The following is a 72,089-nucleotide window of genomic DNA, read 5'->3' on the forward strand; positions in this document are numbered from 1 at the left end:
TTAAGGCCCTATTTTCTATCAGTTGCTTTAGGATAAATATCTGTTCTATACAACCTCTTCCCTCCCTGAATCCCGCTTGGTCGTCGCCAACTGTACTTTCTAACTGTTCTTCTACTATCTTGAGCAATAGTTTTGACAGCACCTTGTATCCGACCTCTAGTAGCGACATTCTTCTGTAGTTGTCTGCATCTCTCTTGTCCCCCTTCTTATGTATTGCATGTATTGTATTGCATTCTTCCATCCTTCTGGCAACTTCTTTGTTCTCCAGATCTGGTGAATTATGTTGGTCATATTGTCTATTGCTTTATTTCCTCCCCAATTTATCATCTCGGCTGCTATACCATCTTCTCCAGTTGCCTTATTATTCTTTAGATCGCTTATGGCACGTGCGACTTCCTCCCTGGTTGGAGGGCGTGGCTCTCTCTCTTCTGTGTCAGTCCCCAGTTCGAGCTCTTCTTCAGGTGGTTCACAGTTCAGCAGGTCGTGAAAGTGCTGTGCTAAAATCCGAGAGTTCTCCTTCGCACTAACAGCCAGCTCCCCTGAAATTATCTCTTATAAACAGTTCTCTACCCTTGTATCCAATCAGACTTTTTTTGAATTTCCCGAAAAAATGTCTTCTGTTGTTTCTCCTGAAGTTGGTATCAATCTCTTCCAGTTCCTGCTTCATCTCCTGTCTTCTTGTCCATCTTATTGTTCGGGCCGCTTCCTTTCTTGCTCCTAAGAAAACTTCCCATTTTTCCGGGTCCTTCTTGCTGCTCCAGTCTCTCCAGGCTTTCCTCGCAGTCCTTGTTCCAACACCAGTGCTTCCGTTTCTTTTCTTCCTTTCCCCATAGCTCCTTATGTACATTGTCTGAACACTCGAGCTTATTCGACACCACACATTCCACTGACTCGTCATGCAGAAACGCTAATATTTCATCTGTCACGTATTTCCCACTCCTCGAAATTTCTTGTGTTCCCTTCTGACGAAAAGTGAACTTCGCCAACTGTTGTCGTAGATACAATGCAATGTTTGCTTTGCGTATTGCTGTCATTGCTCTGCTTTGTCTCAACATCACTGTAACTGCAGAGCTGTTGTGAGTGACTCGTCGATTAACCCCGCAACCTTTTGCCATTAGCAGCCAATATTGTGGTTGCATAGTAGACAATATGTGGGGCGTCGAATGCCGAAAACATCATTAGCCTTTTGCGATCTCGCACTCAAGCGGTTCTTTATAAGCGCTTTATGAATTAGAGGCAGAAAATACGGATAATTTTTGCACCAGTGTCACAAATGGAATTTACCAGTGTCCCTACTATTTAAGTATTTGTTGGTAGACTGTGGTATTGCGGCGGAACGAATTTTGCGTATCTGGTAGCGCTGAATACGTAGTGGGCTGCACAGAGGCGCAGTCCGTGCGTCTTTCGATGGTAGGCGCGTGTAACGCTACGTGTTCGGAGTGACGTGTGAGGGGGCGGGCCAGCGCCAAAGCGGACTGGTTGAATTTTGCAGTTCGCTTCTTCGAAATCCCGCTGTTGCGTCCCTTACTGTGCCAGCGGAATTATGGCAGGTCGGAGAAGGAAGAGAAAAGCTGTCTAGCAGACGCGATGCTTGTCACAGGAAACGACGATGGCGGCGGAAAATTTATGACGACCCTCTGCTGTGCTTGTTACACCGTGATGGCAATTTTCTGTTACGGGTAAAGGTCGATTCACAGTGGATGTCAGCGGAACGCCACGAAGCGGAAGAGAACGTCATCGTCAAATGGCAGTGGCCTTGCACATACGACGCCAGCACAGCGTCGCGTCGCTTAGCCTACTAACGACCGGCGACGCGTTTATAGACGCCTTCAGTATTACAAAAAGTCTGATTCTTTGTAACTAGAGAGACGATTTGGGTGATGTATCAATAGGAAGATTACTGATGCGACTAGCATGATGGTGGAGTGTATTAGTGACTAAAGCAAACTTCATAACCAATTTATCAAAAGACTTCATTTTCGGAACTGACTGTAAAAAGTATTTATTTTGAAAACTGCCGTTTCGGCCTTAGCGCCATTATCAAGTGGAGTGGTGCAGCGCATGTCACACTCTAAAAATCATGCGACATGTGCACATGTCATCATCGTATGTAAACAGTGTACAAGAGCAGTGATTTATTGGGGTTTACGTTAGGGATGTTAACATTGTTATAGGGCTCAGATACGACGATGACATGTGTATAAGTCGGAAGATTTTTAAAGTTTGAGATGTGATGAAGTACAGTCGTTTGCAGGGAGCCACTTGATAAAGACACTAAGGCCGAAATTGAAATTATGAAAAAAAAAACTTTCTCCAGTCAATGGCGAAAATGATATCGTAGAGAATTATACAGAGGCAAATGTCTCTACTAGCTACGAGTTGAACGATTAGCAACGCCTCCTGCGGATTCCTAATTGAATGACTGATGAATGCATCTGAGTCACGCACTTTTCGTGGCTTTCTTATGAGTGATTATCGGTCGTATGACAGAGGTATAAATTAGCATAACCATAATAGACGTAATCAGGCCGAATAACCGCTGAGAAATTAGCATTTTTCCGGTGGTAAATAATGAACATCAGGTGAACTTAGAGAATAAATACTGGGGAAGATAGTTGACAGCATGTTGTACGTAACTCCCCCAAAATATACAGGGTGTTACAAAAAGGTATCGCGAAACTTTCAGGAAACATTCCTCACACACAAAGAAAGGACATGTGTCCGGAAACGATTACTTTCCATGTTAGAGCTCATTTTATTACTTCTCTTCAAATCACATTAATTATGGAATGGAAACACACAGCAACAGAACGTACCAGCGTGACTTCAAACACTTTGTTACAGGAAATGTTCAAAACGTCCTCCGTTAGCGAGGATACATGCATCCACCCTCCCTCGCATGGAATCCCTGATGCGCTGATGCAGCCCTGGAGAATGGCGTATTGTATCACAGCCGTCCACAATACGAGCACGAAGAGTCTCTACATTTGGTACCGGGGTTGGGTAGACAAGAGCTTTCAAATGCCCCCATAAATGAAAGTCAAGAGGGTTGAGGTCAGGAGAGCGTGGAGGCCATGGAATTGGTCCGCCTCTACCAATCCATCGGTCAACGAATCTGCTGTTGAAAAGCGTGCGAACGCTTCAACTGAAATGTGCAGGAGCTCCATCGTGCATGAACCACATGTTGTGTCGTACTTGTAAAGGCACATGTTCTAGCAGCACAGGTAGAGTATCCCGTATGAAATCATGGCGGTGAATCGAGGAAGTACAGTACATACTGACGGAACTAAAATGAGCTCCAACATGGAAATTAAGCGTTTCTGGACACATGTCCACATAACATATTTTCTTTATTTGTGTGTGAGGAATGTTTCCTGAAAGTTTGGCAGTACCTTTTTGTAACACCCTGTATACACCCACAAAATACGTGTAACACGAAACACATAAACACAAGAATTACCACTCCCCAGTTGAGAAAGTTAGGATTATGTGTTGGTTTTCCGTTACGGATTATTGTGCGGTCTAACCCAAGAATCTATACCTAATAACTCGGCTCACTAGTGCCCATTCACCCATTACAAAAATACAAAACATTTGCTTCAGGGTATACAAGTGATTAAATAATAGCGTATTATTCTGCAAAATGAACTAGTTACCCGGCAGTAGTGGGAAAAAACTTCGTCACGTCCGCCTTGGTAGCTGCGTAGCTGCATTGTCAGCGTGGCGGATTGCTAATCAAATGGGCCGTGGTTCGATTCCTGTCCCAGTCGGGGATTTTCTCCGCTCGAGAGCTGGGTGTTGTGTTGGCTTCACGTTCGTAATGTCATAATTAACATTCCACTGTTTGGATGGTTGTACGGGCACGACACGAAAGTCAATAAATAAACGATAAACTTTGTCATATGACTATGTAAAGCTACGCATCATTTTAAGTTGCGGCACCTCCAATTGCTGTTAACAAAATTAAATTAATTGGCTATGAGATGGAGGAAGCATGACAGTGCAAACCGAAAAGATGATGCAGCGTGCAATCGAAATACTAAAGCCGTGCAGGTCGATGGTACATAAATTATGGCTAGAATCACACAATACTGAGATGAGCATAATTGATGTATGTATCACAAAGAAACTATAAGGCAGCCTCTGAAGAGATGGATAAATGGGTTATGGGGTAGACGTTTCTGCGATGTTATGAAGAACACAAGGAAGTGGAATCTTTGGCAGAGATTTGCTTATGTTGTACAGAACCTGACTTCAAAGCTAGTAAAGAAACTCTGTTAAGGAGAGGATGTGGGGTCGGGGGTAGGGATCAGAGAATATACAGAATGATAATATGGTTTCGCTACTAGTTATTCTAAAGCCGTTCATCCTTGTAGGTATTCTGCGATATGATGCGCGATGAGATGAATGTAGTTTCTATCCACTAAACTGATGGCAGTTGGTAAAACAGCTTAATAGTGTTGAGAGTAAAGTCGCAAGCAGCAAGGAGTCTTAAGAATGAGATGTTCACTCTGCAGCGGAGTGTGCGCTGATATGAAACTTCCTGGAAGATTAAAACTGTGTGCCGGACCGATACTCGAACTCGGGACCTTTGCCTTTCACAGGCAAGTGCTAGTTCTGCAAGGTTCGCAGGAGAGCTTCTGTAAAGTTTGGAAGGTAGGAGACGAGGTACTGGGAGAAGTAGAGCTGCGAGGACGGGGCGAGAGTCATGCTTGGGTAGCTCAGTTGGTAGAGCACTTGCCCATGAAAGGCAAAGGTTCCGATTTCGAGTCTCGTTCCGGCACTCAGTCTTAATCTTCCAGGAAGTTTCAAGGAGTCTTGAGTTCGATCCTGAGCCAACGAAAGTTGTTATGTCTTCTCTCTTTCATGCTCCAGTTTTTGATAACAGCTGATAACCGCCTTTATTAGTCGATTACAAATTACACGACTGGCCATTAAAGTTGCTACACCACGAAGATGACGTGCTACAGACGTGAAATTTAACCGACAGGAAAAAGATGCTGTGATATGCAAATGATTATCTTTTCAGGGCATCCACAAAAGGTTGGCGCCGGTGGCAACACCTACAATGTACTGACATGAGGAAAGTTTCCAACCGATTTCTCATACACAAATAGCAGTTGACCGGCGTTGCCTGGTGAAACGTTGTTGTGATGCCTCGTGTAAGTAGGAGAAATGCGCACCATCATGTTTCCGACTTTGATAAAGGTCGGATTGTAGTCTATCGCGCTTGCGGTTTATCGTATCGCCACATTTCTGCTCGCATTGGTCGAAATCTAATGACTGTTAGCAGAATATGGAATCGGTGGATTCAGGAGGGTAATACGGAACGCCGTGCTGGATCCCAACGGCCTCGTATCACTAGCAGTCGAGATGACAGGCATCTTATCCGCATGGCTGTAACTGATCGTGCAGCCACGTCTCGATCTGTGAGTAAACAGATGGGGACGTTTGCAAGACAAGAACCATCTGCACGAACAGTTGGAAGACGTTTGCAGCAGCATGGACTATCAGCTCGGAGACAATGGCTGCGGTTACCCTTGACGCTGCATCGCAGACAGGAGCGTGTACGAACCTGGCTGCACGAATGACAAAACGTCATTTTTTTCGGATGACTCCAGGTTCTGTTTACAGCATCATCATGGTCGCATCCGTGTTTGGCGACATCACAGTGAACGCACATTGGAAGCGTGTATTCGTCATTGCCATACTGGCGTATCACCCGGCTTGATGGTATGGGGTGCCTTTGGTTACACGTCTCGGTCACCTCTTGTTCGCATTGACGGCACTTTGAACAGTGAGCGTTACATTTCAGATGTGTTATGACCCGTGGCTCTACTCTTCATTCGTTCCCTGTGAAACCCTACATTTCAGCAGGATAATGCACGACCGCATGTTGCAGATCCTATACGGGACTTTCTGGATACAGAAAATGTTCGACTGCTGCTCTGGCCAGCATATTTTCTAGATATCTCACCAATTGGAAAGGTCTGGTCAATGGTGGCCGAGCAACTGGCTCGTCACAATACGCCAGTCACTACTCTTGATGAACTGTGGTATCGTGTTGAAGCTGCATGGGCAGCTGTACCTGTACACGCCATGCAAGCTCTGTTTGACTCAATGCCCAGGCGTATGAAGACCGTTATTGCGGCCAGAGATGGTTGTTCTGGGTACTGATTTCTCAGGATCTATGCACACAAATTGCGTGAAAATGTAATCACATGTCAGTTCTAGTGTAATGTACTTGTCCAATGAATACCTGTTTATTATCTGCATTTCTTCTTGGTGTAGCAATTTTAATGGCCAGTAGTGTATATGACAAATACAATTGATCTCATATGTAATACGCAGCAGGCGCTTACAGATGGATTCATTATATTATGATTAATAATTTTTAGAGTGTTAGTCGTCGGGGAAACACCGGGGACAAGTTCATCTCGCACCTAGAACATTATGTGGAGACATTCGTGCCACAGCGTAATTAAATTTACCGGAAAACCAACGCCAGTAACTCTTTGCCAGATGGCTTTTCATATATTAATTTTGCAACTATGAAACAGCTTCTAATTAAAATTTAGCGATCTTCTCCCTAATTTTATCATATATGAAGGGCTTGTTTCAATAGTGTTACAAGTCCATTTTTGTTCAAATTGAGATAGAGAGTCCTAAAGTTAAATGAGCGCTGAGAAATCTACAGTTGAGATACCAGAAATATTCAAGCATATGGCTTCTTGCTAGAGATGAATCTTTCTTTCTGTTTGTTTGGCTTATTAATTTCAGAAGCATTATAGGCGGAAAAGTTGAGGTAATGGACTTGTACCACTATTGAAATAAGCCCTTCATATGCAAAGAAATTTCTATGCCGGCAGAGATAAGAAGATAAAATTAGTGTACGACAGGCACCGGAACATCGTTCCAATTTGCTACTATCCATTCGACTCCGGTGCCGAATCAGTTTTAATACAGTCGCTGTTTTACTGAATATTAATTAAATTGATCACGTTCAGTTAGCGAGGGTGTCTTCTGTACGAATGCCCACCAGTTTTAACGGCTCTACTGTCAGATATCTGGCACCTTAAGCTACTTACAATACAATACAATATATTCAGTCCCTTTTCCGATCATCATCTCCCACCCGCATCCTCCTAGGGTGAGACAAATTTTTCGTTCTACGAAATTTGTTTTTACAATGTGCCATGATAAACGAGTTATCATTTACGAATAAGGAACATAATTTCCAAAAAAGGCGAACTAATTTGGATTTTTACGAAAATATGACGCTTAAGAAAGTGGCCTGTGGTTTATTTAGCTGAAACGTGGACTCATACATTCACTCCTGGAAATGGAAAAAAGAACACATTGACACCGGTGTGTCAGACCCACCATACTTGCTCCGGACACTGCGAGAGGGCTGAACAAGCAATGATCACACGCACGGCACAGCGGACACACCAGGAACCGCGGTGTTGGCCGTCGAATGGCGCTAGCTGCGCAGCATTTGTGCACCGCCGCCGTCCGTGTCAGCCAGTTTGCCGTGGCATACGGAGCTCCATCGCAGTCTTTAACACTGGTAGCATGCAGCGACAGCGTGGACGTGAACCGTATGTGCAGTTGACGGACTTTGAGCGAGGGCGTATAGTGGGCATGCGGGAGGCCGGGTGGACGTACCGCCGAATTGCTCAACACGTGGGGCGTGAGGTCTCCACAGTACATCGATGTTGTCGCCAGTGGTCGGCGGAAGGTGCACGTGCCCGTCGACCTGGGACCGGACCGCAGCGACGCACGGATGCACGCCAAGACCGTAGGATCCTACGCAGTGCCGTAGGGGACCGCACCGCCACTTCCCAGCAAATTAGGGACACTGTTGCTCCTGGGGTATCGGCGAGGACCATTCGCAACCGTCTCCATGAAGCTGGGCTACGGTCCCGCACACACTTAGGCCGTCTTCCGCTCACGCCCCAACGTCGTGCAGCCCACCTCCAGTGGTGTCGCGACAGGCGTGAATGGAGGGACGAATGGAGACGTGTCGTCTTCAGCGATGAGAGTCGCTTCTGCCTTGGTGCCAATGATGGTCGTATGCGTGTTTGGCGCCGTGCAGCTGAGCGCCACAATCAGGACTGCATACGACCGAGGCACACAAGGCCAACACCCGGCATCATGGTGTGGGAAGCGATCTCCTACACTGGCCGTACACCTCTGGTGATCGTCGAGGGGACACTGAATAGTGCACGGTACATCCAAACCGTCATCGAACCCATCGTTCTACCATTCCTAGACCGGCAAGGGAACTTGCTGTTCCAACAGGACAATGCACGTCCGCATGTATCCCGTGCCACCCAACGTGCTCTAGAAGGTGTAAGTAAACTACCCTGCCCAGCAAGATCTCCGAATCTGTCCCCCATTGAGCATGTTTGGGACTGGATGAAGCGTCGTCTCACGCGGTCTGCACGTCCAGCACGAACGCTGGTCCAACTGAGGCGCCAGGTGGAAATGGCATGGCAAGCCATTCCACAGGACTACATCCAGCATCGCTACGATCGTCTCCATGGGATTGCTGCGAAAGGTGGATATACACTGTACTAGTGGCGACATTGTGCATGCTCTGTTGCCTGTGTCTATGTGCCTGTGGTTCTGTCAGTGTGATCATGTGATGTATCTGACCCCAGGAATGTGTCAATAAAGTTTCCCCTTCCTGGGACAATGAATTCACGGTGTTCTTATTTCAATTTCCAGGAGTGTATTATTCCTAGAATAGATGTTGGCTAACTGGTTTTGTCCACGAAAAACTGTAAAAAGAGTCGGTCTACACTTAATTGTTGTCCAGCTGTTACTGATTTGTTTGACTGATGGGGCTGCTAAGTGCTATTACACCTACTGCACTTCCCTGAATTACGCCCTTTTGAGTTCAACTCGATTTCTAAACTGAAGGAAACACTTCACGGCATTCGCTTCAGAAGTGCTACAAATTCGTCGAGCAATAGACCGTGCCGCTGGAGCTGTCAACACAACTGGCACTGCTAAGAGCATCCTACGACTTCCACATCGCTGGTGGCTACTTTGAAGGCCAGTAAAAACTTTGAAACACCTATCTATTTTGTACGAGCTGTAAATTAATAGTTGCCACTACTAAAGGTCCAACCCTCATATACATTGTTAACGTTACTGAACACATTAATCTTTTAGTCCTAATCATGCAATTACACTTAAGACAAGTTCTTTTTTTTTTCTTTTTTTCTGGTTGCCCGTTTTATATAGAAATTCGTCAATGGAAAGAAAGGAGTTGTAGAGGAGAAACGATTTTAGTTACATTTAAAACTTGCTTCGCTAGGTCTCACAGATATTATGGTATTGAACGAATAATCAAAAATATTTGTTGCTACATACTGAACTCCTTTCTGAACCATTAACAGCTTCGATAATACACTCCTGGAAATGGAAAAAAGAACACATTGACACCGGTGTGTCAGACCCACCATACTTGCTCCGGACACTGCGAGAGGGCTGTACAAGCAATGATCACACGCACGGCACAGCGGACACACCAGGAACCGCGGTGTTGGCCGTCGAATGGCGCTAGCTGCGCAGCATTTGTGCACCGCCGCCGTCAGTGTCAGCCAGTTTGCCGTGGCATACGGAGCTCCATCGCAGTCTTTAACACTGGTAGCATGCCGCGACAGCGTGGACGTGAACCGTATGTGCAGTTGACGGACTTTGAGCGAGGGCGTATAGTGGGCATGCGGGAGGCCGGGTGGACGTACCGCCGAATTGCTCAACACGTGGGGCGTGAGGTCTCCACAGTACATCGATGTTGTCGCCAGTGGTCGGCGGAAGGTGCACGTGCCCGTCGACCTGGGACCGGACCGCAGCGACGCACGGATGCACGCCAAGACCGTAGGATCCTACGCAGTGCCGTAGTGGACCGCACCGCCACTTCCCAGCAAATTAGGGACACTGTTGCTCCTGGGGTATCGGCGAGGACCATTCGCAACCGTCTCCATGAAGCTGGGCTACGGTCCCGCACACCGTTAGGCCGTCTTCCGCTCACGCCCCAACATCGTGCAGCCCGCCTCCAGTGGTGTCGCGACAGGCGTGAATGGAGGGACGAACGGAGACGTGTCGTCTTCAGCAATGAGAGTCGCTTCTGCCTTGGTGCCAATGATGGTCGTATGCGTGTTTGGCGCCGTGCAGGTAAGCGCCTCAATCAGGACTGCATACGACCGAGGCACACAGGACCAACACCCGGCATCGTGGTGTGGGGAGCGATCTCCTACATTGTCCGTACACCTCTGGTGATCGTCGAGGGGGACACTGAATAGTGCACGGTACATCCAACCCAGCATCGAACCCATCGTTCTACCATTCCTAGACCGGCAAGGGAACTTGCTGTTCCAACAGGACAATGCACGTCCGCATGTATCCCGTGCCACCCAACGTGCTCTAGAAGGTGTAAGTCAACTACCCTGGCCAGCGAGATCTCTGGATCTGTCCCCTCTTGAGCATGTTTGGGACTGGATGAAGCGTCGTCTCACGCGGTCTGCACGTCCAGCACGAACGCTGGTCCAACTGAGGCGCCAGGTGGAAATGGCATGGCAAGCCGTTCCACAGGACTACATCCAGCATCTCTACGATCGTCTCCATGGGAGAATAGCAGCCTGCATTGCTGCGAAAGGTGGATATACACTGTACTAGTGGCGACATTGTACATGCTCTGTTGCCTGTGTCTATGTGATTGTGGTTCTGTCAGTGTGATCTTGTGATGTATCTGACCCCAGAAATGTGTCAATAAAGTTTCCCCTTCCTGGGACAATGAATTCACGGTGTTCTTATTTCAATTTCCAGGAGTGTAGTTAATAAAGATAATTTTTCCCTGTAGTGGTAGGTATGTACATTACTGCGCCTCTCAAACTGTGACGGATTATTTATGACTTTTTTTCTTCATTAGCAAATATACGTATTGTGACGGCACAGTTAAAATGCCTAGCTCCTTGAAGAGGACCTACATGACATCTGTGGTGGACATCGCATATTATTCTTACTGCTCGCTTTTGCGGATACAGTTCTTTCTTTCTAAGTAATGAGCTACCCCAGATAATGATTCCATCAGATATTATTGACTGGAAACATCCAAAATATGTTAGCAGGTTCATTCTTTTGTTTCCAAGATTAACAATTATGCGAAGAGCAAAAGTAGCTGAACTTAATTGTATGAGAAGCTCAGTAAGATGTTTCTTCCAGTTCAAGTTCTCATTAATATGTACAGCCAAAAATTTGAAACTTTCTGCGCTATTTACCGATTCCTGCTCAAGAGCTACATTAATTATTGGTGTGATCCTGTCTGTTGTATGGAACTGAATATAGTGTGTTGGTTCAAACTTTAGGGAGAGTCTGTTATAATTATTTGAAAATATCATTTATAATCTCTTCTGTTGCTTTCTCGTTGATGGGATTCATTACAACCGTTTTATCGTGCGCAGAGGTACCATTTGTGATTATTGAATATTAAGTGGTAGATCATCTGTACTGCTATATAATGATAGGTCGTAGTTTAACATTGATACCAAAAACCTCGAAAAGTTCTTGGATGATTTACTTAAGATAGTATTCTAATAAACTTTCAGATGGACATATATATATATATATATATATATATATATATATTGTAAAATACATTGTACAGGTTTTATATTAATACCGACTGCGAGAAAAAAACAGTACTGTGAAAGTGCGTCGCCTAGTTTCCTTTCCCGCAGTCAGTTTTGACTACGAAATCAGGGCTTTTAAACCGTTAGACGACTTGTTTTTTCGCAGTCAGTTTTGACTACGAAATCAGGGCTTTTAAACCGTTAGACGACTTGTTTTTTTTAATATTCTTTCTAAGAATAAATACATAATTTTAAATAAAATTTACAAACGCAACAGAGTGACATTTCGTTTTATTCCTTGCACTCAGTTATAGCAGAAAACCGAAAAAATTGTGTTTTTGGCTTATCGGCTTATAATTGGAACACTACAATGAAACCCGATTCGACCGAAACTTCGTAATTGTAGCTGCTCGCATACTAAATGCATGCAAACTACTGTCGTTGGAGCAACTATCCTCACAGATCCATCAGCTGGAGAGGTCTCCTTCATACCATGAAAACCAATGGCCCCGACCGATTTACCAATTCGTTTTAAGCTATTTCACTTTCCAATCAAGGATTCCCTTGCAACACCAATAAACAAGGCTCAAAATCAGAGAGGGAGAGAGAAGGGGGTGGAAGAAGAGGTGAACAGGAGGGGGTGGTAGTTAATGAACTTAGAAAGGGGGAAAGAATAGATGGACAAAGAGAGGGGGGTGGAGGAGAACGACAGTGGGAGCAGAAGGTGGTGGTCAGAGAAAAAGGGTTGGGAGGAGGAAGACATGGACAAAGAAAAGGGGAGGATATGGACAGAGAGGCGCGGAAAAACGGATTTTAGGACTTACATCCAATTCCCACACACGTTTAGCTATTGCAAAGCTTTTCTGGGTTCATCCTCTCCATTTACTTGTTAATTGTGGTGTCTCGCGTGTCAGTAAAGTTTCCTTTTCTTTAACTTATGAACTTTGGAGTCTTTGGTGTTGTAATGAAAGTCATTTCATTGTCATCATTACGAATATTTATTGAGAACTGACCTCAATACACAGCGAATTCAGAAACTTCATTAATTCTTACTTACCTCTACTGTATCATCGCATATACATATCTCTTGGTGAGTACAAGTATTCCATGGGGCTCAGCCAGCCGCTGTGACAGAGCGGTTCTAGGCGCTTCACTCCGGAACCGCGCTAGTGCTACGGTAGCAGGTTCGAATCCTGCCTCGGGCTTGGATGTGTGTGATGTCCTTAGGTTAGTTAGGTTTAAGTAATTCTAAGTCTAGAGGACTGATGACCTCAGATGTTAAGTCCCACAGTGCTTAGAGCCTTTTGAACCATGAGGCTCAAAGTACCGTTTCGTTCCTCCTTAAATGTTTCGTTGCTCGTATTTTTTCTTCCCCACACGCAGATCACGTCGGACTCCGCGTACCGAGTCGTCCGTTATCGTATTCCTTCAATCCCTTACCTCAGTGGACTCAAAGTGTCGGGTAAGTTTCATTACTAGTCTGTCTTCTTTCCTGCACGTTTTTGTCGATTCGGTAGTTTTCATATCTCTCCGGTTTCTTATTTTGAGCCGAGCAATTTATAAGGCGACGGAGTACCGAGTACATTTTATCACTCGCCGTCTTCTTTCTCGCGTGTAATTCGTGCCCATCTCGAGCGGGGTCGGAGGAATAGTTTTTACGCTACGGTTTCCGTCTTGCGGTAAATCTACAAGTTGTCGACAGACAACGGTGTTAAACAGTAGTTTTAACAGCTCTACGGAAAAAGGTCAGAACATAACTGCTGCCGTCTGGCGACAGTATGTCGCTGTGCAATCCATACCGGAGGCCGGCCACTGTACGGCGGAATTGCCATGACTGCTGTACCGCTGTGCTGTAAGGGTGCCGCGGATGACAATCCAAGGAGTCCTACTATGAGAAGAAATGATAACGCAGACCGTCATTCCTAGATGCCGGGCCGTAATGCAGGCGACAGCTGGGTGAGTACCCCACAACCATCCGGGGTGTCTCCAGACACGTCTTCGCTGGGATCGGAGCTCAGTTCAGAGTGGGACTTACGACATAGAGTAATTAGGTTCCATTTAGTGAGATCCCAGGCCGAAGACGTGTCTGGAGGCTATAACGGAACGTCCTTCTCTAGCATTACTTTCCTCAACAATAGTTGTCGATACCAGTGCTATTTTTCGAATTTAGGACAAGTCAATACTATCTCAGTCGCTTTTCTCAAGACTTTCATATAATTATATACACAGTATGTTATATTTCAAGCTAAAATTTATGAAAACGAATTACTTTATATAATAGTTTAGTTTCGATGTTATAATCGATGAGTACTAGTTCTGAATGTACAGTTAAAATTATTTTTTTAGAAACATTTGAAATTGCGAATTATTTGCACACATAAAATTTATATTATTAATTACGAGATCCTGTAATGTTTGCTATGTTTATTTCTGGATTTATGAAATAATAATCTATTTAATAACTTAACGGAAATTGGTAGAAATTAATTTGTTACGAAAAATAGTAAACCCCTTGGAATATGGTTATTGGCGCAGACTATGGGAGTCGTAAGCTTGACTCTGATGTGATTGGACTTATTTTTGTGCGAACAATGTAATTTCGGCTTCGTTAATGTGAAAAATCAAAATACTGTATGATATACTAAAATGTGAGAAAATCAGTGCAAAATATATTTATGTAAAAAATTCTGTAACAACAATCTTCAAATTTATTTAGTTCAAACTAACCATGAGGACCTAATATTAGATCTTCAGCTTCAAGAATCAGATCCGTAGACAAGAAGAACTGGAGCTATCTCAACATGCCAAGTTAATTAAACTTGAAAGAGTATAGTAGTCTTCGCTCCTCTCAAATTTTCATGAAAGACCTTTGCTTATTAATTACTTGGACTGGGCATTGTTTAATGTGTCCGGGTTGGAAGCCAGTTATTCAGAAGCTTCGTTGACAGGTTGAGATCTCTGGCGAGGTCATTTAGTTCATTCTGGATGGAATGTCAAGAAATTGTTGGAATAACCTCATAATCATTGTACCAAACGGACGACTTTCGTCCTCACAGATCTCCAGTAGACAGCGAAACGTTAAGATCGACACTTTCTCTTAGTGAGGGACGGGACGTCTTGCAGAGATTGGACAACCGGGTCTTGGGTACCGTTTCTTTTCCTAGCAGGACCCCTTTGGCTGTCATCTTCCTCACCCTTGCAGTTCGACGGTACATAGGCGATACTGCTCACCCTTTATTGTTGCCTTCATGGCAAGCCATTCTGAGCTTCCGTTCTGAGCTTATATTTCAACAAGATAATGTCCTGTCCACACAGGGCGAGAGTTTCTACTGCTTGTCTTCGTGCTTGCCAAACCACACCTTTGACAGCAAGGTCGCCGGGTCTCTCCCCAATTAAGAAAATTTGGAGCATTATGGGAAATGCCATCTAATCATATAATAATCAATTGTTTGTCTGTCTGTATATGTAAATCACATCTAAAGATTTCAGTCTTCTTTCGATAATTTCTTCGTGTTGCTTCGTTTTTTTTTCTTGTGTTGGAGTGTATTAAGGAAGAATCGAGTTTATGCCGTGGCATACGGAGCTCCATCACAGTCTTTAACACTGGTAGCATGCCGCGACAGCGTGGACGTGAACCGTATGTGCCGTTGACGGACTTTGAGCGAGGGCGTATAGTGGGCATGCGGGAGGCCGGGTGGACGTACCGCCGAATTGCTCAACACGTGGGGCGTGAGGTCTCCACAGTACATCGATGTTGTCGCCAGTGGTCGGCGGAAGGTGCACGTGCCCGTCGACCTGGGACCGGACCGGAGCGACGCACGGATGCATGCCACCGTAGGATCCTACGCAGTGCCGTAGGGGACCGCACCGCCACTTCCCAGCAAATTAGGGACACTGTTGCTCCTGGGGTATCGGCGAGGACCATTCGCAACCGTCTCCATGAAGCTGGGCTACGGTCCCGCACACACTTAGGCCGTCTTCCGCTCACGCCCCAACGTCGTGCAGCCCACCTCCAGTGGTGTCGCGACAGGCGTGAATGGAGGGACGAATGGAGACGTGTCGTCTTCAGCAATGAGAGTCGCTTCTGCCTTGGTGCCAATGATGGTCGTATGCGTGTTTGGCGCCGTGCAGGTGAGCGCCACAATCAGGACTGCATACGACCGAGGCACACAAGGCCAACACCCGGCATCATGGTGTGGGAAGCGATCTCCTACACTGGCCGTACACCTCTGGTGATCGTCGAGGGGACACTGAATAGTGCACGGTACATCCAAACCGTCATCGAACCCATCGTTCTACCATTCCTAGACCGGCAAGGGAACTTGCTGTTCCAACAGGACAATGCACGTCCGCATGTATCCCGTGCCACCCAACGTGCTCTAGAAAGTGTAAGTAAACTACCCTGCCCAGCAAGATCTCCGAATCTGTCCCCCATTGAGCATGTTTGGGACTGGATGAAGCGTCGTCTCACGCGGTCTGCACGTCCAGCACGAACGCTGGTCCAACTGAGGCGCCAGGTGGAAATGGCATGGCAAGCCATTCCACAGGACTACATCCAGCATCGCTACGATCGTCTCCATGGGATTGCTGCGAAAGGTGGATATACACTGTACTAGTGGCGACATTGTGCATGCTCTGTTGCCTGTGTCTATGTGCCTGTGGTTCTGTCAGTGTGATCATGTGATGTATCTGACCCCAGGAATGTGTCAATAAAGTTTCCCCTTCCTGGGACAATGAATTCACGGTGTTCTTATTTCAATTTCCAGGAGTGTATTATTCCTAGAATAGATGTTGGCTAACTGGTTTTGTCCACGAAATACTGTAAAAAAAGTCGGTCTACACTTAATTGTTGTCCAGCTGTTACTGATTTGTTTGACTGATGGGGCTGCTAAGTGCTATTACACCTACTGCACTTCCCTGAATTACGCCCTTTTGAGTTCAACTCGATTTCTAAACTGAAGGAAACACTTCACGGCATTCGCTTCAGAAGTGCTACAAATTCGTCGAGCAATAGTCCGTGCCGCTGGAGCTGTCAACACAACTGGCACTGCTAAGAGCATCCTACGACTTCCACATCGCTGGTGGCTACTTTGAAGGCCAGTAAAAACTTTGAAACACCTATCTATTTTGTACGAGCTGTAAATTAATAGTTGCCACTACTAAAGGTCCAACCCTCATATACATTGTTAACGTTACTGAACACATTAATCTTTTAGTCCTAATCATGCAATTACACTTAAGACAAGTTCTTTTTTTTTCTTTTTTTCTGGTTGCCCGTTTTATATAGAAATTCGTCAATGGAAAGAAAGGAGTTGTAGAGGAGAAACGATTTTAGTTACATTTAAAACTTGCTTCGCTAGGTCTCACAGATATTATGGTATTGAACGAATAATCAAAAATATTTGTTGCTACATACTGAACTCCTTTCTGAACCATTAACAGCTTCGATAATACACTCCTGGAAATGGAAAAAAGAACACATTGACACCGGTGTGTCAGACCCACCATACTTGCTCCGGACACTGCGAGAGGGCTGTACAAGCAATGATCACACGCACGGCACAGCGGACACACCAGGAACCGCGGTGTTGGCCGTCGAATGGCGCTAGCTGCGCAGCATTTGTGCACCGCCGCCGTCAGTGTCAGCCAGTTTGCCGTGGCATACGGAGCTCCATCGCAGTCTTTAACACTGGTAGCATGCCACGACAGCGTGGACGCGAACCGTATGTGCAGTTGACGGACTTTGAGCGAGGGCGTATAGTGGGCATGCGGGAGGCCGGGTGGACGTACCGCCGAATTGCTCAACACGTGGGGCGTGAGGTCTCCACAGTACATCGATGTTGTCGCCAGTGGTCGGCGGAAGGTGCACGTGCCCGTCGACCTGGGACCGGACCGCAGCGACGCACGGATGCACGCCAAGACCGTAGGATCCTACGCAGTGCCGTAGTGGACCGCACCGCCACTTCCCAGCAAATTAGGGACACTGTTGCTCCTGGGGTATCGGCGAGGACCATTCGCAACCGTCTCCATGAAGCTGGGCTACGGTCCCGCACACCGTTAGGCCGTCTTCCGCTCACGCCCCAACATCGTGCAGCCCGCCTCCAGTGGTGTCGCGACAGGCGTGAATGGAGGGACGAACGGAGACGTGTCGTCTTCAGCAATGAGAGTCGCTTCTGCCTTGGTGCCAATGATGGTCGTATGCGTGTTTGGCGCCGTGCAGGTGAGCGCCTCAATCAGAACTGCATACGACCGAGGCACACAGGGCCAACACCCGGCATCGTGGTGTGGGGAGCGATCTCCTACATTGTCCGTACACCTCTGGTGATCGTCGAGGGGACACTGAATAGTGCACGGTACATCCAAACCAGCATCGAACCCATCGTTCTACCATTCCTAGACCGGCAAGGGAACTTGCTGTTCCAACAGGACAATGCACGTCCGCATGTATCCCGTGCCACCCAACGTGCTCTAGAAGGTGTAAATCAACTACCCTGGCCAGCGAGATCTCTGGATCTGTCCACTCTTGAGCATGTTTGGGACTGGATGAAGCGTCGTTTCACGCGGTCTGCACGTCCAGCACGAACGCTGGTCCAACTGAGGCGCCAGGTGGAAATGGCATGGCAAGCCGTTCCACAGGACTACATCCAGCATCTCTACGATCGTCTCCATGGGAGAATAGCAGCCTGCATTGCTGCGAAAGGTGGATATACACTGTACTAGTGGCGACATTGTGCATGCTCTGTTGCCTGTGTCTATGTGATTGTGGTTCTGTCAGTGTGATCATGTGATGTATCTGACCCCAGAAATGTGTCAATAAAGTTTCCCCTTCCTGGGACAATGAATTCACGGTGTTCTTATTTCAATTTCCAGGAGTGTAGTTAATAAAGCTAATTTTTCCCTGTAGTGGTAGGTATGTACAGTACTGCGCCTCTCAAACTGTGACGGATTATTTATGACTTTTTTTCTTCATTAGCAAATATACGTATTGTGACGGCACAGTTAAAATGCCTAGCTCCTTGAAGAGGACCTACATGACATCTGTGGTGGACATCGCATATTATTCTTACTGCTCGCTTTTGCGGATACAGTTCTTTCTTTCTAAGTAATGAGCTACCCCAGATAATGATTCCATCAGATATTATTGACTGGAAACATCCAAAATATGTTAGCAGGTTCATTCTTTTGTTTCCAAGATTAACAATTATGCGAAGAGCAAAAGTAGCTGAACTTAATTGTATGAGAAGCTCAGTAAGATGTTTCTTCCAGTTCAAGTTCTCATTAATATGTACAGCCAAAAATTTGAAACTTTCTGCGCTATTTACCGATTCCTGCTCAAGAGCTACATTAATTATTGGTGTGATCCTGTCTGTTGTATGGAACTGAATATAGTGTGTTGGTTCAAACTTTAGGGAGAGTCTGTTATAATTATTTGAAAATATCATTTATAATCTCTTCTGTTGCTTTCTCGTTGATGGGATTCATTACAACCGTTTTATCGTGCGCAGAGGTACCATTTGTGATTATTGAATATTAAGTGGTAGATCATCTGTACTGCTATATAATGATAGGTCGTAGTTTAACATTGATACCAAAAACCTCGATAAGTTCTTGGATGATTTACTTAAGATAGTATTCTAATAAACTTTCAGATGGATATATATATATATATATATATATTGTAAACAACATTGTACAGGTTTTATATTAATACCGACTGCGAGAAAAAAACAGTACTGTGAAAATGCGTCGCCTAGTTTCCTTTCCCGCAGTCAGTTTTGACTACGAAATCAGGGCTTTTAAACCGTTAGACGACTTGTTTTTTCGCAGTCAGTTTTGACTACGAAATCAGGGCTTTTAAACCGTTAGACGACTTGTTTTTTTTAATATTCTTTCTAAGAATAAATACATAATTTTAAATAAAATTTACAAACGCAACAGAGTGACATTTCGTTTTATTCCTTGCACTCAGTTATAGCAGAAAACCGAAAAAATTGTGTTTTTGGCTTATCGGCTTATAATTGGAACACTACAATGAAACCCGATTCGACCGAAACTTCGTAATTGTAGCTGCTCGCATACTAAATGCATGCAAACTACTGTCGTTGGAGCAACTATCCTCACAGATCCATCAGCTGGAGAGGTCTCCTTCATACCATGAAAACCAATGGCCCCGACCGATTTACCAATTCGTTTTAAGCTATTTCACTTTCCAATCAAGGATTCCCTTGCAACACCAATAAACAAGGCTCAAAATCAGAGAGGGAGAGAGAAGGGGGTGGAAGAAGAGGTGAACAGGAGGGGGTGGTAGTTAATGAACTTAGAAAGGGGGAAAGAATAGATGGACAAAGAGAGGGGGGTGGAGGAGAACGACAGTGGGAGCAGAAGGTGGTGGTCAGAGAAAAAGGGTTGGGAGGAGGAAGACATGGACAAAGAAAAGGGGAGGATATGGACAGAGAGGCGCGGAAAAACGGATTTTAGGACTTACATCCAATTCCCACACACGTTTAGCTATTGCAAAGCTTTTCTGGGTTCATCCTCTCCATTTACTTGTTAATTGTGGTGTCTCGCGTGTCAGTAAAGTTTCCTTTTCTTTAACTTATGAACTTTGGAGTCTTTGGTGTTGTAATGAAAGTCATTTCATTGTCATCATTACGAATATTTATTGAGAACTGACCTCAATACACAGCGAATTCAGAAACTTCATTAATTCTTACTTACCTCTACTGTATCATCGCATATACATATCTCTTGGTGAGTACAAGTATTCCATGGGGCTCAGCCAGCCGCTGTGACAGAGCGGTTCTAGGCGCTTCACTCCGGAACCGCGCTAGTGCTACGGTAGCAGGTTCGAATCCTGCCTCGGGCTTGGATGTGTGTGATGTCCTTAGGTTAGTTAGGTTTAAGTAATTCTAAGTCTAGAGGACTGATGACCTCAGATGTTAAGTCCCACAGTGCTTAGAGCCTTTTGAACCATGAGGCTCAAAGTACCGTTTCGTTCCTCCTTAAATGTTTCGTTGCTCGTATTTTTTCTTCCCCACACGCAGATCACGTCGGACTCCGCGTACCGAGTCGTCCGTTATCGTATTCCTTCAATCCCTTACCTCAGTGGACTCAAAGTGTCGGGTAAGTTTCATTACTAGTCTGTCTTCTTTCCTGCACGTTTTTGTCGATTCGGTAGTTTTCATATCTCTCCGGTTTCTTATTTTGAGCCGAGCAATTTATAAGGCGACGGAGTACCGAGTACATTTTATCACTCGCCGTCTTCTTTCTCGCGTGTAATTCGTGCCCATCTCGAGCGGGGTCGGAGGAATAGTTTTTACGCTACGGTTTCCGTCTTGCGGTAAATCTACAAGTTGTCGACAGACAACGGTGTTAAACAGTAGTTTTAACAGCTCTACGGAAAAAGGTCAGAACATAACTGCTGCCGTCTGGCGACAGTATGTCGCTGTGCAATCCATACCGGAGGCCGGCCACTGTACGGCGGAATTGCCATGACTGCTGTACCGCTGTGCTGTAAGGGTGCCGCGGATGACAATCCAAGGAGTCCTACTATGAGAAGAAATGATAACGCAGACCGTCATTCCTAGATGCCGGGCCGTAATGCAGGCGACAGCTGGGTGAGTACCCCACAACCATCCGGGGTGTCTCCAGACACGTCTTCGCTGGGATCGGAGCTCAGTTCAGAGTGGGACTTACGACATAGAGTAATTAGGTTCCATTTAGTGAGATCCCAGGCCGAAGACGTGTCTGGAGGCTATAACGGAACGTCCTTCTCTAGCATTACTTTCCTCAACAATAGTTGTCGATACCAGTGCTATTTTTCGAATTTAGGACAAGTCAATACTATCTCAGTCGCTTTTCTCAAGACTTTCATATAATTATATACACAGTATGTTATATTTCAAGCTAAAATTTATGAAAACGAATTACTTTATATAATAGTTTAGTTTCGATGTTATAATCGATGAGTACTAGTTCTGAATGTACAGTTAAAATTATTTTTTTAGAAACATTTGAAATTGCGAATTATTTGCACACATAAAATTTATATTATTAATTACGAGATCCTGTAATGTTTGCTATGTTTATTTCTGGATTTATGAAATAATAATCTATTTAATAACTTAACGGAAATTGGTAGAAATTAATTTGTTACGAAAAATAGTAAACCCCTTGGAATATGGTTATTGGCGCAGACTATGGGAGTCGTAAGCTTGACTCTGATGTGATTGGACTTATTTTTGTGCGAACAATGTAATTTCGGCTTCGTTAATGTGAAAAATCAAAATACTGTATGATATACTAAAATGTGAGAAAATCAGTGCAAAATATATTTATGTAAAAAATTCTGTAACAACAATCTTCAAATTTATTTAGTTCAAACTAACCATGAGGACCTAATATTAGATCTTCAGCTTCAAGAATCAGATCCGTAGACAAGAAGAACTGGAGCTATCTCAACATGCCAAGTTAATTAAACTTGAAAGAGTATAGTAGTCTTCGCTCCTCTCAAATTTTCATGAAAGACCTTTGCTTATTAATTACTTGGACTGGGCATTGTTTAATGTGTCCGGGTTGGAAGCCAGTTATTCAGAAGCTTCGTTGACAGGTTGAGATCTCTGGCGAGGTCATTTAGTTCATTCTGGATGGAATGTCAAGAAATTGTTGGAATAACCTCATAATCATTGTACCAAACGGACGACTTTCGTCCTCACAGATCTCCAGTAGACAGCGAAACGTTAAGATCGACACTTTCTCTTAGTGAGGGACGGGACGTCTTGCAGAGATTGGACAACCGGGTCTTGGGTACCGTTTCTTTTCCTAGCAGGACCCCTTTGGCTGTCATCTTCCTCACCCTTGCAGTTCGACGGTACATAGGCGATACTGCTCACCCTTTATTGTTGCCTTCATGGCAAGCCATTCTGAGCTTCCGTTCTGAGCTTATATTTCAACAAGATAATGTCCTGTCCACACAGGGCGAGAGTTTCTACTGCTTGTCTTCGTGCTTGCCAAACCACACCTTTGACAGCAAGGTCGCCGGGTCTCTCCCCAATTAAGAAAATTTGGAGCATTATGGGAAATGCCATCTAATCATATAGTAATCAATTGTTTGTCTGTCTGTATATGTAAATCACATCTAAAGATTTCAGTCTTCTTTCGATAATTTCTTCGTGTTGCTTCGTTTTTTTTTCTTGTGTTGGAGTGTATTAAGGAAGAATCGAGTTTATGCCGTGGCATACGGAGCTCCATCACAGTCTTTAACACTGGTAGCATGCCGCGACAGCGTGGACGTGAACCGTATGTGCAGTTGACGGACTTTGAGCGAGGGCGTATAGTGGGCATGCGGGAGGCCGGGTGGACGTACCGCCGAATTGCTCAACACGTGGGGCGTGAGGTCTTCACAGTACATCGATGTTGTCGCCAGTGGTCGGCGGAAGGTGCACGTGCCCGTCGACCTGGGACCGGACCGGAGCGACGCACGGATGCACGCCAAGACCGTAGGATCCTACGCAGTGCCGTAAGGGACCGCACCGCCACTTCCCAGCAAATTAGGGACACTGTTGCTCCTGGGGTATCGGCGAGGACCATTCGCAACCGTCTCCATGAAGCTGGGCTACGGTCCCGCACACCGTTAGGCCGTCTTCCGCTCACGCCGCAACATCGTGCAGCCCGCCTCCAGTGGTGTCGCGACAGGCGTGAATGGAGGGACGAATGGAGACGTGTCGTCTTCAGCAATGAGAGTCGCTTCTGCCTTGGTGCCAATGATGGTCGTATGCGTGTTTGGCGCCGTGCAGCTGAGCGCCTCAATCAGGACTGCATACGACCGAGGCACACAGGGCCAACACCCGGCATCATGGTGTGGCGAGCGATCTCCTACACTGGCCGTACACCTCTTGTGATCGTCGAGGGGACACTGAATAGTGCACGGTACATCCAAACCGTCATCGAACCCATCGTTCTACCATTCCTAGACCGGCAAGGGAACTTGCTGTTCCAACAGGACAATGTACGTCCGCATCTATCCCGTGCCACCCAACGTGCTCTAGAAGGTGTAAGTCAACTACCCTGGCCAGCAAGATCTCCGGATCTGTCCCCCATTGAGCATGTTTGGGACTGGATGAAGCGTCGTCTCACGCGGTCTGCACGTCCAGCACGAACGCTGGTCCAACTGAGGCTCCAGGTGGAAATGGCATGGCAAGCCGTTCCACAGGACTACATCCAGCATCTCTACGATCGTCTCCATGGGAGAATAGCAGCCTTCATTGCTGCGAAATGTGGATATACACTGTACTAGTGGCGACATTGTGCATGCTCTGTTGCCTGTGTCTATGTGCCTGTGGTTCTGTCAGTGTGATCATGTGATGTATCTGACCCCAGGAATGTGTCAATAAAGTTTCCCCCTTCCTGGGACAATGAATTCACGGTGTTCTTATTTCAATTTCCAGGAGTGTATGTCCTAGTACATGGTAACTGATAGTGAACGTCAGGAACAGTGTTCTAAAGTTTGCCAGCTTCCTTCATCATATACACAACAAAGATACAAAAAACACGAAATATTTGTAGAGCACTAAATTTTCTATTTATGTTTGCAGCAACTAAATTAGAAAAGATAAAATACGTAGCTAATGTCGAGAAGACGTCTTCTAATAACGTGTTGCATTCTTGTGTTGGCCTGATAGTTTTCTACCCCAGGCAGTGCTACGGTCAATGACATAAGGTCTGTAACAAGGAATTAGTAAATAATCCGTAATCACGTAGACACCGACAGAAACGTTTTGTTTAACTACAATATAGCAGCAATACAGACATCAGGTACGCTACAGTTCTAAAGTCAGAGATAAGCATTCTAAATTCATTTAGTACGTGTATCAGTGTTTAAAGACAAAGACATACTGGTTGATTCCGTGATGAGGACACAAACTTTCGAGGTGTTGGAGAAGGGTAAATACAGGGTGTATATAAAGTCTAGGAACACTTTCAATTATTTATTGCACAATAACTAAACATTGTACAAATGACATACCTATTGCAATTTGAAGAGAAATTCTGAAAGTTTCTTTTTACAAACATTCGATATGCGAACCATGAGTGACCCAGCAGGCGTTAATACGGTAATCGAATTCTTGCCATACCCGTTCCAGCATGGCATCGTCGACTGTGGCGGTCACTTCCTGTATTCTCTCCCGGAGCTCTGCTTCATCACGTGGTAGAGGTGGTACATACATCAGATCTTTAATGTGTAACCACAGAAAAAAGTCACACGGAGTGATATCTGGTGATCGAGGAGGCCATTTCATTAAACAGCTGTCCCCTTCTGTAGTATGGCCCTACCATCGATGCGACAGCTCCGTGTTAAGGTACCCTGTAACTTCACGATAATCCGCCCGGCGGATTAGTGTCGAGGTCCGGTGAGCCGGCCAGTCTGTGGATGGTTTTTAGGCGGTTTTCCATCTGCCTCCGCAAATGCGGGCTAGTTCCCCTTATTCTGCCTCAGCTACACTATGTCGGCGATTGCTGCTCAAACACGTTCTCCACGTACGCGCACACCACCATTACTCTACCACGCAAACATAGGGGTTACACTCGTCTGGTGTGAGACGTTCCCTGGGGGATCCACCGGGGGCCGAACTGCACAGTAACTCTCGGTTCGGTGTGGAGCGGTGGAGGGGTTAAGTGGACTGCGGTAGTCGTCGTGGGGTTGTGGACCACTGCGGCTGCGGCGTGGACGGAGCCTCTCCGTCGCTTCAGGGTCACCGGTTACCTTAACGTAACATAACATAACTTCACTTTGAAAATGGGGTGGAACCCCATCCTTTGAAAGATGAACGAATAGTCCGATTGCAGTTGAGGCATCAGCCATTACCGCAACATGTCCAAGTAGGAATATCCAGTGACAGCCCTCTCAGCGAGGAAGAATGGCTCATACAGGTTTCGACGTGACAAGGCACAAAAAACATTTACCTTCGGGGAATCATGCTCAAATTCAATGCATTCGTGTGGAAACCTTGTACCCCACATTCGAGAAGTATGCCTGTTCACTTTCTCATTAGTGTGAAAAGTGGCTCTGTCGCTAAAAATTAAGCGATCAACAGTGCCATCCCCATCCTAATTCAGTTGTTACAACTGCGAACAAAGCTCAAATTACTTGTCTTTATCGTCATCATTGAGCTTCTGCACTAGCTGCAATCTGAATTTTTTAGTAGACAGCTTCTCTCGCAGAACTTTCCACACTGTCATTGGAGCCATTTAGAGTTCACGGGATGCACGACTCGCTGACTTCTTTGGACACCTTATGAATATGGCTCGTACGGGCTCCACATTCACGTCACACACACTGGGACGTCCGCTTTCTTTGACGGGCACAAGCAACCCATCGTAACGGATTTGTTGCGCCAGTGGTCAATGGCCTTCCTCGTTGGTGGCTTCTTGTCATACGTGGTTCTAAACATCCGTTGAACAGCTGTAGCACACTTGTTTTTGCCGAACTCCAACACACAGAAAGCTCGCTCTGCACCTGAACTCACCATGTTTGCGACTAGCGCTGACTATCGGCAAATTACCGAACTACGCTGTGGCGGTATACATGAAATAAAACTTTCAGGGTTTCTCTTCAAAATGACATATACATGATATGTGTACAATGTTTGGTTCTTGTGCAATAAATAATTGAAAGTGTTCTCGGACTTCATGGACACCCTGTGTATCAGTTTGAAGTAACGGACCCCAGTCGGGAAACGGTTGAGTCGAAAGCTATAAGCAGAAATACAGTCAAGTTCCACCTGACCCTTGCGCAGCGCTCAAACTAAGGGCCCTAACTTCCGAATCTTGATTGTGGGACACAGACTTCCCGATAAACACTCCCCAGTACATTCGATAATTTCGCCTGGTGATGGACTAGTAGCGGCGCACGTAACTTGACGTTAGACATACAGAACATTCTAAGTCTACGGTACAGTAATAATGAATCGATTCGTGCACTACGATGCTCGGCACCTTTGTATTCCAAGAAGCGATGTGCGAAAAATGATTTTTTCAGGCGGCCATAGTTCGGGTTCTATTGACCACGGGTCAGGCGTTTTGGATAGCCCTTGGTCTAGCGACCATTTGTGGAAGAACGGAAACACTGTAGCTGTCGTACAGTTTAGGGCTAATATTTAAACATTAAACACTTCCTCCAGCACAGGAAAATTGACCACATTGGTTGATTCTTTTGAATTTGGTGTGCTCCAGGACGCGCCTTAGGCAGCTCAGTTCGCAGGCGTTTCATGAGAAAACCCAAAAAAAAAAACATGATTTTTGCATACCAAAAGTACTAGTTCAGTGGATGGCCAATTCCATAATTTCTATTCATGGAATATCTTCGAAGTTTTTGCCATTTGTTACTAAACGATGTTCACTGTAAACTTTTTTCGATATCATTGTCCGTTACTGAGGCCCCGATGTTCAAAGTCACCGTACTTATATATGTAAAATATCCATATAACATCCGGTCTGGCGTAAATGTAGCTTTAACTGATGTAGTGAACGCATGGCAAGGTTTTCGGTGTCATCGTTAGGGTTCTGAAGTCACCAAACTATTTTTAGTCGCCATTTTTTCACAAAAAAATTTATGATGCAGGTCTGTGTATAACGGGAATTTCACTCCCACGCAGGCTGCCTTGACATGGTGCCACCTGGCGATGTAAGCATCCTTACAAAAATTTATTTTCTCATACGAAATTCTTTGTGTTTTGCAAATCAGACACTGCATTTTTTGGTATACTGTAGGTGTAGCCGAAAAATATTGCACATTTTTTTTATAAAGTAGTGGCAGGTGAACTTGCGTTGGATATGAGAGAATTTACTATGCATACTTATTTTTTCCCTTACATGTATCAAAGTATGGAAATGTGTCGAAGTACAATAATAAACTGCCATAGCTTTACTACAGAATTAGTTTTATATAAGCAGAATGGAAAAGAAGGGAAACAACTGAAAAATGCTCCTTTCAGAGGCTAAAAAAGCCGCATAAACGCAAAGGATAGAGATTCCTTCTATTTGGTAGCGTGGAGACGAGGATATAACACGGATCTGTGCTTCGTGACCACAGAAAAGGGAAACATACCATTGAGCATATTCACGCTTTTTGTAGTAAAAGAGAGTAAAATGCGGGTGGAAGGCAGAGGAGACAGTGCCAGTAGGAGAGTAAGAGAGGGGGGACACTGAAGAAATGGAGTGAGAAAGTGATAGTGAAAGAGAAAGAGAGATAGATGGAGACAGTAGCAGCGGGAGCCAAAAAGAGAGGAGAACTGATGGGCAGTGATGGTGGCACTAAAAGAGAAAGAGAGATTAATGGAGACAGTAACAGTGGGAGCAAAAGAGAAAGGAGACAGTAAACACGCAAAAGAGAGATGAGTGGAGATTATACATAGGTTGCTCCAGCCAATCCCTCCCCCCTGCCTTACTGGCGAAATTTAACATGGAAAAATTTTCTCTATTTCCCTCATCCCCTGAGCAAAGAATCCCAAAGAATATGTGTGGAGAGGAGACTATAGTCGTTGAAGAGAAAGGCAGCAGAGACAGTGGTAGTAGGAGAGGAAAACAACGGGATAAAGACAATGGCAGTGGATGAGAAGAAGACAGTGATACGGAAGATTGAGAGAAAGGGATGAAGACTGTGGCACTGGCAGAGACATAAGGGAGAAAGTGCCAGTGGGAAAAAATGGAGACAGTGAGAGGGACATATACAGGGTGGTTAAGTTGGCCGTACTGATGTCGTTTTATCCAACCCGCAACATTATATCTGACCTTCATAAACCACGAGTGAAATTTTCACTTTCCGTCACTTGCTCTGCGTAAAGTATGAGTCCTACAGAAAAAAAGAACAGGATCTTTCTGTAGGACATGTACTGTAGTTAAATTTTGTACTGGGATACGTTTTCGTTGGAGGCCACAGTTTTCGAGCTATTCGAGGAAAACTTACAAAAGTGACCTTGAGACGCACGTCAACAACCGCACTCATCCCTCACCAGTCATGATTTATAATAAGTTGTTCGTGGCACTCCATCCTACGAGTGTACAAAAAAATTCCGGCTGCAAGAACTATTCCTGATATTCGACCATTTTTGGTCTCTATTGATTGGGCTATTACACCGTTAGCATTGTCGAAATTAACGTTATTGCCCGAGTTGGTAATGAAAGAAAATCCACTTTTGTAAACGTTACGCTAAAACTAATTACGTTGACAATTTGATTCAGACTTAACCCTTACAAGTAGAGTAGTTTCGTAATCAGGACTTCTGACGAACAAAACGCAGTAACTGTTTACTTTACGCTGTTAAAATTCTCAAAATTATTGAATATAATTTAAACAAACATAAATTTACAATTTTTAAGTGCTAGTCTAAGCAGTTGGCGTTATGAGGCCTGTCACTGAAGACCAAGAAAGGTTGAATGTGGGAAATACTTGGTGCAGTCGGAAATTTTTGTACAGCAGTTGGAGGGAGTGCCATAACAACATACTACACATTCTGGGCGGTGGGAGCTGAGTGTGCATGCATTTGAAATTCAACTTTGCACGGCTTTTGGTAATCTGAAGACAACGACCTCTAACGAAACGTATTCCAGTACAAAGTTCATCTACATTAAATTTCCTACAAAACCGGTTCGGTTAATTTTTTCTGTAGGACTAATGGTTGGCGCGTAGCGAGCGAAGAAAGAGAATTTACACTCAAAGTACGCTGTTCTATATCGACTTAGGGGTATAAAGCTAGTTCGCGTCAATAGAAGGATACTACACGTGCTTCCTGGATAGCGCCTAATTACAGACTTGAACTAAATTAACTAGCGCTAACTGACATTCATATTGATCTCCTGGCTATTCAACAGCACATTCTAATCGAAATGGGACAGACGAAACACACTGGTCATTCTCATGGCCAGCTGACAAGAAAACTTCCATCTTGTCTCAGGATTTGCCAGCTAAATATAGAAGGAATAAGCAGGAAGAAAGTGATGTCGTGCAAAACGTTCTAAACAATAACGACATTGACGTCGCTGTCCTTCAGGAAACACACACGAAGAACAACTAAGAAAAAGAGGTAAAACATACGACTACGACTTAGTTGGTGCCATGCCGCCACGCTTTTTTTTTTGTCATCAGTCTACTGACTGGTTTGATGCGGCCCGCCACGAATTCCTTTCCTGTGCCAACCTCTTCATCTCAGAGTAGCACTTGCAATTATTTGCTTGACTTATTCCAATCTCTGTCTTCCTCTACAGTTTTTGCCCTCTACAGCTCCCTCTAATACCATGGAAGTCATTCCCTCATGTCTTAGCAGATGTCCTATCAACCTGTCCCTTCTCCTTATCAGTGTTTTCCACATATTCCTTTCCTCTCCGATTCTGTGTAGAATCTCCTCATTCCTTACCTTATCAGTCCACCTAACTTTCAACATTCGTCTATAGCACCACATCTCAAGTGCTTCGATTCTCTTCTGTTCCGGTTTTCCCACAGTCCATGTACTCCAGACGTACATCCTCAGAAATTTCTTCCTCAAATTAAGGACGGTATTTGATATTAGTAGACTTCTCTTGGCCAGAAATGCCATTTTTGCCATAGCGAGTCTGCTTTTGATGTCTTCCTTGCTCTGTCCGTCATTGGTTATTTTACTGCTTAGGTAGCAGAATTCCTTAACTTCATTGACTTCGTGACCATCAATCCTGATGTTAAGTTTCTCGCTGTTCTCATTTCTACTACTTCTCATTACCTTCGTCTTTCTCCGATTTACTCTCAAACCATACTGTGTACTCATTAGACTGTTCATTCCGCTCAGCAGATCATTTAATTCTTCTTCACTTTCACTCAGGATAGCAATGTCATCAGCGAGTCGTATCATTGATATCTTTTCACCTTGTATTTTAATTCCACTCCTGAACCTTTCTTTTATTTCCATCATTGCTTCCTCGATGTACAGATTGAAGAATAGGGCCGAAAGGCTACAGCCTTGTCTTACACCCTTCTTAATACGAGCACTTCGTTCTTGATCGTCCACTCTTGTTATTCCCTCTTGGTTGTTGTACATATTGTATATGACCCGTCTCTCCCTGTAGCTTACCCCTAACTTTTTTCAGTATTTCGAAGAGCTTGCACCATTTTATATTGTCGAACGCTTTTTCCAGGTCGACAATCCTACGAACGTGTCTTGATTTTTCTTTAGCCTTGCTTCCATTATTAGCCGTAACGTCAGAATTGCCTCTCTCGTGCCTTTACTTTTCCTAAAGCCAAACTGATCGCCACCTAGCGCATTCTCAATTTTCTTTTCCATTCTTCTGTATATTATTCTTGTATGCAGCTTCGATGCATGAGCTGTTAAGCTGATTGTGCGATAATTCTTTGTCAGCTCTTGCCGTCTTCGGAATTATGTTGATGATGCTTTTCCGAAAGCCAGATGGTATGTCGCCAGACTCATATATTCTACACACCAACGTGAATAGTCGTTTTGTTGCCACTTCCCCTAATGATTTTAGAAATTCTTATGGTGTGGCAACTACTGTGAGATCCAATATCGAAAATGTTCAGTTGCATTCAACATCTACCAACAACAACATAAACGAAGTGGTTATTCAAATCAGAGGGTGCACCGTAAGTAAGACATACAAACCTCCTGCAGCCTCAAGGCCACTACAACTTCTACCACTACTGCAACACCTATCTATCTATGTAGGCGACCACAACAGTCCTCACGCCCAATGAAATACAAAGAGAACGATGACAATGATGAGGCACGTACAAACTGGGCGGATGAAAACAATATGTACTTCGTATTTGACGCAAAGGCTAGAGATTCCTTCTATTCGGTAGCGTGGAAACGAGGATATAACACGGATCTGTGCTTCGTGACCACAGAAAAGGTAAACATACCATTGAGAACTTCTCACACAGCCAACATCGACCCGCTCTAATAGAGATTGGAATAACTATTCCGTTGGTTACTTCCTTTCCTCGCTCGCGATGGAATTTCCAGAAAGGAAACTGGGACTTTTTTTCTAAGAACCTGGATAAGTGCCTGTGATGGATACTTCCTAAACTAAAGAATTACAAGAGGTTCGCTGGAGCGGTCATAAGCTCCTCACAAAAGGCAATACCTAGAGGGTACCGTAAACAGTATATCGCAGGAGGGAACAAAGAATGTGAAAATCAATGCCAGACATTCCTCAACAGCAACGACCAGGAAATTGCTGTCGACCTACTACACGATCTTGATGTGGCTCGACGAGAACGACGGATGGAAACCGTTCAAGAACTAGACTTCAAAACGTCTAGTAGAAAAACATGGTCCCTTTTAAGAAAACTAAATGACGGCAATAAGATTGTCTACAGAGAAGCACCGGTATATCCAAACAAGATTGTCTCACATATAGTATCAACCTCTAAAAATCCATGCGATAGAGCTCACACCACTCACATTAACCATGAGCTCACAACATTAAAATCTCTCTGCGATGGCTAAACGGAATTTTCCCGTCCATTCTCGGCAGATGACATAACGAACGCTCTCAAAGACGTAAAATCGGGAAAAGCATCTTGATTTGATGGAGTCCATCCGGAGTTTCTTCCGAACTGCGGAAAATATGCGAAAAGATGGTTAGCACAATTCTTTACACATAACACATGGCATAGTTCTTCAGCAAATGAAACGATCAAAAATCGTTGCTCTCCTAAAGCCAGGGAAGTCGAATAACGAACCAAAGAGCTACCGCCCAGTCTCATTATTGAGCTCTGTCTATAAACTCCTGGAAAGACTTCTCTATAACCGCATTGCTACGAAAATTCTGAAGTCAGTTCCCGTGGAGCATGCCGGATTCCGCTCTGCGCGCCGCTGTACAGACCAGGTTGTGTCACTAACTACGTATATAGAGGCTGAGTACCAAAAGAAATTAAAAACATCAGCTGTTTTCATAGATCTGTCTGCTGCCTGCGGCACTGTGTGAAGACATGGCCGGCCGCGGTGGTCTCGCGTTTCTAGGCGCGCAGTCCGGAACCGTGCGACTGCTACGGTCGCAGGTTCGTATCCTGCCTCGGGCATGGGTGTGTGTGATGTCCTTAGGTTAGTTAGGTTTAAGTAGTTCTAAGTTCTAGGGGACTGATGACCATAGCAGTTGAGTCCCATAGTGCTCAGAGCCATTTGAACCATTTTTTGAAGACATGGCCTATTGTACAAATTCATGCAAACAATCCCTTGCCTGAAAACTAACAGACTTACAGATGGCGTGCTTGCTGCCAGAACTTTCAAAGTAGTAACAGGAGAACAGATAAGCGTCCACAGAACCCTGAACAACGGCCTACCACAGGGCTCCATACTGACTCCACTACTGTTCGGCTTGTATATTGCCGATATGTCATCCACATCTTCCAGGAAGTATGGGTATGCAGACGATTGGGTCTTGGCAACAAAACACAAGAACTTGAGGTCATGGAAACAACATTGACATTTGACTTGGAGATATAAAGTACATACTTTCGTAAATGGAGGTCCCAGCCAAATCCTACAAAAACCGAAACTACATCTTTCCATCTCAGTAAGAAATGAGGAAGCAAATAACTTGACGTTCGTCTCGAGGGAAATCGGCTCCGTTCTAATGAGCATCCAAAGGACCTTAGAGTTACTTTGGGTAGAGCGCTCACTTATAAACGACATCTGGAAGATGCTGCAGCCAAATCTAAAGACGAGGAATAATTTTGTCCAGAAGGTGTGCAGCACTACTTGGGGGGGCGGTGGCCTCCTCGGCTGACACGCTACACACGTCGGCACTCGGACTGGTCTACTCGGCCGTGGAGCACTGTTCTCCAATCTGGACGAACAGTGCTCACACAAAAAATGTTGACGTGCAGCTGAATAGCACGATGCGAATTGTCAGCGGAACCATGAGGTCAACCCCAACACATTGGCTGCCAATTCTGAGACACATCCACCTACGGACCTACGTTGGAAGAATGCTCTTCTCCGGGAATTAGGAAGATAATCGACAACGCCCAACTCCCTATACACTGGAGCATGCCCAACCTGGAAGGAAACAGACTTCGGTCTAGACATCCAACAATGATAACAGTCAAGGAATTGCAAAGTATAAACTTTAATGCAATAAAGAGCTGGAGGGAACAATGGCGAGAGGTGTGCTCTGAGCGTTATCAAGCCCTCCCCTGCATCATAGAGAGACCGCCGGGATATGAACTACCGCTTAAGATGTGCAAATACTCTTTATAAATGGGGAAAAACACCAACTCCGAACTGTGACTGCAGAGCCAATTGACAGACCATCCGCCACATCGTCCAAGAGTGCGACAGAAGAGCATACAGTGGTAAGTTCAGTGCTTTTCTGGTGGCAACAGACGCCGCAAAAGATTTTATACATAATCTTGATGTTTGTATTTAATTGTATTCCCATTATCTATATGTTTTATACTTCTTATGTAGCATATTTTATTGTGTATTTTATGTATATATATGTTTAAACATTTGTAAGAAGCATAAAAAGATGTGCACTGCTATATGCTAAATAAATATGTATACTTAAAAATGAAATAGCCCGTACAGTGAACAAATACACCGAAGGGGTTAACATCTCAAACTCTACAGCTAAATGCTCGCCAGGATTGCCTGCCCTACAATCAAAGCAACAACAGTATCGGTACAAGTATTCGATTGTCAGAAGTATCAGAAAGGTTTTTCCCAACAACTTTCGACTCAGCCGTTTTCGGATCATTGTCCCTTACATCAAACTGATACATTTGCGCTTCTCCATAATCAGGGATCATCCTGAATTTCGGAGTAAATTCTGCATTTTAATTTTCATATTGTACGCGAACTGATGCGGATGTTACAAGAGCCATAATCCATATAGGCTGGATCCTTTTGCCAATATATTACTCTGGAAATTGTTGCTTTCGGACCATGGTTCCTTACCCCAAATTGATACATTTACGCTTCTCCGTCATCTGATAACAATCGTGAATTTCGGAATAAATTCCACATTTTATTTTTCATATTGTATGCGAACTGATAAGGATACTACAGTGCCATACTCCAGCTAGGCGTTTTTCAAATATGGTACTCTGGAAATAATTGTATGTATCGTGCACAGCACTTCTTACGGACGTTTTCGTTGTCGTGCTTTCTTTTCTTTGAGTCATCGGTCTTCTGAGTAGTTTGATGTGACCCGCCACGAATTCCTCACCTGTGCCAATTCTTCTTCTCAGAATAGCACTTACAACCTACGTCCTCAATTATTTGCTAGATATATTTCAAACTCCGTTTTCCTCTACAGTTTCTATTCTTTCTACTCTCTGCAGCTCTCTATAGTACCATGGACGTTATTCAGTGTCTTAACAGATGTCCTGCTATCCTGTCCCCTCTTCTTGTCAGTGTTTTCCAACTATTTCTAACGTCGCCCATTCTCTGGAGAACCTCCTCATTCCTTACCTTACCCGTCCACCTAATTTTCAAAATTCGTCTGTAGCTTCATATCTCAAATTCTTCGATTCTCTTCTTTTCCGGTTTTCTCACAGTCCATGTTTCACTAAAATGCAATGATGTGCTCCAAATGTACATTCTCAGACATTTCTTCTTCAAATTAAGACATCTACTTCGTGATCACCAATCTTGCAGTTAAGTTTCTCGCTCTTCTCATTTCTGCTGCTTCTCATTAGGGTCATCATTCTTCAGACTGACTCTCAGTTCACATTCTGTAGTCATTAGACTTTATATTCCATTCAGCAAATCCTGCAACTCTTCTTCACTTTAATTGAGGATAGCAATGTCATTGGCAAACCTTGTCATTGATGTCCTTTTAGCTTGAATTGTAATTCCACTCTTGAACCTTTGGTTTGTTTCCCTCATTACTTCTTCGATGTACAGATTAAATGTAGGGACGAAAGACTACATCCCTCTCCAGCATCCTTTTTGATCCAGGCACTTCGTTCTTGCTCTTCCACACGTTCGCTCTTGGTTCTTTTTACATGTTTTATATTATCCGTCTTTCCCTATCGCTTACCCCTATTTTTCTCATAGGTTTAAACATCTTGTACCATTTAACATTGTCGAACGGTTTTTCCAGGTCGACAAATCCTACAAACGTGTCTTGAATTTTCTTCACTCGTCCTTACATTCTCAACTATAACGTCAGAACTCCGTCTCTGGTGCCTTTACCTTTCCTAAAGCCAAACTGATCGTCACCTAAGAGATCCTCAATTATCTTTTCCATTCTTTTGCACACAATTCTTGTCAGAAACTTGGATGCATGAGCTCTTAAGCTGATTCAGCGATAATTCTCGCACTTTTCGGCTCTTGCAATCTTCGGAACTGTGTGTATAATGTGTTCCCGAAACTCAGATGGTATAATGCCTAACTCATACATTCTACACACCTACGTAAATACTTGTTAGTTGCCACTTTCCCAATGGTTTTAGAAATTCTGATGGAATGGTTTCTAACCCTTCTGCTTTATCCGATCTTAAGCCTTCCAAAGCTCTTCTAAATTCTGATTCTATTACTGAAACCGCTATCTCTATTATATCCACCACTATTTCTTCTTCTATCGCGTCATCGGATAAGTTTTCCCCGTCATAGAGGCCTTCAATGTGCTCTTTCCACCTCACCGCTGTGTACTTTGCGTTTAACAATGGAATTCCCATTGCACTCTTAACTTTACCGTTCTTACCTTTAATTTCATCGACTGTTGTTTTGACTTTCCTATATGCTGAATCAGTCATTCCGATAATCATTTATTTTTCAATTTTGTCATGCAGCCTTTTCTCCTTAGTTTCGCTACACTTATTATTTATTTAATTCCTAACTGACATTTACCTCTGTATTTCTGTATTACCCTGAACATTTTTGTATTTCCTTCTTCTGTCGTTCGAGGGAAATATTTCTTCTCTTATCCATGGTTTCTTCGTAATTACCTTGTTTATACTTACATTTTCTTTCCAACTTCTGTGACAGCGCTTTTTAGATATGTCCATACCTCTTCGACTGAACTGCTTACTGAGCTATTTATTATCGCAGTGTCTATAGTCTTGGACAACTTCAATTATATCTCTCCATTCCTTAGTGGTTCCATATGACACTATTTTACCCAATGTTCCTTCGTGATAAGTCTCTTAAACTTCAGTCTACTCTTCGTCACTACTGAATTGTGATCTGGGTCTAGCTGCTCCTGGGTAAGCCTTAAAATCCAATATCTGCTTTCGGAATATCTGCCTGGCCTTGATATAATCTAACTAAAATCTGTCCGTATCTGTCGACCTTTCCCAAGTGTACCTCCTATTTTGATTCTTGAGCAGAGTATTCGCTATTACTAGTTGACATTTATTGCAGAACTCTATTACTCTTTCTCCTCTCTCATTCCTAGTACCAAGTCCATATTCTCCCTTAACCATTTCTCCTGCACCTTCTCCCACAGCGCATTCCAATCCCCATGACTACAGGATTTTCATCTCCCTTTATGTACGAATTACTCGTTCAATATCCGCATATACTTTCTCTATCTCTTCTGGTTGCGACGGCGGCATGTACACCTGAACTATCGTTGTCGGTGTTGGTTTGCTGTCGATTCTAATGAGAACCACCCTATTTCTGAACTACTCACAGTAACTCACTCTCTGCCCTCCCTTTCTATTCATTATGAATCTTGCTTCTGTTGTACCACTTCTGCTGCTGTTGATATTACCCTTTACTCGTATGACCAGTAACCCTGGTCTTCTTTCCATTTGATTTCTCTGACCCCCACTATATCTAGATTGACGTTCGTACATCCATAGTTGAAATGGAGGGCAGTGGGACTTCAGCTGGTATAAATTTATTTTAAAAGTTAAGTAATTCCTCCAGCTGTATTTAAGGTGTCGATTTTATTTTGGCAACTAGTTTCAACTTTGTAACAACGTCATCTTCAGGCCCATACACTTGTTGACGTCATCTGCGTGCGGCTAGTACTAGAAGTCAGTGGTGAGATACGGACGTGCTCCGTGTGGAAGGTGGTTGGTTACTTACGTGCTCCGTATGTGTGGTGGTTGGTTACTAACCATCTTCCACACGGAGCACGTCCATATCTCACTACTGACTTCTAGTATCAGCCGCACGCAGTTGACGTCAACAAGTGTATGGGCCTGAAGATGACGTTACAACGTTGAAAGTTGTTGGAAAAATAAAATCGACAACTTAAATACAACTGGAAGAATTTCTTCATTTATGAAATAAATATCTAGATTGAGCCATAGCTTTCCCTTTTCAGATTTTCTAGCTTCCCTACCGCGTCCAAACTTCTGACATATAATGCTCCAACTCGTAGAACGTCACCCTTTCGTTGGTTATTTAATTTTTTTCTCATAGTCACCTTCTGTTTGGCAGTCCACTCCCAGAGATCCGATTGGGGAACTAGTCTGGAATTTTTTGCCAGTGGGGAGATCATCATGAGACTTTTTCAATTACAGACGACATGTCTTATGGATATACATTATGTGTTCTTAGTGCAGTGGTTTACATTGTTCCTGCATCCTGATGCCGTTGATCACTGCTGATCCTTCCGCCTTAACAGGCATTTTCCCAGCCTAAGAGCAAAAGAGGGCAGTGACCTCTATCTGCATCTCCGCCCTCTTTGACAAGATCGTTGGCTGAATAAGAGTTGCTTTTTATACCGGTAGTATTCGGCCGCCACTGGTGATGATTTTTATTCAAAATTTAGAGGGGAGGTGTTCGAACCTGGATCGAGACCGTTCTTATTACTGATCTAAGACGCTACTTCTTTTTTGTGACTGCATTTGGTCGGAGTGGACGTCACCAGACACCCGATCGAGTTCATCGTAGATCCTTCCACTCAGTTTTATTTATTATTATTTTTCTTATTAGAGCAGCCAGCCCTCTGACCAAACACGATGAGGTACCAAGCTGGCAACTTAATTCTGGAGGCACTGGGTAGCTAAGTTGTGCAGTGATGACAAGAGGTGTATTAAGACTTTGCAGATGTGTAGAAGTTGCAGATTCTCCCACGTAACCGAATTATGTGCAACCCCAGCCTATAGCGTAGCACTCACTCAGTGATAACGTTTCTTACTACATCAAAAATTAATTCCGAAGACGCACCTTAATTTCATACATGTATTCAGCAACACTCTCCATGCATTTGAGATCACACTTTCATTCACATTTAACTTCAAACAAGTAATTTCTCTTACGTGCCTAAGACGGTGTATGACAGTTAGTTAGAAATACTTCAGTGTAGAACACGTCTACCTTCATGTAAAATTAAAGCTTGAGTCGCTCCTTCTTAACGTTATTAAACTTAGCAGTTATATAAAAACTAAGACTAATGAAACAAGTCAGCGACATTATGCCGTCTTTGGCGCTTGCGGTTACACTTTTAGCATTCAACGATTCAGGTGTGCGTTTGACATTCAACATCCCGAGTCGAAAATAAATAAATCGCCGGGTCCTTATGGGATTTCAATTCGGTTTTACAGAGAGTACTCTACTGCATGGGCTCCTTACTTAGTTTACATTTATCGTGAATCTCTTGCTCAACGTAAAGTCCCGAGCGACTGGAAAAAGGCGCAGGTGCCGCCTGTATATAAGAAGGGTAGAAGGACGGATCTTCAAAATTACAGACCAATATCCTTAACATAGGTTTGTTGCAGGATTCTCGAACATATTCTCATTTCGGATATAATAAATTTCCCTGAGACAGAGAAGTTGTTGTCCATGCATCAGCACGGCTTTAGAAAGCATCGCTCCTGCGAAACGCAACTCCCCCTTTTTTCACGTGATATCTTGCGAACCATGGATGAAGGTATCAGACAGATGCCGTATTCCTTGACTTCCGGAAACCGTTTGACTCGGTGCCCCACTGCAGACTCCTAACTAAGGTACGAGCATAAGGGATTGGTTCCCAAATATGCGAGTGGCTCTAAGACTTCTTAAGTAATAGAACCCAGTACGTTGTCCTCGATAGTGAGTGTACATCAGAGGTGAGGGTATCACCTGGAGTGCCCCAGGGAAGTGTGGTAAGTCCGCTGTCGTTTTTTATCTACATAAATGTTCTTTTGGACAGGGTGGATAGCAATGTGCGGCTGTTTGCTGATGATGCTGTGGTTTACGGGAAGGTGTCGTCGTTAAGTGACTGTAGAAGGATACAAGATTACTTGGACAGGATTTGTGATTGATGAAAAGAATGGCAGCTAACTCTAAATATAGATAAATGTAAATTAATGCAGATGAATAGGAAGAAGAATCCCGTAATGTTTGAATACTCCATTAATAGAGTAGCGCTTGACACAGTCACGCCGATTAAATATTTGGGCGTAACATTGCAGAGCGATATGAAGTGGGACAAGCATGTAATGGCAGTTGTGGAGAAGGCGGATAGTCGTCTTCGGTTCATTGGTAGAATTTTGGGAAGATGTGGTTCATCTGTAAAGGAGACCACTTATAAAACACTAATCCCTATAAGGTCGGATTGAGGGAGGACATAGAAGCAATTCAGAGGAGGGCTGCTAGATTTGTTACTGGTAGGTTTGATCATCACGCGAGTGTTATGGAAATGCTTCAGGAACTCGGGTGGGAGTCTCTAGAGGAAAGGAGGCGTTCTTTTCGCGAATCGCTACTGAGGACATTTAGAGAACCAGCATTTGAGGCTGACTGCAGCACAACTTGACTGCCACCAACTTACATTTCGCGGAAAGACCACAAAGATAATATAAGAGAGATTAGGGCTCATACAGAGGCATATAGGCAGTCATTTTTCCTTCATTCTGTTTGGGAGTGGAACAGGGAGAGAAGAGGCTAGTTGTGGTACGAGGTACCCTCCGCCACGCACCGTATGGTGGATTGCGGAGTATGTATGTAGATGTAGCTGCAGAAATTTTTAATATCATCAGAGTATCATCCTGAATTTCGAACTGAGTTCTAGATTTTAATCTTTGTATTGTATGCGAACTAATACGGATGCTACAACAGCCCTAATTCACACAGAATTTCGCCAATATGTTACTCTGGAAATTATTGTATGCTTTGTGCACAGCATTTCTTATGGACATTTAAGTCGCATGCCTTATGAATGGTGCACGTAGCAGGGTAAAGAACGGCACGGTGTGTTCAGCGTGTAGTAACGCGCCCCGGTTGGCACACGGCTGGCAGCGGATGGGCGTTCATCTCCTTAGGTGGCGCCTCGGGCGGGCAGGGAGGGTGGTCGTGGTGGTGGTGGTCGTGGTGGTGGTGGTGGTGTTGGTGCGCACGCGCCACGCCGCGCTGTGGTGCTCAGCTGGGCTGAGCAGCTCTGGCCTCGGCTTAATTAAGCGCGTCGCCCGCCGGCTGTGGCGCGTGGCCGCGGGTGCTTCTGCCGCCGCCGTGGCTGCTGTTGCCGCGGCAACGGGCGTGCGTCCGCGGCGCAACCGTAGACGTAGCCGTCCACACAGCAGCCACGCCCCACCGGCAGCCGTTCCGTCCGTCTGTTTGATCTGCGCAGAAATTGAATTCTCTCTACCTCCCTCCCCTTTTCCCCTTCCCCGCGCGTTCCTATTACACCGCGCACGCACAAAGCTTTGTTGCTCAAAACAGTTTCCGTGTCTACGTTTTGCATTCAACCGTTCCGCTTAATAACGTCGGGTTCTTTTCGCGGCAGTGGTTTTATTTTTTATTCCGCTGACGTCTTGGGAGCACGTGCGTGGGAGGGGACGTTTACCTCCCGCTTCTCTTTTTTTTGTGCCCAATGCAAGAAATCTTATTTTCCTGGAGATTAATTTCCACTTTCTGTGAGCTACGTCTGTAGCTGCCCGAAGAAATATGCTCCACCTCCGGAAATAAACACTGTCTTCCGAATTTTCTACTGATACGACCTTAGTGCTGTGCAATAGCAACTACACATTTAGTGGGAAAACACATGAACTCGCCATGTCTTCAGCTTACTTTTCGAGCCGAGTGACATCAAACAGGTCATTCCGACATTCGGATAAGCAAATACCACACTCAGAATTTTAAAAGGCATGTACAGGACGTGCATTGAAGATCAGCGAACCCAAAGATCAAGGCACCAGGATCAGGGCCAGCTGTAAATATTGCAAATGGGAAACAAAGACCTACTTTTAGCCATTAAAATAAATAAATATAAAGTAAAAAATATAAAAAGGTAAAATCGCCAATCATAAAATAATGCCGTTGAAAGCCCCTCCCCTATCTAAGTAGAATTGGCTTCATAATAAAACGAACAAGTTAAAAAATAGTGCTCAACTTAGAATAAAAGGTATCGTTTCAGCAACATTCTAAGCTCTGGTAGCAGTGTATCATAATATATTTTGATTTCTGCCAATCAGCTGATCGTATAGAAACTTGTCCTTATCACCATAGAGACATTTAATATTTTCTAGCTCGTCGAGCAGGTTCAGCCTTTTCCCCATCTAAGCAAGATGTAGTTATTCTTAAGTTTTCTAGTGTGGGAGACTGGTACTTGCTTGACTTGCTCAGCAAACGCAGAATTCTGTTTAACCTGGCTTTTCTTAGTTAACACTTGTTCATCGAACCCCATGTTATACATACTGTCAGCCTCGCCTACATATTACATTCCACAATCTTTAAACTCTAGTTTGTTTATGCCTCACACTGCATACTTATCTCCGTGGAGGTGTTCATTGTGAATATAATTCCGCTGTATTTTATTACCACTAGTTAATACAACACGCAAATCCATGTTATTAAAAAGCTTAGCCAAATCATAAAAATGTTCCCCACAAATTGGGACCTCAAAAACAGCAGGACTGGAGACTTCTGCCCACAACCACCGATGTTTGTTCGTCATCCAGGTTATCAATGATTGCAAGACTGTACCTGTTGTTAAGAATGTTGTTTGAAATAAATCGCTTTCTTTCTTGCAGTTAGTTTCAAACTACAATAGTTGGGCATTTAAATCATCAGACAAAATTTTTCCCCTTATACACAGTTTTAAACAAAAATTGTATACTTAGCCATGTGCTGTTTTGTTTTCTTCCTCATTTTCGGTTTTCACAGAAAACAGGAAAATTATGTTTATGGCTTATCACCTTATGATTAGAATACCACTATGGGCCATAGATTGTCCGAAACTTAGTAATTCTACCCATTTGAAGATTAAAATTATGTGAAACACTGTCAATGAAGCTACTATCCTCACATATCCAGCAGCAGGAGAGGTCTGTAATGCCGCGTACACCAATGAACCTAGTCGATTTACTCATCCAATTTAATCGACTTCAGTTCCAAAACAAAGTTTAGTTGGCAATAACAATAAACAAGGTGCAAGGTCAGAGGGAGGGGGAAGAGAAGATGGACACAAAGGGTGAAGGAAATGCATACAGAGATGGGAAAGGAGGAGATGGAAAGAGAAAGGCAGAATGAGGAGGTGGTGAGAGGTAGCGGAAGGATGAAATGGACAGAGAGAGAGAGAGAGAGAGAGAGAGGAGAGGAGATGACAGAGAGAGGGGGAGTAAGGGGAGATGGACAAAGAGAAGGGTGCGAGCAGATGGACAGAAAGGGAGCGGGAGAAGGGGATTAGAATGTTGATACATATTTAGAAATTGTCAAGCATTGCTGGGTTCGCTAGAAATTTTATATACGAGTATAACAAATACCTATTCTTGCAGATTTTGTCATGGTTAAACAACAATGGTGTAGTGCACGAAAGAAGTCATAGAATCTCTCCCAATCACATGACATATATCCAATCCCAGCCAACCATAGGGCTTGCACACAGAAAATCATGGGAAAACGAATCTTCTACCAAAATAATTACTGTGAGCCAGTCACAGGTTATTTTAATCTGATTTAAAGAAACATTTCTGCATGGTGCAGCCACAACTCCATGGTCTCAAGCTCTTGAGTTCTTCACCTGGCTTCCAGATCTTGTCTCGCCAGAAAAGATTCCCTCTGGAGTCTTCCACAATGCGTTTTCTACGAAATGCAGACCACCCTACTATGTGCCTGCTGTGCGGAAACAGGCAGTGCAATTTCTCTGTTCTGTACCTGCTCAAGGGTGGCTTTCAGCGCTGAAGAGGTTTATGACATTCCGGTCCTTCTAAGTTAACTTCCTTGTTATGAGATAGCTAAAGAACGGCCCCAAGGCTGCAGAAAAGAAGTAATAATTAGCAAAGCAGTCGTTGGTGGTGGTTAATATCGTCTGCTGTTTTCATACAGTTTTCAAGAACTGACTATAGCGACTATTAGGATCTGCATTTTACATTATAAAAATAAGTTGTGTCACATTTTTGGGCATAAATTGCCATATAGCACTTAGTGTTGCCAAGCTCTATTTGGACCTGTGATGAGGATATACAGGGTGGAAGCAAGCAACCTCAAAACAGAAACTACCTTAGGTGGGAATAGGTTCTCTTCCTGCCATGTTGTCACGTTTTACACTCAGAGCAGTTGGTGAATATGTCGGTACCCTTGCCAAGTTTTACTGGCAGTGGAGAGAGAGAGAGAGAGAGAGAGAGAGAGAGAGAGAGAGAGAGAATAGGACCAAAGAAGAGTTCCGCTGTTCATCATGAGTTTGTTCAGTTAGCGCGAAAATGTCCAAGATACTCCCAACGAACTACGTTCGACATTGTGCACTACGAGGAGCCTTAGACATAAAATTTAATTTGGAGTCTGTATGCACCAAAACAAATCGAGTGATGAACTATTTCAACTAAAATATATCTCGAAAATTGACTTCAACACTAAGATTAGAGAATTTCTAGCTCATATGCAAGGCTACCGACGATCTTCCTTTCTCACAAACGTCCGCGAATGGAGTAAGAAGAGGGAATGCATTCTTTGCCACATACAGTAAAGCGACTAGTTGAGTTAGTATATAGATGACAGGTTTGTTTTGTACATTCCTTCATTGACGTACTACAGTCTGTAGATTTTGTGGAAAGGGAGTTCACTCTCGAACGTGGAAACAGTTCTGTATTACTTGTAGAGTGTGGCTTACTAAATAATTATGTATATATAAATGCAGTGTAGGTTATTTGTCATAGTCATGTGCCATACTCTTAAGTGGAAATGTGAGAGGTAGCATTAATACATAGTTCTTTGACATTCTGTTACATCTTGTATTTAGATTTTTTGGAGTTAATGAGGCTTAGCCTTCAACGAAGTGTCAGGTGTTCTCAGTGGTAGCTGTTCTATACATGCGTATCCACCGCATGGTGCCGAAACTTGATCTGCAAACTTGAGTTTAGATACACTGGAACCTTTTTTCGTCGCTTGTTACATTCTGGGATCACACTCGTAGGAAAAAACAAACACTACATATGGAGATGGAGAAACTGCTATCAGTCTACTTTACACTTATGAAGGCTACAAGTGAAGTGTCTTGAGTAATAAGCGGGACTAGTTTTTTAAGCTGTTGTTTTTTATCTTCGTATTGAGCAAGCAGGGCCACGTAAGAAATTCAGTTACTCTTCTTCCTTTGTTGTTTCCTATTTTCCGTTACTCCTTCATCTTCTCCCCATGTTCAGTATAAGTTTTTCTCGATTTCTTCTGCCGTGAAGGTATTCTAAAATTAGTACTTCATTCCTAAAAGAGTTTCTGCTACTTTCAATTCTTTTATACTGTTTCTTTTCAGTTCTTTTCTATTCTCTGTGATAGAGATTTCGTTCTCCAGGAATACAGGAATACTTGTTTCGTTAGGCTGTCCTCATTCATCTAGTAAAGGTGTGCAGAGAAGATTAATTAAACTTTGCATTACTTCTGCTATTTTCTTTACATTTACGTAGACTTCCTCATTACTTCTCTTTTTCCAACCGTCTGTAGTTTGTATTGCACCGATTGTTTTTCCAGTAACTCATTTTTCACGCGTGCTTGAAGTTCATCGTTACGAATTCACATGTGTATGAACATTCTGGTGTTACCACTCTGGTATAGTGTTTTAGTTTGGTTTTCCTAGATACCATATCTTGTTGCAGATTTCTTTTGTCAAACCATATGCTCTCCCCATTTTACTAACTCCTACACTTACAGAAAATTTCTCTAGACCATTCTGCCACATAGTTTCTTCAAGATATTCAAACTTCATAACTGGCTCTACTGTTCGTGTTAGTCTTTAACACGTATTGGGTTGGTGCAGAAGTTCTAAGCGTTTCTCCATAAATTTACTAAACACAACAGATACACATAACAGGGACTCCACTAATGAAGTATATATTCTTCCCCACTATTTATAATTGTCTGCCAACGCTGGAGTAACTTTTCGATTCAGTGACTGTAGAAACTACATGGTTTTGAGGCGAATAACTCGTCGAGAGAACTTCGGAGTGTATTTTCATCGGGAAAGGAAGTGCCTTGAAGGTTGTTCGATAGAAAGTGCAAAAGGCGAAAATCTGAGGGCGCAAGATCAAGTGAACAAGGTGAGTGCGGAATGACTTTCCGACTCAACTCTTGTATAGTGTTTTCTTTTGTCAAATGGCTCTGAGCACTATGGGACTTAACATCTGAGGTCATCAGTCCCCTAGAACTTAGAGCTACTTAAGCCTAACTAACCTAAGGACATCACACACATCCAAGCCCGAGGATGGATTCGAACCTGCAACCGTACCGGTCGCGCGGTTCCAGACTGAAGCGCCTAGAACCGCTCGGCCTCACCGGCCGGCTTTCTTTTGTCAGTGTTTTCTCGTCAGCAGTAACGATACAGTATAGGAATGACCGGTATTGTTTACGAAGCAGTTATTGACAAGTAAGCAGAGGCTCATATATGACCACCTGCTGATTTTTGTGATTTTGGATTAGAACATGGGGTAAGAAACTTCCCCCTTGTATGCAAATGTCTCTTCATCACAACTGTCATTTTTCAAGTACACTGACGTGGTTTATTGTGGATTAATGCGTTAAAACGATCTTAAGCAAACCCCGAAGGTCATCCTGAACGGGGAGAGTGACTAACGTCAAAACCATCCTGAGCCGTGCACGGCTCGTGTTCATGCTATTTATTGTTTTTCATTTTCTATTACGGTATTGCCGTCTCGTTTTCTTAGTTCATTTACTGGTGTCACTAACTTCCAGCCTTACTTGCCCGTGAGCGGCAGGAGCAGCGCATATCGATAAGTGTACTGTCATACCATCTCTGGAGCGACCGATAGTATTTCCGTTTCGTCGTGTGTCTGGCAGCCAGTTCGGGAGGGACCAGCAGTGCAGTCGGGACGCAACAGCAGTGAAATCGGGGAACAGAGCGCCGGTGAAGCGCCGAAAGCCAGTACTCGCCGACCGCTGGCGACACACATGAACTGTCCGACGGAGGGAGATTGGATCGGGACGACAGTTGGTTGGTCGTTCGGTTGGTCGTCTCATCGGGCGACGTATACTTGGTCCTATCACCGTTTCCGGCCCTGGGCAGTCGGTCGGTTGGCGTGGAGCAGCGAGGAATTTTCTGGCGGTCTCTACGCGGTGTCGGTGTGTGTGGGGCTGTTCCCATTGCTACGAGGTCCGAGACTCACCGACCCTGGACACGAAAGTTGAGTTTTGATTTAATCTACCAGCAAGTCAAGACTGTTCACATTGTGCCTTTGGAGTTCGTTGTCGGCTTTTGTTTCACATGGCTCTGAGCACTACGGGACTTAACTGCTGAGGTCATCAGTCCCCTAGAACTTAGAACTACTTACACCTAACTAACCTAAGGACATCACACAAATCCATGCCCGAGGCAGATTCGAACCTGCGACCGTAGCGGTAGCGCGGTTCCAGACTACTAGAACCGCTCGGCCACCACGGCCGGCTATTGGCTGTTGGGATATTCCCGCGAGCAACAACGTTGTTTTCAAGTTGGAAAATTTTAGCCACCCTCCGGTGTAGTTTCACTGTATTTGGTTATTTGAATTGAAGCGCACCAGCGGAATCTTCTGCCTTGTGGCCGTTAAAGTTCCGGTTACCTGCCCTGGACGTTGATGTAAATTTCAGGCAATGTAGTTTCCTCACCGCGTTGTTGCTGTCCAGCACGGCGTGTAGTTTGACAGCTCCATGTATGATTCGTTGTGAGCGCCAATATCGTCTACGTTGTTCCATTAAAACCATGTAATGCCCTGGTCGGGTGAATAGCGAGAGAGGTGGCGCAGTGGTTAGCACAATGGACTCGCATTCGGGAGGACGACGGTTCAATCCCGTCTCCAGCCATCCTGATATAGGTTTTCCGTGATTCCCCTAAGTCGTTTCAGGCAAATGCCGGGATGGTTCCTTTGAAAGAGCACGGCCGATTTCCTTCCCAATCCTTCCCTACCCCGAGCTTGAACTCCGTCTCTAATGACCTCGTTGTCGACGGGACGTTAAACACTAACCACCACCACCACATGGTCGGGTGAAGTGGAAGTTGTCTTGTCGGTCGGTTGGGTTGTCGTCGGATCATGAATGGCTGGCTCGACTGCATGTCTCACCTAAGCGAGCGCTAGTGTTTGAATTCTAGGCCGTTCCTCGAACATCTGAGCGCCCTTGGGTGAACTGCCTTTTTTAAATTTTTTTAATTTTTGTTTGTACTTGTATGGCTTCTAGCCGAGTTCTATAATTTAAGTTGTTTTGCCTTTAAGGCATAAGATTCTTTAGGCCTTCAGCCTAGTTCAAAGAACTGTTTCACGTATGGTCTTTGGTATTTTACAAATTTTAATCTTGTTGAATTATAAGTGTAGGGCCTACAGCCGATTTGAATTTAACTTGTTTACTCTTGAAGTGTGTGATTCTTTGTGTCTTCAGCCTAACTAAAGAACAGTTGTAAGATAAGGCTTGTCTTTTGAAGTTCTGATTATGCTTGCGTTGTCAGTTATTGGCCTTCAGCCGTTTTTAAATTAAACTTTCATTCAGCAGCTAATTAAGACTCAAAGATTAAAACTGCGTATTAAAAAAAATTGGGCTCTTTTAATGTTTGATTAAATAATAAAGTCGTATGTCCGACTGTAACTGACAACCGCTTATTTTGGCCCATTTCAACAATTTAAACTACCTGTCCTGTCCTGCGGGTTAAGCTGGGCGTTTCACATCCTGCTTAAAATGAATAAACCAATTTGTTTCTGTGCTCTGTCCAGTGGCATGATTCTCATACACGACCCAATTGTTTCTGGCTGTCTCTGCTGCTATCAGTCCTCTACTGAATTGAAACAGAAAAATATGTTGGAAATGTTACGATTTCTCCATTTGGCACTGTATTTTCTAGCGTCCACAGCTCCACTTGCTATCTCCAAATGACAAAATGACAGTATGTAAACTCAAATAACGATAGGGGACAACAGGAATACCAACATGCAAAACGAAAGCGTTATGAACTTTTCACCAACAAAATATTTTGGTGAATTTTTTATGTTTGTCATGATTTTTTTTTTTCAGGTGAAGAATCTGAGATCAATTCGCTTCCCTATTTTTTTCCAGAAGATTTCATTGAATAACTGCTTCTGTTACATTTTCTGAAATCATTGAAAAATCGTTTGCAAAACGAACTAGTTTACCTTAAGGTAATGCGTTTGGTCTCCGAGAATAATTGGTTCAGTTTTGTGATTTTGTAGCTCCACATACCAAATCCTTACTTTTTCTCTTAAACATAGTAAACAGTAGATAATTCTTCCCCTTATCCAACACATCTTTTTATTTCGAATAGATGACTACGTCTCCTGTAAATTTAGTTTGAGATATGGTATTTGTCAAGACCTGGTTTGTTTGCGACTGGAATTATTGTATTCTTCTTGAAGTCTGAGGGTATTTCGCCTGTCTCATACATCTTACTACCAGATGGCAGAGTTTTGTAAGACCTGGATGTCCTAAGGCTATCAGTAGTTCTAATGGATTGTTGTCTACTCCCGAGGCCTTGTTTCGACTTAGGTCTTTCAGTTCTTTGCCAAACTCTTCACGCAGTATCATATCTCCCGTTCCATCTTCATCGACATCCTCTTCCGTTTCCATAATATTGTCCTCAAGAACTTCGCCCTTGTATAAACGCTCTATATGCTCCTTCCACTTTTCTGCTTTCCCTTCTTTGCTTAGAACTGGGTTTTCATCTGAGCTCTTGATATTCGTGCAAGTGGTTCTTTTTTCTCCAAAGGTCTCTTTAATTTTCCTGTAGGCAGTATCTAACTTACCCCTAGTGATATACGCCTCTACATCCTTACATTTGTCCTCTAGCCATCCCTGCTTAGCCATTTTGCACTTCCTGTCGATCTCATTTTTCAGACGTTTGTATTCCTTTTTGCCTGCTTCATTTACTGCATTTTTATATTTTCTCCTTTCGTCAATTAAGTTCAATATTTCTTCTCTTACCCAAGGAGTTCTACTGGTCCTCGTCTTTTTACCTACTTGATCCTCTGATGCCTTCACTACTTCATCCCTCAAAGCTACCCATTCTTCTTCTACTGTACTTCTTTCCCCCATTCGTGTCAATTGTTCACTTATGCTGTCCCCGAAACTCTGTACAACCTCTGGTTCTTTCAGTTTATCCAGGTCCCATCTCCTTAAATTCCCACCTTTTTGCAGTTTCTTCAGTTTTAATCTACAGTTCATAACCAACAGATTGTGGTCAGGGTCCACATCTGCCCCTGGAAATGTCTTACAATTTAAAACCTGGTTCCTAAATCTCTGTCTTACCATTATATAATGTATCTGACACCTTCCAGTACCTCCATGCTTCTTCCATGTATACAACCTTCTTTCATGATCTTGAACCAAGTGTTTGCTACGATGAAGTTATGCTCTGTGCAGAATTCTACGAGGCGGCTTCCTCTGTCATTCCTTACCCCCATTCCATATTCACCTACTACCTTTCCTTCTCTTTCTTTGCCTACTATTGAATTCCAGTCACCCATGACTATTAAATTTTTGTCTCCCTTCACTATCTGAATAATTTCTTTTAACTCATCATGCATTTCATCAATCTCTTCGTCATCTGCAGAGCTTGTTGGCATATAAATTTATACTACTGTGGTCGGCGTGGGCTTCGTATCTATCTTGGCCACAATAATGCGTTCAGTATGCTGTTTGTAGTAGCTTACCCGCATTCTTTTTTTTTATTCATTATTAAACCTACTCCTGCATTAACCCTGTTTGAATTTGTAATTATAACCCTGTATTCACTTGACCAGAAGGCTGTGATTGCCTTCTTTACAGTTGCCCATTCCTGTTCAACTGGACAGCCTATTGTGCTTCGTTATCGCAGTATCTATAGCCTTAGAGAACATCAAGCGTATCTCGTCATTCCTTAGTACTTCCGTATCCCACATCTTTGCGCACTGATTCTTCATAACTAATCTCTTAAACTTAACGCTACTCTTCATCACAACTAAATCGTGATCTGAGTGTGTATGTGCTCCCGGGTACGCCTTACATTCTAGTAACTAATGGAATGTCTGCCTGACCGTAATGTAATCTAACTGATATCTTCCCGTATCTCCTGTTTTTTCCAAGTATACCTCCAGCTCTTGTGATTCTTGACCAGAGTTATCTGCTATTTCTAGCTGACATTTTTTGTGGATCTCAATTAGTCTTTCTCCTCTCACATTCCTAGCACCAAGCCCAAATTCTCCCGTAGCCCTCTCTTCTACTCCTTCCAATACAATCGCATATTGTGTTGTTGTGGTCCTCAGTCCTGAGACTGGTTTGATGCAGCTCTCCATGCCACTCTATCCTGTGCAAGCATCTTCATCTCCCAGTACTTACTGCAACCTACAGCCTTCTGAATCTGCTTAGTGTATTCATCTCTTGGTCTCCCTCTACGATTTCTACCCTCCACGCTGTCCTCCAGTACTAAATTGGTGATCCCTTGATGCCTCAGAACATGTCCTACTAACCGATCCCTTCTTCTCGTCAAGTTGTGCCACAAACTTCTCTTCTCCCCGATCCTATTCAATACCTCATCGTTAGTTATGTGATCTACCCATCTAATCTTCAGCATTCTTCTGTAGCACCACATTTCGAAAGCTTCTATTCTCTTCTTGTCCAAACTATTTATTGTCCATGTTTCACTTCCATACATGGCTACACTCCATACAAATACTTTCAGAAATGACTTCCTGACACTTAAATCTATACTAGATGTTAACAAATTTCTCTTCTTCAGAAACGCTTTCCTTGCCATTGCCAGTCTACATTTTATATCCTCTCTACTTCGACCATCATCAGTTATTTTGCTCCCCAAATAGCAAAACTCCTTTACTACTTTAAGTGTCTCATTTCCTAATCTAATTCCCTCAGCATCACCCGACTTAATTTGACTACATTCCATTATCCTCGTTTTGCTTTTGTTGATATTCATCTTATACCCTCCTTTCAAGACACTGTCCATTCCGTTCAACTGCTCTTCCAAGTCCTTTGCCGTCTCTGACAGAATTACAATGTCATCGGCGAACCTCAAAGTTTTTACTTCTTCTCCATGAATTTTAATACCTACTCCAACTTTTTCTTTTGCTTCCTTTACTGCTTGCTCAATATACAGATTGAATAACATCGGGGAGAGGCTACAACCCTGTCTTATTCCCTTCCCAACAACTGCTTCCCTTTCATGTCCCTCGACCCTTATAACTGCCATCTGGTTTCTGTACAAATTGTAAATAGCCTTTCGCTCCCTGTTTTTTACCCCTGCCACCTTTAGAATTTGAAAGAGAGTATTCCAGTCAACATTGTCAAAAGCTTTCTCTAAGTCTACAAATGCTAGCTACGTAAGTTTGCCTTTCCTTAATCTTTCTTCTAAGATAAGTCGTGAGGTCAGTATTTCTACGGAATCCAAACTGATCTTCCCCAAGGTCGGCTTCTACTAGTTTTTCCATTCGTATGTAAAGAATTCGCATTAGTATTTTGCAGCTGTGGCTTATTAGACTGATTGTCCGGTTATTTTCACATTTGTCAACACCTGCTTTCTTTGGGATTGGAATTATTATATTCTTCTTGAAGTCTGAGGGTATTTCGCATGTTTCATACACCTTGCTCACCAGACGGTAGAGTTTTGTCAGGACTGGCTCTCCCAAGGCCGTTAGTAGTTCCAATGGAATGTTGTCTACTCCGGGGGCCTTGTTTCGACTCAGGTCTTTCAGTGCTCTTTCAAACTCTTCACGCAGTATCGCATCTCCCATCTCATCCTCATCTACATCCTCTTCCATTTCCATAATATTGTCCTCAAATACATCGCTCTTGTATAGACCCTCTATATACTCCTTCCACCTTCCTGCTTTCCCCTCTTTACTTAGAACTGGGTTTCCATCTGAGCTCTTGATATTCATACAAGTGGTTCTCTTTCCTCCGAAGGTCTCTTTAATTTTCCTGTAGGCAGTATCTATCTTACCCCTAGTGGGATAAGCCTCTACATCCTTACAATTGTCCTCTAGCCATCCCTGCTTAACCATTTTGCACTTCCTGTCGATCTCATTTTTGAGACGTTCGTATACCCATTCAATACAGAGATTAAGTAGTAGAGGATTATCTCTACATCTTCCACTTGCAATGTCGGTACGTATATGTGGACTACCGTTGTTTGTGATGGTTTGCTCTCGATTCTGATAAGAACTCTGTCATTGAACTGTTCGCAGTAACTCACTCTGTGCCGTAGCATCCCGTTCATAACGAATCCCACTCCTGTTACACAATTTTCTGCTGCTCTTGATATTATCCTGTACTCATATGGCCAGTAATTCTGATCTTCTTTCCATTTCACTTCTCTGACCTCATTAAATCTAGACTGAGTCTTACATTTCCCTTTTCAATTTTTCTAGCTTCCCTACAACGTTCAAACTTCTAACATTCCACCTCCCGACTCGTAGAACGTTATCCTTTAGTTGGTTATTCAGTCTTTTTCTCATGGTCATTTCCCCCTTGAAGTCCCTCCCTGAGATCCGAATGGGAGACTAGCCCGGAATCTTTTGCCAGTGGAGGGATCATCAAGGCATTTTTCCAATTACAGACCATATGTCCTTTGGAGATTCATTATATGTCTTTATTACAGTGGTTTCCACTGCCTTCTACCTCCTTACGTCATAGATTATTGCCTATTTTTCCTCCTTTAGGGGCAGTTTCCTAGCGTAAGGGCAAAAGCGTGCCCTGAAACACTGTACGCTCCTCTGCCCTCTTTGACAAGGCCTTTGGCTGACTGAGGGGTGACTTCTTATGCAGAAGTAGTGAACCGCCACTGCTAATGATTTTTATTCAAAATTTACGGGGTCAGGCGTCCGAACCCGTTTTGGTTACTAACGAAAGACGCTACCTCTAGACTAGAGCTGCTGCTTGCAGTACGCTGAGTCAATCACACAGCCTCTAACACACATGGTAGACACGGCACGTGGTCAGAAGAACTTCTACCGTGACAACGATGCATTTCCAGACATTTGTTCTTATTAGAACGTTTTTTCCTCCGTTTCAGTAATGAATCTGGCCCTGCAGTTTGTTGGTTATTTTAAAGTTCAATCTGTGTTTTTAATGTTATATATATACAGGGTGAGTCACCTAACATTACCGCTGGATCTATTTCGTTAACCACATCAAATACTGACGAATCGATTCCACAGACCGAACGTGAGGAGAGGGACTAGTGTAGTTGGTTAATACAAACCATACAAAAATGCACGAAAGTATGTTTTTTAACACAAACCTACGCTTTTTTGAAAGGAACCCCGTTAGTTTTGTTAGCACATGTGGACATATATACAAACACCTTAATCAGTGCCGTTTGTTGCATTGTAAATTTTAATTACATCCGGATATATTGTAAACTAAAGTTGACGCTTGAGTACCACTCCTCCGCTGTTCGATCGTGTGTATAGGAGAGCACCGAATTACGTAGGGATCCAAAGGGAACGGCGATGGACTTTAGGTACAGAAGAGACTGGAACAGCACATTACGTCCACATGCTAACACCTTTTTATGGGTCTTTTTCAGTGACGCACATGTACATTACCATGAGGGGTGAGGTACACGTACACACGTGGTTTCCGTTTTCAATTACGGAGTGGAATAGAGTGTGTCCCGACATGTCAGGCCAATAGATGTTCACTGTGGTGGCCTTCATTTGCTGCACACAATTGGAATCTCTGGCGTAATGAATGTCGTACATGCCGCAGTACATCTGGTGTAATGTCGCCGCAGGCTGCTACAATACGTTGTTTCATATCCTCTGGGGTTGTAGGCACATCACGGTACACATTCTCCTTTAACGTACCCCACAGAAAGAAGTCCAGAGGTGTAAGACCAGGAGAACGGGCTGGCCAATTTATGTGTCCTCCACATCCTATGAAACTCCCGTCTAACATCCTGTCAAGGGTCAGCCTAGTGTTAATGACGGAATGTGCAGGTGCACCATCATGCTGATACCACATACGTCGACGCGTTTCCAGTGGGACATTTTTGAGAAACGTTGGCAGATCATTCTGTAGGAACGCGATGTATGTTGCAGCTGTTTGGGCCGCTGCAATGAAGTGAGGACCAATGAGGTGGCCGCCAATGATTCCGCACCATACAGTTACAGTCCACGGTCGCTGTCGCTCTACCTGTCTGAGCCAGCGAGGATTGTCCACGGACCAGTAATGCATGTTCCGTAGATTCACTGCCCCGTGGTTTGTGAAACCCGCTTCATCGGTAAACAGGTAGAACTGCAACGTATTCTCTGTTAATGCCCATTGACAGAATTGCACTCGATGATTAAAGTCATCACCATGTAATTGCTGATGTTGCGACACATGAAACGGGTGAAAGCGGTGACGATGCAGTATGCGCATGACACTACTTTGACTCAGTCCATCGGCTCTCGCAATGTCCAGTGTGCTCATGTGTGGATTCATGGCCACAGCTGCTAATACACCAACTGCACCCGTTTCTCCTGTGACCGGCCTGTTACGGACCCGTTTGCGTGCTACGACCATACCTGTTGCATACAGTTGGCGGTAGATGTTTTGCAATGTGCAGCACGTTGGATGCTCTCTGTCCGGGTACCGTTCTGCATACACCCTGCAGGCTTCAGCTGCATTTCGTTGACACTCGCCATAGATGAGTATCATCTCCGCCTTTTCAGAGTTCGAATACACCATGGTCACAGTTCCTACAACACTAGGCACTATCACAGACGTCTGGTAACACGGTGTACTACAGTTGGTCTGCGTGCGGAAACGAATGCAGAATAACAATAGCAGCAAGCGCTAGATGCGGACACTGCGACAGCTAGACCAAACCACAACAGTGAACTATAGCCACACTCGTAAACACGGTCGTCATCATATACGTGTCCCTGCAGATGCTGCTCGCCGACCGTGGCCCGTGTTTGTTACAACGCGCAACTGAACGTCGGAGGTTTCAAGCGTCAACTTTAGGTTACAATATCTCCGGATGTAATTAACATTTTACAATGCAACAAAAGGCACTGATTACGTATTTGTTTATATGTTCAGATGTGCTAACAAAACTAACGTGGTTCCATTTTAAAAAAAACGTAGGTTTGTGTTAAAAAACATACTTCCGTGCATTTTTGTATGGTCCATCATTGGGAAAAACACACTACTGGAAATGGAAAAAAGAACACATTGACACCGGTGTGTCAGACCCACCATACTTGCTCTGGACACTGCGAGAGGGCTGTACAAGCAATGATCACACGCACGGCACAGCGGACACACCAGGAACCGTGGTGTTGGCCGTCGAATGGCGCTAGCTGCGCAGCATTTGTGCACCGCCGCCGTCAGTGTCAGCCAGTTTGCCGTGGCATACGGAGCTCCATCGCAGTCTTTAACACTGGTAGCATACCGCGACAGCGTGGACGTGAACCGTATGTGCAGTTGACGGACTTTGAGCGAGGGCGTATAGTGGGCATGCGGGAGGCCGGGTGGACGTACCGCCGAATTGCTCAACACATGGGGCGTGAGGTCTCCACAGTACATCGATGTTGTCGCCAGTGGTCGGCGGAAGGTGCACGTGCCCGTCGACCTGGGACCGGACCGCAGCGACGCACGGATGCACGCCAAGACCGTAGGATCCTACGCAGTGCCGTAGGGAACCGCACCGCCACTTCCCAGCAAATTAGGGACACTGTTGCTCCTGGGGTATCAGCGAGGACCATTCGCAACCGTCTCCATGAAGGTGGGCTACGGTCCCGCACACCGTTAGGCCGTGTTCCGCTCACGCCCCAACATCGTGCAGCCCGCCTCCAGTGGTGTCGCGACAGGCGTGAATGGAGGGACGAATGGAGACGTGTCGTCTTGAGCGATGAGAGTCGCTTCTGCCTTGGTGCCAATGATGGTCGTATGCGTGTTTGGCGCCGTGCAGGTGAGCGCCACAATCAGGACTGCATACGACCGAGGCACACAGGGCCAACACCCGGCATCATAGTGTGGGGAGCGATCTCCTACACTGGCCGTACACCTCTGGTGATCGTCGAGGGGACACTGAATAGTGCACGGTACATCCAAACCGTCATCGAACCCATGGTTCTATCATTCCTAGACCGGCAAGGACAATGCACGTCCGCATGTATCCCATGCCACCCAACGTGCTCTAGAAGGTGTAAGTCAACTACCCTGGCCAGCAAGATCTCCGGATCTGTGCCCCATTGAGCATGTTTGGGACTGGATGAAGCGTCGTCTCACGCGGTGTGCACGTCCAGCACGAACGCTGGTCCAACTGAGGCGCCAGGTGGAAATGGCATGGCAAGCCGTTCCACAGGACTACATCCAGCATCTCTACGATCGTCTCCATGGGAGAATAGCAGCCTTCATTGCTGCGAAAGGTGGATATACACTGTACTAGTGCCGACATTGTGCATGCTCTGTTGTCTGTGTCTATGTGCCTGTGGTTCTGTCAGTGTGATCATGTGATGTATCTGACCCCAGGAATGTGTCAATCAAGTTTCCCCTTCCTGGGACAATGAATTCACGGTGTTCTTATTTCAATTTCCAGGAGTGTATATCACACATATTGGACATGATGTAAGAGGAAGGAAAAATAAAGTGTAGAAAATAAACAAATGTTTAAACAAAGAAGATATGGAGAATCTAGAAATAAATACAGTGTCTCATACTAATTGGTTACAATACTATAAAAAACCATGGATGAATGTGAACGATAAACAGATGTTTCTAACTGAAGCATTTGGGAATCTTGACTTAACAACGCTGGAGGATGCATAAATGTCTCGTATGAACAGGAAGACTAAAGGATATAATGAAATCAGTACTGAACTGTAAAATTTGGACAAAAGTCTGCAATAATAAGAATACTCAATTTTATGAATATACGCTGGCGACTTTGTTCTAAACTTGAAGAATGAAATATAGCCTAGATATGCCCAATCTATAAGAAAGAAAATCGACATATTTGTCAGAACCACAAAGATATTAGCCTCCCAAATGCATGTTGCAAACTATGTACAAGAGTTTTATCAGTTCACCGAAAAAACCTGTTTTCCGCAAAGGATGATTATTCTCGGTCTATATCTTCACCATGACACAACCAATAGAAAAACGCCGTAAATTCAATTTACCAACTTTTTCTTGCCTGCAACGGCCACGGAAAGTTTGGAAAAGTAAACTGAAACAAACACTGTGGAATTTTAAGAAACAGAGGGATCCAGCTAATCTTACAGGAGCAATGCTGGATTTGTATGTGAATAACAATATACAGATAAAAACAGTGGACACAGACACAATATAGCTGAAATAAATCAAGGGATCAGACAAGGCCTTTCGCCCAATATATATCGAAGACGTAACAGAACAATTTACAACTCACAAAGTGGATGTTAGTACATCGCTTTCTGCTGACGACCAAGTAATTGTTAATTAGAATTAATGTTACCTACAAAATGTGAATTTAATTTAAATAAAATAGCCAGTGAATACAATACGAATATATCCATTTTGAAGACTAAATCAATGATATTCATAGGTCACCAGTCTAGGCGAGCTAAGATCGGAATTAACAAGCAGCTCATAGAGCAAGGTAATAAATTTAAATATTTAGCGTGCAATATTACTTATGTTGCAAATAAAGACATACAAAATAAGTTAGAATATTCAACTATTTCTGTGGAACTGTATGCAGAACGTTGGGAAAGAAAATCCACGTAGTTTCAGAAGATTATGGCTATACCTGCGCTGTTATAAGGATGCATAAACTGGACCCTTAAGGAGAAAGATGAAAAGGGAATACAAGTATGGGAAATAAGCTTCCTTTGATACGTGGGTGGATATGCTTTTGTGGATGGATAGGGAAATTATGACAATGAGCTATACTGAATATGCAGAATACCACTTGATCCAATAAAACAACACCAGTTAATATCCCAAGAACGCATAAACCGTATGCTAGGTGCAAGACTCGCTAACAAAATGTAAACCATGACATTGAAGGTCTCTAGGAGAAATGAACTTTAAAATAGGCGAAGCCGCCCAAAATGACCACTGCGGACTGTTAGCAGGTATGAGCATATGGAATGTGTTCCCAGATATGTGAGTGGCTCGAAGACTTCTTAAGTGACAGAACCCGGTATTTTGTCATCGACGGCAAGTGTTCATCAAAGACAAGGGTATCATCAGTAGTGTCCCAGGGAAATGCGGTAAGACCTCTAATTTTACTACATACGTAAATGATGTGGTGGACTGGGTGGGCACCAAGCTGCGTACAAGATGATTCAGTCAAAACATCTAGTTGGTACGATGAGTGGCAGCTAGCTCCGAATATAGACAAAAATGTAAGTTCATGCGGATGGGCAAGAAAAATACACCCGTAGTTTTCGGATACAGCATTAGTAGTGTCCTACTTTACACAGTCACGTCAAAACAATATCTGGGTACAGCATTGAAAATCGATATGAAATGGAACGAGCATGTAAGGTTTGTGGTAGGGAAAGCGAATGGCCAACTTTGGTTTATTGGGGTTTGCTGTTCATCTGTAAAGGGGATTTAATATACATCGTTAGTGCGACCCATTGTTGAGTACTGGTCGAGTGTTTGGGATACGTGCCAAGTCGGATTAAAGGAAGGCATCGAAACAGTTCAAGGACAGACTACTACACTCATGTTCATAAATTAAGAATAATTGCAGAGTGTGGTGACACACAATTTGGCACTGCACAAAACTGGCGCTAATGGCATAGGTACATAGGAAACACACGCTACACAGATCTGTAAGTCCACGGTATTGGTGTCAAGTTGAGAAAACCGTCCCGAAACACAAGTGCTAAAAAACGTCACTATTTCCCGCGCATGTACCCCGACATCAGTATGGGATATGATCACCATGCACATGTACACAGGCCGCACAACGGGTTGGCATACTCTGGATCAGGTGGCCGAGCAGCTGCTGGGGTATAGCCTCCCATTCTTGCACCAATGCCTGTCAGAGCTCCTTAAGTGTCCTAGGAGTTTGAAGACGTGCAGCGATACTTCGACCGAGAACATCCCAGACGTGCTCGGTGGGATTTAGGTCTGGAGAACAGGCAGGCCACTCCATTCGCCTGATATTTTTTGTTTTAAGGTACTACTCTACGATAGCAGCACGGTGGGGCCGTGCGTTATCACCTCCATAAGGAGGAAGGTGGGACCAACTGCACCCCTGAAAAGGCAGATATACTGGTGCAAAATGACGTCCCGGTACACTTGACCTGTTACAGTTCCTCTGTCAAAGACATACAGGGTTGTACGTGCATCAATCATAATCCCATCCCCCACCATCAAACCACGACCTCCATACAGGTCCCTTTCAAGGAAATTAAGGGGTTGGTATCTGGTTCCTGGTTCACGCCAAATGAAAACCCGACGAGAATCACTGTTCAGACAATTCGTGGACTCGTCCTTGATCATAACCTGGGACCACTGTTCCAATGACAATGTACTGTGTTCTTGACACTAGGCTTAATGGGTTCTCCTGTGACCGGTGTCAGTGGAATGCACCTTGCAGGTCTCCGGGCGAATAAACCATGTCTGTTCAGTCGTCTGTAGACTGTGTGTCTGGAGACAACTGTTCCAGTGGCTGCGGTAACGTCCCGAGCAAGGCTACCTGCAGGACTCCGTGGCCGTCTGCGGGCACTGATGGTGAAATATCGGTCTTGTGGTGTTGTCCACTGTGGATGTCCCGTATTGTAGCACCTGGACACGTTTCCTGTCTGCTGGAATCGTTGCCATAATCTTGAGATCACACTTTGTGGCTCACGGAGGGCCCGTGCTACAACTTGCTGCGTTTTACCAGCCTCCAGTCGCCCTAGTATTCTACCCCCCCATAACGTCATAAATATGTGTCCTTTGAGCCATTTTCAATACACAGTCTCCATTAGGACGTCTGAAAACGTCTGCACACTTACTCGCTGCACCCTACCCTGACATGCACCAACACACCTCTGCGTATGTGGACTGCTGCCAGCGCCACCGCGCGATGACCCCAGGTGAAATGCACCGCATGATCTTACCCCGAGGTGATTTAAACCCGAAAACCGCCCCTTTTACACTCCGCAAGGCACCGAACGGTGCGTGGCGTAGAGCACTTTACGTGCCACTGTCATTACCTCCCTTTCCTGTTCCAGTCGCGTATAGTTCGCGGGAAGAACGACTGCCGGAAAGCCTCCGTGCGCGCTCGAATCTCTCTAATTTTACATTCGTGATCTCCTCGGGAGGTATGAGTAGGGGGAAGCAATATATTCGATACCTCATCCAGAACCGCAGCCTCTAGAAACCTGGCCAGCAAGCTACACCGCGATGCAGAGCGCCTCTCTTGCAGAGCCTGCCACTTGAGTTTGCTAAACATCTCCGTAACGCTATCACGCTTACCAAATAACCCTGTGACAAAACGCGCCGCTCTTCTTTGGATCTTCTCTATCTCCTCTGTCAACCCGACCTGGTACGGATCCCACACTGATGAGCAATACTCAAGTATAGTGTTTTGTAAGCCACCTCCTTTGTTGATGGACTACATTTTCTAAGGACTCTCGCAATGAATCTCAACCTCGCACCCGCCTTACCAACAATTAATTTTATATGATCATTCCACTTCAAATCGTTCCGTAGGCATACACCCAGATATTTTACAGAAGTAACTGCTGCCATTGTTTGTTCCGCTATCGTGTAACCATACAATAAAGGATCCTTCTTTCTATGTATTTGCAATACAATACATTTGTCTTTGTTAAGGGTTGCCACTCCCTGCACCAAGTGCCTATCCACTGCAGATCTTCCTGCATTTCGCTGCGATTTTCTAATGCTTCTATCATTTAGTACCTTCCGTTTCTCTAGAGACTTGCGGTACACGGCTGTTAGAAGGGGGCGAGTTCTTTCGCGTACTCTGTGTAGAATCGAATTGGTATCACGTCAGGTCCAGTGGACTTTCCTCTGTTGAGTGATTTCAGTTGCTTTTCTATTCCTTGGACACTTATTTCCATGTCAGCAATTTTTTCGTTCGTGCGAGGATTTAGAGAAGGAATTGCAGTGCGGCCTTCCTTTGTGAAACAGCTGCTTAACAAGGTGTTTAGTATTTCAGCTTTACGCGCGTCATCCTCTGTTTCAAAGCCATTATCATCCCAGAGTGTCTGGATGTGCTGTTTCGATCCACTTACTGATTTAACGTAAGACCAGAACTTCCTAGGTTTTTCTGTCAAGTCGATATATAATATTTTAATTTCAAATTCACGGAACGCTCCACGCATGTATCAGCACCATGTATCAGCATTATCCTTAATTTATGAGCATGATTGTAGATTTGTTACTGGTAGGTTCGGACAGTACGCAAGTGTTCTGGAGAACTTCGGGAACTGAAATGGGAATTCGTGAAAGGAAGGCGACGTTCTTTTCGAGGTACACTATTGAGAAAATTTAGAGAACTGGCACTTGAAGCTGATAGCAGAACCATACTACTGCCGCCAGCATACATTTCAAGTAAGGAGCACGAAAATTAGATATGAAAAATTAGGGTTCATACGGTGGCTTATACACAGTCGTTCTTCTCTCGCACTGTTTTCGAGTAGAACAGGAAATGAAATGGCATTTAGTGGTACAGGGTATCCTGCATCATGCAACGTATAGTGGCCTGCGGATTATGTACGTAGATGTATATAAGACCATCCCTGATATGGAAGATGATTTTGTATGATTTCAGAATTTTTTCTTAACTAGAGATTGTGTGGGGGCCTGTTGCTACGAAATCAGTTTCTGTGCTGCTCGTGTAAAAAGTGGGTGCTGTTGGGACAATTTGTAACGTAACAACTATGTTACATAATACTGTATAAATATACCGATTCTATTTCACAATTTTATTTAAAGGTTTCAATAGTAATTTTAATAATAATAATAATAATAATATTGATAATGAAAGGGCTTCATCCAAATTTAAACCAAAGTAATTCAGGCCAGCTATAAGGTGACGTGAATTAATATATTTTCATTATTAATCAAAGTAAATGTAAATGAGAGTATGCAGAAGGCAGTGAGAAGGCATACGAATGACCGGTACAGAAGCCTCTGAGTCATCTCGAGCGGGAAGACGCACTGGTTGATTTGGCCGGACGTAGATGGGAGTGTCAGTTGCGCAGAAAAATGACAGTTTTCTAGTACGTCCTAGAACAACTTCAGTATAGTAATATCGTTCCGGTATCAAAAAGTGTGTGGGATTGTGAATGTTGGAATGTTGTGCAACCCACCCCTGTAGAACTTTGATGGCGATATTGCGAGATATTAGTATCGAGAGAAAATAGTCCCACTTTTCTTCAGTCCTTCAGGTTAAGAAAAATATATTTTAAATTTACTCTTAACTACGAATTTGAGGAATTGAGGACAGGGCTTAAGAAAACGATCTCCTCTCTTACATGCTATTTTCTTTCAGTAATTTATGAAATAATGATGCGATTACTCATTGGCGCCGAGGTATAAATAAAGTGGAGCGGAGTGCTGGATTTGGCGTTAGCGCTTTCGCTCTGGAGAGTCGTTCTGGGTCCTTCCAGATGGACAGACCAGCATCTGACGGTTTCGATTAAATGCTAACTTCATTTAGTAAGTACTTTTACAGTAGAAATGGCTTTCCAGGCACTGCCCCGAGTGTCTGGAACAGCAGTTGAGTAGCAACAGGTTATTCTGCAATTTACTACACCACTAAGAGTGTACATGAGGCAGTGATTTTGACTGTGTGAGGCGAAGTCTGAACTTTAGAACAACGGTAGAACCACGCATCACAATAAAAAATGCAGTCTTATCAAATGGCTCTGAGCACTATGGGACTAAACATCTTAGGTCATCAGTCCCCTAGAACTTAGAACTACTTAAAACTAACTAACCTAAGGGCATCACACACATCCATGCCCGAGGCAGGATTCAGACCTGCGACCGTAGCAGTCCCGCGGTTCCGGACTGCAGCGCCTAGAACCGCAAGACCACCGCGGTCGGTTGCAGTCTCATCATCATGGGTAAGTGATTACGTGTATGACTGAGTGCTGGTGTGAATTTCCGATAAGCCTTCGCGGTTCTACTGTATGCAAAATGACCGTAGAGTCCAGTGCAGTTAAATTTATCTAAATTCATTGTGAAATGTGGTAATGTGCAGGCGAGAGAACGTTGGTTGTAGTTGCATCATTAGAAATCATACAGTGCAAAATTAATTGTTTAATCTGAGTGAAACCGGTGTCTAAATTCTACGTATAGAAAGGGAAGAGAGATTGTTCTATAAGTGGCTAACGTATAGTCCATTGTTCTGATGGATAGAAGCTCATTCATTGTGAAGATAATTTATGAACATAAATGAGAGATGTATCATCGTAAGGCGCATAAGGGAAGACGTTAGCCTCATATTCTGTTATTTGTATGCTCACATATTAACTACAAGTGCCAAACATTACTCTAATAGCGATCCTTTGGAGTTGTAACATGTGCTTTATTGAAGGACACTGCACCTCTGAATTGTATTTTATTTGTCACGGTGGGTCTGTGTTCTTATTTGCTGCAACACCCTTTTTCATTACTTGGTTGATTTGTTGCTTCCCAAAATTGTTTATGATGAGTAGCATCGAGAGCGATCAGGACTATCTTTGAGAGCCAAACATCTTAGAGAAATATAAAGATCGTGGATGAGACGTGTGCGGCTCGCGTTCTTGCCGTTCATAACTTGGCGTCTTGTAATAGCGGTAGTGGCGTCTCGTTTCCTACTTTTGTTAATGTTGCCACTGAGTTTGCTAGTGCCGTTTGTCCGAGAGTGGCAGCAGCAGCGGCTATCAATAGCCATTACTGTGGTACTATCTTTGGTGCGACCGCTGGTATTTCCGGGTCGTCGTGTGTGTGACGCAGCTCGGCTTTGGACGGAGCAGCGAGGAGGTCCGAAACTCCAGGACAGACAGGGACCACTGGTGGCGTGCAGGCACTGTCGGATAGAGGGGCTGTAGTCGACGGCCGAACCCAGGACGTTTGAAGTTGAGTGAACCTTATTCAGTAGTGAAACCCCCACTGTTTGAGATCTCGCTGTTCTTTGCGTGTTGCTGCTCCTAGGATCGGTGAGACCAAACGCAACAAGTGGAGTGTGTCGGGTTGGCGGAAGCTATTAGCCGCCTTCTAATGATTGATACTAGTTTGAATCTGGTGTTATTATTCGTGAATTACAACCAGCGGTATCTTACTGCCTATTGGCCGCAAACGCCCCCGTTACCTGCCCTGGAGGTTAGCGTAATTTGCGGCAGTGTGCTTTCCCTCATCTACCCGATGCTGTCCAGCATGGCGTATAATTTGACAGCATCCTTCATTGGGGTATGGATAATTGTTTTCCTTGTCTACCTTGGTTATAGTGCTTCCTTCTGCCTTTTGGTGTTTTAAACACCGGTTTCTGGAGACTCAGTCCTGTCTCTCACTTCGCACCTGTCTGAATTATTCCATCATTGTACTTGTTATCTGGCGTTAGGTGGATTTGGTAAGAAGGTTGATCGGCGTTTAAACCGTCCGTAGTTTGAGTTGCCCTCGTTGGGCGAACATTACTCTTGCTGCCAGTCTCACCGCTTACATAGCTGTAGTGACCTTTCTCAGGACGATCTAGGGAGCACTGACTGTGGATCACTCCGTCTTACTTGGTCAAATAGTCATAATTGTTTAAAATTTAGCTTACTGTTTCAACATGAAATTTGCTTTCCTCACTTGTAATTCAGGCCTTCAGCCGTTGAGTATTCTGAAACTACTTGTGGCCTTCAGCCGACAGTTTTGAATCCTTTCTTAATAAACCTTCAGCCGTTAATTGTTTAACTTTGCTTGTGGCCTTCAGCCGACAAATAATTTGCAATTCTTTCTTAATAAAGCCTTCAGCCATTACTATAGCTTATTACAGTTTTTGATTGTTTAAGAAGCAAAATATCTTAGTATTTATTAACGTGTAAGTGCCTTCCTCACTTGTAATTCACGCCTTCAGCTGTTGAGTACTCTGAAGTTGCTTCTGGCCTTCAGCCGACAAATTATGTTGAATTCTTTCATAGCAAGGCCTTCAGTCGTCAGTGTAGTAAATTCCTTTAAAATGTTCGTTGAAAATTATGTGTTTACTGTAGCAAACGGTAGCTGATTACGGCCCTATCCACAATCGTTGCGTTATCCTGCCTCTCCCTGACTACCAGGGCACAGTGGTCTATGGTTCTTAGGACACGTAACAAACGTTAGGTGGACGCTGGCCCGCTGCACGCCCGATTTACTACAATCTATGTGGCACCAAGGCTCTCAAGTGACTAACCAATGGCACCGATACATTAATAATAGTATGGAACTCAGGTCATATCACATTCCAGGATTCGGTTTCGTCATGAAGGCAGTCAGGTGGAATAAACCTCAGAGTAATAAACTGCTCCACCGACCTTGTAACTTCTACGTTCAAATGACCACATAGGGCTTTTTATAAGGTTGCCATTGAAATGTATCATTGAGTAAGAACATCGCCTGAAAACAAAGACACTGCCTTGATCAATGAAAGATACTTACATTATATTGCGCATCAAATAACTTAGTGGGCACAGCTGAGAGAAACTGAGCCACCTTCCATGCCTAATCCATGAGACTGGGAAAGTGGGTCAGTTTGGCCTGGTCAGTGAGATTATATCACCAACTATCTTCTGAAGTGACGTCTCCAAGGAGGGCAGACGGTTACCACTTGCCACGGCCAAGCAGGGCCACCACAGGCTTAACAGCTTTGACGCCGCAGAAAGGGAGAGTAGTTGCGGCGTGGGTAACCTGATTGCTTCACATCCGACCCATGGTCCTGTTATGGATTACATGATAGAAACCAGTGCTTTAACTAAGCAATGATAGACCAACCCAACTAAATAATTATCATTTCTCTACAGCTCTGAGGAGGAACCAGTTCTGAGAGCGGACCTACAACAGTCCAGATTTCTACATGAGTAAACCAGCCTCCACCTCCAGTCTCTGCCGCTGCTAGTTGCAACACTGCTGCTTGCTCTGAGACCAGTGATGTTTACTTAGCTCCCTGCAACCAACGGGTGGCTTGGTGGCCTATGGATCAAGCCCGGGGCAGTGCAGTCACTCTGCTTCCTTTACTTGTGTGGGCAAATTCCTTGTTGCCTGCCTCTGCTCGTGTGGGCAAACACTGCTACTGCTGCGAGTCATCTTATCCATGTTAGGTGCATGGAGTGGTTCTGTGTGTCTCTGCGCACCCATACTGCGCAGCTGGGCAGCCTCTAGTCTGCGTCTTGGGCTGCCACCAGCAGCTGTGGTCAGCTTCGCTGCCGTGTCATTGCTGTCACATTCCGCCGGTCGTACAATTCTGCACGCGGCTGGGCCACTTGCTGACAGCCGCACCTCTTTCCAGACTGCCTACTTCATAGGTCCTGGGGACGTTGTTCTCTCCAAGTATCATCACGACTGTTGTAGTTCACGAACAATAAATGAATGTTTTACGAGGGTCGTTCTATCAGTAATGCAATACATTTGTCTTTCAGACAATTTCGGTTGAAAATTTGTTGTAGCACATCATGGAATATTCCTGCTTTAGCTCCTACAGTTTCATGAAGTTCCGATAGGTGGCGGCACTATATGTAGCCTTTAAAATGGCGTCTGTAATGGAGAAGCGTTCCAAGCAGAGAATTATCATTGAGTTTCTCTTGGCAGAACAGCAGAGCCTGTAGATCTTCATAGGGGCTTGCAGAAAGCTACGGAGACCTGGCAGTGAAGAAAAGCACGGTGAGTCTTCGTGTGAGGCATTTGTCATCATGAGGCACTTGTCATCAACTCAACAAGTTCGCAGAAACTTATGCAGTGTGCCGCATGCTGGCCGGGTGCACACAGCTGTGACTCGTGCAATGTGAGGACACTCTCATTTGAAGTGATCGACGAATCACAATGACGCACCTCGCTTCACAACTGGATATCTCTGTTGATAGTGCTGACACAAGCGTCCACCAGTTGGGGTACTCAAAGCTGTGTCCCCGCTGAGCTCATCGCCGCCTAATAGAAAGTCGTAACGAGAAACGAAGGATCATCTGTGCAGAATTTATTGCACATAAGGAGACATTACGAAGCAGTACGTGGATGATGGGGAGGTTATTCATGCAGGAAGGCGTGGATTCTGACTTCGGTCTTTAGAGTGCTAAGCTGTTAAACCTAACTAACCTAAGGACATCACACACATCCATGCCCCAGGCACGATTCTAACCTGAGACAGTAGCGGTCGCGCGGTTCCAGACTGAAGCGCCTATGTACGGCCATCGCATTGAATGGAGATTATTTTGAAAAATGGGGTTTGTAGCCAGAAGAGTAGGGAATAATATGATGTACTGGAATTCTGAATAAAGCAAACCCCATTTCAGGAAAAAGTCACTGCCTGGTATCGGCGGATAAATTCAATGTTGCAGTGCCTGTGTCGTTAGGAACTACAATACAATGTTCCTTCGGACTCAGCAACATAGGCATTCAATATCGTATCCTTCAGATGAGATCGCCAACTGGGCAGAGCGCTTCCAAGCTCAGCTCTATATTGACCTCTGGTGGGTGGGCACTGCTATTCTCAGAGGGGAGACGTGGCCTCCAGAAGCGGCTTCCATACATCGCTGCGGATTGCAGCGGAATCTCTGTGGTGTCAATATGTGTTTCTAACTTTGATGTGGCACCGCGCCTTCTGGCTCAGAAATGGCTCTTAGCACTATGTGACTTAACATCTGAGGTCATCAGTCCCCTAGAACTTAGAACTACATAAACCTAACTAACCTAAGGACATAACACACATCCATGCCCGAGGCAGGATTCGAACCTGCGACCGTAGCGGTTGCGCGGTTCCAGACTAAAGCCCCTAGAACCGTTCGGCCACTCCGGCCGGCGCGATTTCTGGCTGATACCACAGAACTTACACATCGTGATTTCATCCTCATTCTGAAGCTCGTTCTTCACTGTCCACATTACAGTCAAGTAGCCGTTGCTACCACCCGAAACTTTTCTTCTCTAGCTCCCAAGAAAGGCGATACAAACTGACCAACCAGAACTCTACATTACCCCCACGAACAGAAATCCATTTTCCTATAATTGTTTCATTATTACAATTTTTTTCAGTTAAATGAAAGTAACTGTAGTAACTGCTGAATTCTGTTTGTGAGAACTGCATTGCATCTTTCCTCTATCGTATTTTATTCACGCAATTAATTGCACGAATTTATTGTCACTCATAGCCTTGTCGTCAAAGAGAGAGGGCTCAGGTCACTGGCATCTACAATTCTCCGTGTCTGTGGTGATTTCTGTTACTGCCAGCAAGTCTGACTGTTCATAATAATATTGATTTCGTGTGGGTCAAATGCTTGGTCCAAGTCTTGTTGAAATGTCCCCTTAGAAAAATTTGTGAATGACTGTGCTGATAAACCCCTTACGTTATTTGATTTTCAAACAGCTGAGCAAAACTGAACGTACTCAGACATTCACTAAATTGACAGACAATATTTTTAGCGCAACGCGACTTTCAATAATACATACAAAAGAATGGCCCTAACTAACAATAACCTATAACTTTCACGAATCACTTACCTCACAAAAATCTTCGTTACTCGAACTACTGCAATACAGCGAGCGCCACTACTGACATCTAAATAAAATATTCTAACTACTGAAGGCACGAACTACTGACAGGCATAGTTAGCAAATGAAAGATTTTGATAGAGAACAAACAATGCATTTACCTTCCAGATCTTCCGCTCTCAAAACTCCGCCATCTCTCTCCCCACATCCACCACTTCTGGCGGCTCACCTCCGACTGCACAACGCTACGCGCTGTTAACAGCCAACTGCCCAACTCTACAATAGCAAATTCCAACAATGCAAACCAGCCACGGACTGCACACAGCACAGTCACTGATTTTCATATAGAGCGCTACGTGATGTTACCAACATAAAAACCTAAACAGCCTACTTACATTGTGTCTCCCTGACCTATCTCAGATACCTAAATGGTGGTACGAAACCTACAGTTAAATGTGTAATCCGAACTACATGTCGTTCGTGACGTATCTCCACATCGTTGAAAGGAGGATACTTGGTTAAAGGGCATCCCGGAATATTTGTGGTCCGAGATGGATCCCACCACGGCACTTTTGTGACTCCATACACGCGCTTCAGTGTTAGACCACCAGGCCAGACACGCTCCGCAAGTATGAATATATGAAGATGGTATCTGTTCTTTTGGATACCATCTTCATATACACTTCTGGAAATTGAAATAAGAACACCGTGAATTCATTGTCCCAGGAAGGGGAAACTTTATTGACACATTCCTGGGGTCAGATACATCACATGATCACACTGACAGAACCACAGGCACATAGACACAGGCAACAGAGCATGCACAATGTCGGCACTAGTACAGTGTATATCCACCTATCGCAGCAATGCAGGCTGCTATTCTCCCATGGAGACGATCGTAGAGATGCTGGATGTAGTCCTGTGGAACGGCTTGCCATGCCATTTCCACCTGGCGCCTCAGTTGGACCAGCGTTCGTGCTGGACGTGCAGACCGCGTGAGACGACGCTGCATCCAGTCCCAAACATGCTCAATGGGGCACAGATCCGGAGATCTTGCTGGCCAGGGTAGTTGACTTACACCTTCTAGAGCACGTTGGGTGGCATGGGATACATGCGGACGTGCATTGTCCTTGCCGGTCTAGGAATGATAGAACGATGGGTTCGATGACGGTTTGGATATACCGTGCACTATTCAGTGTCCCCTCGACGATCACCAGAGGTGTACGGCCAGTGTACGAGATCGCTCCCCACACCATGATGCCGGGTGTTGGCCCTGTGTGCCTCGGTCGTATGCAGTCCTGATTGTGGCCCTCACCTGCACGGCGCCAAACACGCATACGACCATCATTGGCACCAAGGCAGAAGCGACTCTCATCGCTGAAGACGACACGTCTCCATTCGTTCCTCCATTCACGCCTGTCGCCACACCACTGGAGGCGGGCTGCACGATGTTGGGGCGTGAGCGGAAGACGGCCTAACGGTGTGCGGGACCGTAACCCAGCTTCATGGAGACGGTTGCGAATGGTCCTCGCCGATACCCCAGGAGCAACAGTGTCCCTAATTTGCTGGGAAGTGGCGGTGCGGTCCCCTACGGCACTGCGTAGGATCCTACGGTCTTGGCGTGCATCCGTGCGCCGCTGCGGTCCGGCCCCAGGTCGACGGGCACGTGCATCTTCCGCCGACCACTGGCGACAACATCGATGTACTGTGGAGACCTCACGCCCCACGTGTTGAGCAATTCGGCGGTACGTCCACCCAGCCTCCCGCATGCCCACTATACGCCCTCGCTCAAAGTCCGTCAACTGCACTTACGGTTCACGTCCACGCTGTCGTGGCATGCTACCAGTGTTAAAGACTGCGATGGAGCTCCGTATGCCACGGCAAACTGGCTGACACTGACGGCGGCGGTGCACAAATGCTGCGCAGCTAGCGCCATTCGACGGCCAACACCGCGGTTCCTGGTGTGTCCGCTGTGCCGTGCGTGTGATCATTGCTTGTACAGCCCTCTCGCAGTGTCCGGAGCAAGTATGGTGGGTCTGACACACCGGTGTCAATGTGTTCTTTTTTCCATTTCCAGGAGTGTAGTTAATGCTAACCGGTTATTGACCGTCTTCTTCTGTGCTGGATGCACACGCATTGCCCGAACTCTTAAGGGGCTCGGTAAGATTGTCTGCCGCGAGTAATGAGTGTAATGGGCAGGGGTACTACGAATGTAGTGGGTGGACATTAAGTTGGGAATGTGGGTCTCACGAGGAGCGTGCAAGGAATAAATCCCTGCATTCGCACTATCGTCTGTGCTCTCGGTGGCTCAGATGGATAGAGCTTCTGTCACGTAAGCAGGAGATCACGGTTTCGAGTCCCAGTCGGGGCAGACATTTTAAACTGTCCCCTTTGATGTGTATCAACGCCTGTAGAGAGCGTAGGGTCTTGATTTAATTATCATTTCGCTCAGTGTGTTGTTACGTTTAGCAAAGCGAGTGCCAGTATCACCTGTCTAACTAGTAAGCGCTTTCCGCCTCTTCCGTGA

This window comes from Schistocerca gregaria, chromosome 3 (genome assembly GCF_023897955.1).
Source record: "Schistocerca gregaria isolate iqSchGreg1 chromosome 3, iqSchGreg1.2, whole genome shotgun sequence".
NCBI lineage: Eukaryota > Metazoa > Arthropoda > Insecta > Orthoptera > Acrididae > Schistocerca > Schistocerca gregaria.